The sequence below is a fragment of the Struthio camelus genome, chromosome 24 (genome assembly GCF_040807025.1).
Source record: "Struthio camelus isolate bStrCam1 chromosome 24, bStrCam1.hap1, whole genome shotgun sequence".
NCBI classification, from domain to species: domain Eukaryota; kingdom Metazoa; phylum Chordata; class Aves; order Struthioniformes; family Struthionidae; genus Struthio; species Struthio camelus.
This window is the reverse complement of record NC_090965.1, coordinates 4,483,346-4,550,181: the sequence shown is the minus strand read 5'-3', so window position 1 is coordinate 4,550,181 and position 66,836 is coordinate 4,483,346. Positions and strand designations below refer to the sequence as shown.

Below are 66,836 nucleotides of genomic sequence, written 5' to 3'. Positions count from 1 at the left end.
TATGGAAAGGATGTGCAGGAGCATGAGGCAGGTCTGTGGGCAGGAAGGATTTTCTTCCCGCAGCTGAGAGCCCTCCTGGCTGGCTTGCAGGAGGCTATTGATTTCTTTGCCGTTCGATAACTTGGCCCTTTCCTTTCTGTTTGTGCATGTAAAATAAAGCGTCTTTGAGAGCCTTTTAACCAAGGAGGCTGGAGCAGGCGCTCGCCCAACCTGGAGGTACTTGCTGGCGGCCGGCGCTCGCCCCCCACCAGCCGTGCCCCGTGGAGCAGCGCTAAAAGGCACCGCGTCCATTAGTTCTCCCGTAGCGAGCGGCTGCACGGCATGAAATATTCAGTCTCGGTGAGTTCCCAAGCCCTCAGGGCCTGAAGTTCTTTATTGTGTTTCGGTTGGGCAACATGACCTTTATTTTGGATGAACAGTGCCTGGGCAGTGTAACGGTCGCCGTCTCCTTCCAGGCGAGGAGTACAGCCTGATGGAGCATCTTTGGAGGCAAAGATGTTGCAACTCAACGGTCTTGACCAAGCAAAACTTCAGAGTTGACTCCAAAGGAATTCATTTTAAAATAATTGTACATTTAATTAGAAAGAGTGGCTTGGAGAATTACAGAGGGAGAATGTGCTTAATGTTAACTTTGAAGCTAGACACTACTTGCTGTTTTCTGGGTGGCCGTGATGTGCCTTGCTGGCGATTCCCCGGGCTTTGATGCACTTTGGCTTCACCAAAATGCTGAAGTTGGTGCCTTGGGTCTGTCTTATCACTAGGATTCGGAAGAGGAGCAATATGGACCGTTCATGACGTTTTAGGGCAATTTCTGTGTATGGAGAGATGCTGGGGGATGAAGCAATGATATAGATAGTCTGGGGGCTGGCTGGCAGGGGACCGGGAGGTCCTCCCATGGACCAGGAGATCATCTCAGGTTCTGGAGAGCCCGAGCATCACCCTTTGCACTGTTATTCCTTGGGCAATCCCCTGGACCTCCCTCTATCTCCACGTCTCCCTGTCAGAGGGGAAGAGCCACTCCGACCTCCCTCGTGGCGATGTTTTGGGGTTCTCTGGCAGCATCTGCTACGGAAGAGCAAAGTCTGGTCCTCGTCCTTGTGTCAGGTTGTTCCCGGGCTGCCTGCGTTTTTAGCTGCCGGGCTGCACCATCAAGGTCACCGGCATCTCTGCGTGTCTCCTTATCTCGCAAGCTTGCACCACTGTGCGAGTGCTCGCGGTGAAGGGATTTCAGGGCTACGTGGGCTCTTCTGACGTCCGCAGCCGCCTCGACACGGTTTGGGGGCAAGGCGGATGCTTCTTCCCTGAGGCTGGCTCACAGCCTGGGGAACTCACTCGGTTTTCACAGCTCCTAAAATTATCCAGGGCCCAGTTATGTCAACCCTAGGTGCTGGAAAGCTGCAACGGAGCCAGGGACCCGGCGCTCTGTTCTGCCTTGAGCCTCATCTACGAGAGACCGTGGGAACGCAACGACGCTTGTGGCTGTGTCCAAACCCACCATGACCTGGCTCCGGCGTGGCTTTTCCTCCTGCTGCTGGTGTCCAGCCTGTCCCTGCAAGCTGTGTCCTTGCAGGAGGTGGCCCAGAGTCCCCAGCAAGGATGCCACCAGCACGTGCCATCGTCGTGAGGGTGCGTGGGACACATGGTGAGGGCAAGGTGCAGCGGGTCCGTCCTGTTCCCGCACCTCCCCAGGAGAGGATAAGGGAGAAGCTTGGCTTATTGCAGCATTAAGAAACCTGGTGGCCAGTCCTAGGCTTCCTGTGCTGCGGAGGGGGCTGTGGTCGGGCCAGGCTTGACCTTGGGGCTTGCGTTTCACTGCCCTGGATAAGGGGATGAGGATGGACCAGAGGGTTTTTCTGGTTTTTTTTTCTTCCTCTTTTTCCATGTTATCGGGGGGGCTTCAGCAGGGAATTTTTCTATTTTGGTTGAATGGTGTGGCCTGGCCGCACCTCCGTCCGGCCTAGTGATGCTCACCGTTGCAAGACACGTGGCTAAAACCTCTATTTTTTGACAAAAAGAAGAGACGGGGTAAGTTTTCCTGCTTAGGGTGACTCTAAAGTGCATGGGGACAATGGGAACAGCCCAGGAGAGATTTGATGCTGCTCTGCATTATTTTAGTTATACTATTGAAGCAAAGACCTCAGCCATTTAAATGCATGTAAAATAGACAAGTGGGTGCTGTGTATCAGCTCGCTCAATTTGCTGAAATGCTGGGTTACATACTGAATTGTCAGTGCGGCAGAGGGAGGCGTGCGCAGACACCGATTATAATAAAAGCTCCACGATTAGGATAGTAAAGCAGGAGAGCATCACTCAATTCAGAAAAACTCCGCTGATTTGCTCTAGATGGTGTTTTGGCCCTTTAAAGGGAGACAGTTTCTCTGTTTCTACGAAAAAAGCACTTTTTGCAAAAGCTTAGCCACGGAGCAGCAGGGATAGCAAGTTATAAATTCAGCTTTGCTTGAATTGTTCTCCGTCCGGCCTCAGTTTCTGCGGATTGCATAAGTGTTAGCCTGGGGCAAATCGTTTTTGGTTTCAGCCTACCCTTCTCTGCTATGGCTGATCTGCCTTCAGAAAAGGCTAAAATGAGATGCAGACGAAATGAAAACAAAAAAAAACAGAAAAACCTTTGCTGGCAGCACGCTGCTGGCGATAGCAGCCCCTTCGCCCACCCTGGTCGCAGGCTTCATGCCTCCGCCGCTCCGGCCGCGAACGGGTCCTGGGGAAGCTGAGAAAAAAATGAGGAGCTAAAATAATTCGGCATCACCAAAGCCCCCCGGGGCCATTGCCCCGGCACTGGCGGCCCCCTGCAAATTCACCTGCTGAATGTGGCAATAAAAATAAGTCTCTCCATCGCCTCCTCCAGTGCTCGCCCGTGCTGGATCCCGGGCGCTTTACGGCGCTTGTTGCTGCTCAGACGCTCTCGTCGGGGCAGCGGGATCCAAGCGGGTCCGTTTCGCCTGCGCTTGCAGGGGCTGAGCCGTCGGGTGCCTGCAAAGCGCTGGAGGGGAGCAAGCCCGCAGGTGCGCACCCCTCTCCCCTTTTCGGCCAAGAAGATGGGGCGACGCCTCCGTTTGCAGGGGGCAAACGGGCCGCGAGAGCAAATTCCTGCTTTAAGGGGCTCTCGAGCGGTCGTGCTTGCGCAAGGAGCAGCCCCGGCTACGATTTGCCCGGGAGCCGGGCAGCGCCGGGGCACGAGAGCCCCGTTGCTCCAAGCTGTAACCGGGCTCGCTCAGGGCTCCCAGCCCTCCCCAGCCGTCTCGGTCCCCAAAGCTGCCCTCCGTCCCCAGGTGCATCCAGGGTGCGGACGGGGGGCCGTATGCCAGCGTGGCATCACGCATCCAGGGATGCGATTATTTCCCAGCGGTTGAAATCTAGGTCTCTCGCTTGCGGCGAGGCGGGGGGGAGTGGGGGGGGAAGACTTATATTAATCTTCTGAATATTCATGGAGAAGCTGGGCTGCACTCGGAGGGTCGCCCGCGGGAGCAGCGGGCTGAGCGCTGGCAGCCAGGGGTCCGGGAGCAGGGCGCTGCTTGTGCATTCGCTGCATGCCCGGCTGCAGAGCCAAGGGCCCTTTCTCCCCCCGGCTCCGCCGCCGCCGCTTTCCCGGCTCCAACAGAGGTTCGCCACGATGCGTGCAAAGGGACGCCTCGCTCTTTGGGTCGCGAAGGGTAAAGCAACCGCGACCTTGCCCGCGATGCGTGCAGCCCCAAATCCCGCTCGGCCCGCGGAGAGCCGGGAACGTCTCACGCCTGCAGCCAGCTCGGGCCGAACCGGGTCTGGGCACGCAAGGGAAAACCGGGGGCGCGGAGCAAATCGTCCTCTTTGCCCCCCTCTGCCAAAACCCAAATTTGCAAGAATTAAACCGAAAGGCGCTCGGGAGATGGGAGGGCGGTTGTTTGCCTCTGAGGAAGTGAAGTCAAAAAAAGCGTGCCGGGGGGAGAGGGCAGCAGGGACGGAGCACGGGGATGGGCGATGCCCACCCGGCTGGTACCGTATCCCTCGCTGCTGAGCGCCGGCCGCTCCGATTCGCACGCGGGAAAGCGAGCCTAGATCTCCAGCCAACTGAAAATCAACATGTTAGGGAAATAAATAAATAAATAAAACAAATCCGTGTGCTGTTAAGCAAACCTTGGGTGTTTCAGGAAGAGATTAAGGGGAGGGGAGAGTTTATGGGCAGAAGCAAAACAGTGCATTTATTTAAAAAAAAAAAAAATCAAGGTTGGTTGATTTGGGATGAAATAGGGGCTAGTGGATGCCTGACGTTTTTGCAGCAGGAAATACATGATATTTGCGGGTTTTTTTTAGCGCGCTGCTTGTAAGAGCCAGGGCAGGTCGGATCCACCAGAACTTCTGAGCAAGCCTCTTGGGGGGAGAAAATGCAGGAAAAGGAGAAAAACTGGGACAAACGCTAACCTGCTCTCTTGTGGGCCTGGCAGAAAAGGGTTAAGCGAAGCAGTTGAATGCTGCAAGCCTTGTCAGGGTTGTACTATTTTTTCTAGTGCATAAGGAGAAGGGAGAGGAGGGTTGAGCAGAAAGGGGAAATTTCCAGGAAAAGAAGGATCTGGAGCAATATGTCCCCAGCTGCTGCTGAAGAGAGAAACCAACAGGCGTAAATGGCCTGGCGAGTGCTGAAATCTTTGCCGAGAAGACGCAGACCGGGGGGTTATTTTCCACCTGCCTCCCCTCCCCGGTTCTGTAATCCTGGCACAAAGTAGACAAGTCGAGTTGGAGCCGAAGAAGGGAGGTTAGAGGATTTTCTCTTGGTGGGGGGGGGAGAGGAAAAAAATATATACAAAAAAGCAAAAAGGTCGGTTGGACATCTCCGCGTCGAGCATCCCCGTGCTGCGAGCAAGCGCCCCGGGCGGCCGAGCTGATCTCCTTCAGCGCCCGGCTGGAGCAGGGGGGCAGATGACCTGCCGCTGCCGGGGACCTGAGCATCGACGTCCCCCTGGGAAAATTTGCCCACCGCACTCGAATGCCCCCAGGGGTGGGTTAATCAGGGCAGGGGGAGAGGGGGGAGTTGGCTCTTTGGGAGGCTCAGGAGGTTGCGTAGGTACCGAGGCCGCGATGCTCCGGGATGCTCCCAAGCCTTTTGGGGGCAGCCGGCCCCCCAGGTGCCTCGGTCTCGCGGCGTCGGCCGGAGCATCCTTCCTCCGGCTGGCAGGTACCCGGGTACCCGGCCGAGGCCGACGGTGGCTCTGCCGAGCATCCTCCGCCGGCGGGGGCTGCGGCGCTCCCCCTGCGCTGCCTCCCTCCTCCCTCGCCCGGCACCGGCTCCCCTGGAGAGACGGGGCTCGGGTTTTTGGGGGGGGGGGGGTCCGTTTTTTTTTTTTTTTCCGCCGCTAGCGCGCTCTCCCCCTCTTCCCGTGTTGCAGCGCAGGCTCAGCCGGGCGTCAGGAAAACAGCTCGCGGGGAGGCAACCGAAAAAAAAAAAAAAGAGCTGCCCGGAGGACCTGGAGGCTTTGCGGATGCTGCCGGCAGCTTCCTACCTTCTCGCTGTTTTTTCCAGGCGATGCCACACCTCCCGAGGACACTGGGGACATCGGGTTTTGCTGAGCTTAGCATCTTTCCGCCGCCGTACCGAAGGCAGCAGACAGACGCTCGTCTGCCCTGAAGTGCAGATCCGCAACAGCTCCCGAGAAGACTCGCTCGCTCTGTCTGTCCTCATCTCTTTCCCTCTCTCTCTCTCCAGTCCAAACCATTGCGAGACCTGACTTGCACCATCCGGAAAGCAACCCCCCCCTCCTTTTTTTTATTTTTTTCTGTCCTTTCTGCTTTTCTGCGATGACTCACCATTATTTTTAACTTTGAAGAGAGAGGAAATTATGGGGATCTTGGAAGCCTGTGTTTCTCTCTAGGATTTTTTCCCCAGGGTCAGATAAGCGGTGTTGCTAAGAGCCACTAAGATTTGCCTGCTCCAGGTAATGTGATTTGTTGTCTGCGTGCCGCGGTGGTTTGCGGAGAATGACAGGAGCCGGGACGCCGGCGGTCGAGCCGGGGGACTGCAGCGCTCCGCGGGGCACCTAGGAGCCGGCGGCCGCCAGTTCGGGCGCCTGCAAAGCGCCGGCTTTGGCTCCGCGTCGGGAGGGCAGCATGTTGCCCGGCGGCTTTCGTGCCGGGGCAGGTGGAGTGGGAACGTGTCGGACTTGAGAAGCGGAGCCCTTAGCGCTTTCCGCGCTCCCGAGGGTAGCGCCGGATTGCCTGATATTAAACGTTAACCCTTAACTGCATGCCCGGCAGCGGGCCGCGGCGGTCGCTGCCTCTCCTGGGCGCCCGGCGTGGTCCCCGCGCCTGTTTAGGGCTGTTTAGGGCTGGATGGTTTTTTTAATTCCTTCCTTTCTCTCCCCTTCTCCCCCTTCCCCTCTTTTTTTTTTTTTTAATAATTTTTTTTTTTGAGCCAACAAAAGTTCCGTTTTGCCAACGTCAGTTTTTCCACGTTGGTTTTGAATAGATGAAGGCTTCCTCGAGTGTCGTCTCTTCCACCCAGGGGGTTTAGATGGGAGTTTTTGAACTCTGTCCTAGAGAAGGCAAATTGAAATCCCCCGAGGAGGGTGCTAGACATGCTAGCAAAGGGAGCTGCTCTCCTTCCCCCCAACTTTATTTCATCTCTCTCTTTCTCAGCAGGGGCAATTTTCTTTCCTTTTTTATTTTCTCTGTTTTATCATCCCTTCGCCTTTTCATGAGACACTTCCACACCTACGTACCTGTCCTTCTGCAGGATAGTAGCCTTGCCCTGAATCCGATCCCACCACCGGGCACTCGGAAGAGTTTAGCCTAAGGATTTCTTTTAAACCTAAATATGACAGTTGCTACCGGAGATCCTGCAGACGAAGCTGCAGCTCTTCCCGGTCACCCGCAGGACACGTACAACCCCGAGACCGACCATGAATGCTGCGAGAGGGTGGTCATTAACATTTCGGGTCTGCGCTTTGAGACACAGCTCAAGACGCTAGCCCAGTTTCCAGAGACCTTGCTAGGGGATCCTAAAAAGAGAATGAGATATTTTGACCCGCTCCGGAACGAGTATTTCTTTGACCGGAACAGGCCCAGCTTCGATGCTATTTTATACTACTACCAGTCTGGTGGGAGGTTGAGGAGGCCTGTTAACGTGCCCTTAGACATCTTCTCGGAAGAGATTCGGTTTTACGAACTGGGGGAAGAAGCAATGGAGATGTTCCGGGAGGATGAAGGCTACATCAAAGAAGAGGAAAGACCGTTGCCTGAGAATGAGTTTCAGAGACAAGTGTGGTTGCTCTTCGAGTATCCCGAAAGCTCGGGCCCTGCCAGGATTATAGCTATCGTCTCTGTCATGGTGATTTTAATCTCCATCGTGAGCTTCTGCCTGGAAACATTGCCCATTTTTCGGGATGAGAACGAAGACATGCACGGCAGCGGGCTGAGCCATCCGCCCTACTCCAACAGCAGCATGGGGTACCAGCAGTCGACCTCTTTCACAGACCCCTTCTTCATCGTAGAGACACTTTGCATCATTTGGTTCTCCTTCGAGTTCTTGGTGAGGTTTTTTGCCTGCCCCAGCAAGGCTGGGTTTTTTACCAATATCATGAACATTATCGACATTGTAGCCATCATTCCCTATTTCATCACCTTAGGGACGGAGCTGGCTGAGAAGCCGGAGGATGGTCAGCAAGGCCAGCAAGCCATGTCCCTGGCCATCCTCCGAGTTATCCGCCTGGTGCGGGTCTTCAGGATCTTCAAGCTCTCCCGGCACTCCAAGGGGCTGCAGATCCTGGGGCAGACTCTGAAGGCCAGCATGCGGGAGCTGGGCCTCTTGATATTTTTCCTCTTCATCGGCGTCATCCTCTTCTCCAGCGCCGTCTACTTTGCAGAGGCAGACGAGAGCGAGTCCCAGTTCCCCAGCATCCCCGACGCCTTCTGGTGGGCCGTGGTTTCCATGACGACCGTGGGCTACGGAGACATGGTCCCCACGACCATCGGTGGGAAAATAGTGGGATCCTTGTGTGCCATCGCTGGCGTATTAACGATTGCCTTACCAGTGCCCGTCATAGTGTCCAACTTCAACTACTTCTACCACCGGGAGACAGAGGGAGAGGAGCAGGCTCAATATTTGCAAGTAACCAGCTGCCCAAAGATCCCTTCTTCCCCTGACCTAAAGAAAAGCAGAAGTGCCTCTACCATTAGTAAGTCCGATTATATGGAGATTCAGGAAGGTGTAAACAATAGCAATGAGGATTTCAGGGAGGAGAACCTGAAGACAGCCAATTGCACCCTAGCTAACACAAACTATGTTAATATCACCAAAATGCTAACCGATGTCTAGTCGCTAAAACCTAGTAACGCATTTAAAGCTGAAGTGGAACAGTTGCAGATATTGAGTGCTGCTCTGCATTGTAGTCAATACAGTATTTTCTACGGTGTATATTTGGTTCTGCATGGGAAGCAATAGCCGTGTAAGTGACTTTTAACCTTTGATTTCCACACTGAATAAGCTGTCATGCCCCAACCGTTTCGTTTCTCTGCTCCCATCACAGGCTTGCGGGTTTCCAAAGATACGGGGCGTTTAAAGCGATTGCGGGCACCATTCGTGTCATTGCGACCGCAGGGAGCCGGCCGGGGACGGGGGGGAAGCTCCCGCGCCCCAGCACGTGCCGAGCGGCCCCGTGAGGTCTCCCTGCAGCGCGCACCCGCCAAGCCGTGTCCCGAGGAGAGGGTAGGCACGCAGCTGCCGAGCTTAGGGAGCGCTTAGGGAAAGGTCAGGCAGGGCTTAGCCGGGGGAACGTGCATCCGTGTGGCCAAAGGGCTTGCAGGCTCGCCTTCCGCCTCAGGTGAGACCACATCGCCCGGGCTCGTGTTTCATAACGGAAAATGCTGCATGCTGCAATAGTTTCCTCCACTGCAGTATGCCAGCGTGAGGCCCCGGGGAGGCATAATTAGTATGACAGAACATTATTTATTAAGTCTTAAATTTTCGATGCTAGCCGTCGGGAGGGCCAAGTAAATAAATCAAGAGCTTGGGTTTTATTTATTTATTTATTTAGATGACACTTCCATCACCACTATTTCCAGGATCACCAAAGACACCTCCACTGACACATTGAAAATGAGTTGGAAAAAAAGCATCTTTTTTTTTCTATATCTCAATATAAAACTGGAGCAACTATGCTGTGGCCTATAATATATTTATACTGCAGTGAAATTTAACCAGTAATACAGTACAGCTGCATGGGTATTTGTTGCATGAATCTGAATATTTAATACACACACAAATATATATTTTCTTAGTAGACTATACAGTATTCATGTTTATAGTGTTTATAGATTCTCCAGTGGCTTGACGGAGATTCACGGAAGTAAAAAAAAAAAATATCTCTATTTAAAAACCGGATTCGGGGAAGGCACAGGCTGACTACGGTTTGCTAGATAACAAGGCAAAGCCTGCGTGTCCGAGCGTTCGGGACCGAGCGATGCAAGTTGAAGGAAGGTGAGCTGAAAGTTAAACACCTGTGCTCATCATGGGGCGAGTAATTAGTCATTAATCTCGGTGTCACGAGCAGAAATTCCCGCTGAGCGGAGAAGCTGCGGAGGCCAGGTGGGAGAGCAGGGAGAGGCGCCCCGACTTGGTTGTTCAGCAGTCTTCAGCCGTTTCCCCCTGCAATTATCACGCGTGTAGGTGTGTGTGTATAGATATTTAGAGAGCGACTAGAGGCCGAATCCTCAGCAAACACGGACGCTCGGCGCTTCGGGGGCTTCCCTGGTTCAGGGGCCGCGGGCTCGGCACGGGAGGAGTTGCTGCGGCGAGCCCCGGCGCCGCGGGATGGCCGGGGCACGGGGCGTTTGGGGCTGGAAAACTCTGCCCGAGCCTGAGCAGCGCGGTGGGAGAGGGTCCACGTAGTCATGGGGGTCCTTCCCCCGGTTACGTTGCTCGCCCGCGGACCCCGACCCGCAGCCTCGGGGGCTGCTGGTGGTGCGGGAAAGCGGCACCAGGCCAGCGAGTGAGGTACGGGGAGGGGGGTCGCTCCCTTATGCCGGAGGCTGAGCTCCATCTCGGCTCAGCTCTCCCAGCCTTGGCTTTTACTTCGCCTTCTCCCAAGGTTTTCGGGAGGGCTCAGCTGGGACGGTCCGTGCTCCTCCTTCAGTCCTGGTGCTGTCAGGGATAGCCGGGGGTTGCACCTTCCGGTGGAGCGCATTTGCTTTCCCCATCCCGCTCTGCGTTCCCTTGTGCTTTCCCGTGTCGGGGACGCTCCCCGGAAGAGGTGCCTCCGTCTCTGCCCAGGCCAGAGGAGAGGGATGCAAACCTCCTGGGAAGCCCCCGTCCAGCAAAGCATCTCCGGGCGTCCCTGAGGTGAGGCAGGCGGTTTAGCCACCCGTCGAGTTGGGGCCGTAGGCTTTGGCTGGATTCGGGGCTGGCCAGTCCTGTGCCGCTGCTGTGGAGCCAGGGCATCCCATTGCAGAGCGTGCAAGTGAGGTCAGTCTGAGCCTTCTGGCTCTTTAAGAGAAGAACAATAACAATAAAACAACGGTGCTAGCGTATTCTACAGCAATGGTTCAAAATGCTGCTTTGGGCCTGATTCATCTGTCATGCTGATGTGGCTCCACTCATCCGAGGGGAATCGCTCCTGATTTTTAGCGATTGATTGATTCAGGCCTGGCTATAATTATTACCAAGTGGCCATGGTTAGTGCACAAGAGTCCTGGCTTCTGCGTGGTGCAGAGCACCATCGGCATCAATGCACCGCACTGGGCCTGGAAGGTGCTCAGCACCACGGAGCACGGGGCCCCCAAGGTGTCTCGAGTTGTCTTTCGTTGTATTAGGAATCCTTTTCTCCCTCTCCGCTGATGCAGCTCTGAAACGGGTGACCCTAAAGCCCAAATCACTTTTAATACCTTAAAAAAGTACTATAGGAAAAAAAATAAACCCGAAACCAATAATGCAATAGCAAGCAATAAATCTCTATTTCAAAGCTCATCCTGGAGAACGGTACAGGGCTGGCGCAAAGCGGCGTCTCAGGCACGGTTCCCAGGGAGGTCAGCCGGCCTCCGTTGACCCATCCCGAAGCTGGACCATGCAGGGAGGTGAGCTCGCGAGGGGCCTCGGCCCGTGTTTCGGGGCTGCTCGCTTCCCTGCAGCCCTGCTGCTCGCTGCCGGGGATTTCCCGGGCCGGGCCGGCCAACGGCACACTGCCAGCCTGTTCGTGGCATGCACCAAAGGCCAAAGCCAGATTGCAACAGGCTTTTCCGGTGGATGCTGGCACTTAATGCGACTTTGCAAAGCTCTTCGCTGGTTAACTCCCACGGGCTTCGAACAATTCACCTCTTGGCATCTCCAGCCCTGGAAGATCTGGCCCTGGCCATGTTTCAGCCAGAGCCTGCAGCAAGTGAGGTGCAGTGAGGTGGTGGGAAGCATTTCCCAAAATACCGAGAGTGTCTCAGGAAAGAGAGAGTGTCTGGTTCTCAGGAAGGTGGAAGAGTTCAGGAGAGGCCGTGTTGCAGGGTTTTCCAGTAGGATGGAGGCACCTGTGGCCCCGTTGGCACCTGGTAGCCCCAAGGACTTCTCAAGGTCGTGCAAGAGGGGAGCACAGTTGCATGTTTCGGCTCAGATGGACCCAAACCATGCGCCAAGCCGGTGTGCTCTGAGCGGCAGGAGCGAGCCAGGACCGGTGTCCCCCACTGAAGAGCCTGGACTCAGGTGAGGGTCATGAGGGGCTGTGGTCAGAAACAAGCTGTCAAGTCACAAAAAGCAGAAGGGTCTAGATCTCTTCCCCGCGCGGAGAAATGATTCCCCTATAGCTTTTAATGGGATTTGTGCCTGCAGGTCGGAGCTCGAGTGCTATTTCTAGCTTTGCTTCTGACTCATTGATGTGATCTTGAACCAGTTTTCAGGAGGAGACTGTGATTTTTTTCATTCTTTCTTTCTTTCTTTTTTTTTTTTCCTTGAGGAATTTGGTTTGAGAGGCTTGGGGCCTGCTTCTGCAGCGATACTGAGCATCCAAAACTCCCCTTGACTTTGCAAGGACGCGAAAATGAGATGCAAAGTAGCACTGAACGTAGTGGTTCAGACTGGCCAAAATAGGGGCTGGATGGGAGATACCATCTGCACTAGGCTCATAAGGCATAAGGCCACCTAGACGAGGTGCTGGCATCTTCTTTCCTCCTCCCTTGGAGATACTCACCTCTCTCCCTAGATGATATGGAAAATTACAACTTTCTGGTCCTCCCAGATACCATGGTTAGGTATCCAGAGGAGACAGCACCCATATTTTAAGAGTTTGATGCCTTCTACCATGGCCATGGTCCTGGAGAGCTGCAATTACAGCACGGGTCCCTTTCTAACATCCAACCACATGGCCAAGCTTGCAGGCAACCCATCAGCCCATTAATAGCCTCCAAACTAGCTACTAAGGGCGGTCAGGTGAGGCTCATATACCGGCTGGACACTGTCAAGCGAGTAGGAAAAAATCACCTGTATAGGGAGATGTGCTCTGTTGGGAACACTGATCCCTGCAGTGGCGTTTTGTGCTGAAGTCCGACAAATTTGAATACTGTGCTCTCCGAAAAAAAGGATCCCGAGATTAGTGTTATGAGCGTGCAGCATGTGGGTGTATAAATATGGGCATATTTGTGCATAAATACACAGAAGGAGAGAAAAAGACAGAGGAGGAGGAGGTATTTTGGGAAGGGCCTTGCTTTGTTATCAGATAATTCCTGGGTCAGCCGCTGAAATTACTGCCAAAGGCTCCTTGCTTCTCTGGAGTTTGCAATGCATTTCGAGACGGGCCCAAGCAAAGAGACGGATCCAGATTTTGCTGTGGAGATAGGGGCCAAAACGTGGTGCCCCAGCGGGCAGTTGGTGCTCAGCTCGCACCCGTCCCCAAGCCCAGCAGCCTTGCAACATCCCTGCTCTGGGTCCCAGTTCCTGGCTTGGGCCTGTTGCTCGTATTTCCGTGACCGTGCAGGCAAAGCCAAGCAGAAATCCAAGGGATTTGTTTGTGGTGCAACTGCTGTGGCACATGGGGTGGGTTGGTTTTTTTATTTGTTGTAGTGGCTGAATTTCAGTTCACTCCAACCGTCCTGGTTCGTTGGTCCCAGGGTGGTGGGGAGAAGGGTCCTGCTGCCCCATTGCACCTCGGCGTGCAACCTCCGGTGAGGGGCAGGACGGCTGCAGGGACGGTGTCAGGGTTTGGAGCTGGTGCGGCCACCTCGGGGTCTGTGTTCACAGGCGTCCCAGCAATAAGTCTTCAGTTCCCAACCCTGAGCCATTGCGTTTTGCACCCAAAACAGGCTGTGGGTCCTTCCTCCAGCATTTGACCTCCTCCATGTCCAACGTACCCCTCAGTCCCTCCCGCTGGGGCCGGCAGCTGCTCACTTCCCCGAGGTGGGATGAGGGCACCGGCATACAAGCCACTTTCTGGTCTCTGGCCAAAACACCGCCCTTCCTCACCCCATCGCATGAACGGCCACCCCATGGCCTTCGTCTCCCAGGAAATGACGTTGTGTTGGCTGCCAAAAGTTTGGCCCCCCTCTCGCTAGTGGGTGCTCGGGTGAGAGAGACCACCCTGCGGCTGGTGTGAATCGGCTCTGAGAGCACGGCACTGATTTACGCCAGCTGACATGATCCCCCAGCCCGACCGTCTGCGGCCACAGACAGATTCCTTAGCCGCGTTTCTCTTCGGGGCAACGGTTTGGCTTCGAGGAGCTTTTGAGCGTCGTGCGACAACGGTCTCGTGCCAAGGTCCGCGCGTGCGTGTACAGCCGCGCGGGAACTGCGTACTCTTTCCAGACTCGTATGGCTGTTCTGGGTTTAGGGTTGAGTTGCTTTTTTTCTTTTTTTTTTGGTTCAGTGGGGTTTTTAAATTTGTCTGTCGCATACGAGAGTGTAATTATTCATTTGCACTTGCTCCCTCATTGCTTGAGCCTGCGCTATCGTCCTCCAATGTCATGCACTAATCATTGCTGGGAGCGCAAGGGAAAAAAGGGGCCTTGGCTCAAATCCGTATGTGTTGCCTAATTTGAGCACATCAATAGGAAGAGGAAATCTAAGAAGGACTCATAATAACGATGCTGGAACTGAACCTTTTGTTTCCATGGTTACAGGAGAAATGGGACCAGTAATGGAGAGAGGCCTATACACTGTTAAAGGAGGACTCGTGGGAATTTCAAGTCATTTAACCATGCATTTGCTAGACACAAATTTAGACACCAGCTGTATCTGAATTGCACAGTGTGTATAGACGTTACTGCTCTTATTGGCGACTCGTGGGTGTCCTCGGGGTCGTGGGGCTCGTGCGGGCTGAGAGACACCCAAGTCAATAAGGCTGAACATTGTATATAGGTATACAGATCTGTGTACATACATGTTCCAAATGAGCATTTGCTGTCTGGTTTATCATGAGTGTATATAATTTATTCTTCATAGAGTATCACAATTTTTGTAAATATCAGCACTAATTAAGAGAAAATAAATATGTATATTATTGAGGAGTTATTCTGATATCAGTTCTGTGGCGGGTGGGGAAGAGAAAGACAAGCGGATACGTTTTTGGCAGGCTGCTTGTTTTTTTTCTCTGCATCTAAACTTTCTGCAAGAAAAGAACAGAAGAGCCTGAACCGAGGAAAAACTTGCCTGTGCTCCCATCGTCAGCTGCCCTGCGGAGGCTGCTGGAGGGGGAAACCTCCCCAGCTCGGATATCAGCCACATCCGCCCAGCTCGGCAGGTAACACCACGTAGCTCTGCAGGTAACCGGGAATCGGCGAGGCCGGGCAGACGGACCTGCCCTCGGGAAGCCTCGCAGGAACCTGCCACTGAGGTGGTATTTTTTAAAAGTTGGTGATCGCCCTTGGAAGAGGGAAAACCAAGCGGGCAGGGATGATGGTAGTATGAAGTCCACCGTGGGGTACAAACCATGCTTGTGTGTCTCAAGGGACATCTCCTAATAGGACGTGGGGTTGAGAATGGTTTTTCTCATGGGCTGTGGGAAGCCTGGATGAATTTCCCCGGGGAAGGCTTTGGCTCCTCTTGCAAAGAAATGGTTTCTTTGCTCCATCCCCAGAGAGCAAATGTGGCAGCGTTTTCCCCTGCTGCCTTGCCTTCTCCTCTCGCTACGAGCGTCTTGGGGGAGCAGAGGGGAGGGAAGGAAGTGGGGGCGGTCGACACTTGTATTTTGGGGTTTTAGCCTGAAACAATCTCCAACAAAGGGAGACCAAGATGAGAACTGAAGTGCAAATGCTAATCTTAAATATGCCAGTGACAGGCTCTCTTGTCCTGTGACGGGTTTGAGACTAACTTGTGGAGCTTGTCGCTGGCTTAGCTGAGACCTCAGGCTCGGTTCAAGCAGGCAATTAATCCTCGGGTTGCCATGGTGCTCTCTGACATCACACCACGAGTTTCCTGGTGCCAATTTGTTGCTGATTGCCAAAAATTTGCTTTCCAACAATTTTACCTAATGTGCACAGATGAATAGTGCTGAGCTGAACTTCAGCCATTCGTTCTCTTCCACATGGACCTGTGAGTCACCGAGATTTCCCATCCGAAGCTGCGTTGAAGCCATCTGATGCTGGGGAGCTGCCTGAAGGTGAGATGTTGTCTACTGAGCAGTGGGCAGCAAACTTGGATCCTGCTGTGGTCACAGAGCATGCAGCAAAACACAGATGCCAGTTTAATTGTACATCTACACTGCATGCCTTGGCTCATCAGCTGGGTTTGGGGTTAACTTTCTTCCTCCTATCATATCCCACTACGATAGTCCCAGTCAAGCTGGAGAGACCTTGAAATGAGCTGGGAGTGAAGGCTGGACTTGAGCTTTAGGGAGACCGAGATTTGCTATTTCGCTCTGACACATATTGAGAAAAATAAATCTTTTCTTGCAATGGTAACAACCCCACCTCCCTTGAAAACGGGTGCAGCTTGTTTTGAAATTAAAAAAAAAACAAAACCTCTGCTCCACTGAGATGGGACTGGTGTCACTGAAATAAATTATCCCATCTCATAGAGTGGTCCTGTTTGGCTCAGTGGCCGTCACTAGCTGTAGTCCCACAGAGGATGTGGCAGCAAGGGAATGAACCCAGGATGACTAAGCCCCGTGCTGTAACCGTTCTGCAACGCTACCACTTTACAACAAGTCATAGCACGCAAAAAGGGAGCTGACGTCTTAACATCAGTGCCTGATGTGGGAGTTGGAAGCTGCCAAAATAGCCCCTTAGTGCTGGAAAGCCTCTTTCTGGGCAGAGTGGGTGAAGGCTCTCTGGAGATGATGCATCACGTTGGAGGAAGCTGTGACCCCATCCAGGACTTCTGATTTCCCCCCTACATTGATTCTATCAGAAGATGTCTAGCAAAGGAGGAGTAGCTTGGGGCTGTGCCATAGCAGAATTACTCCAGGGCCTCCAGGATGTTCGACCCTCTAACACTTGCCAGAACTACTTAACTGCCTGTGAGCCAGCCTGGTCCTTGCCACCAGGTCATTTTTGAACAGAGGGGCACAGTGACACTAAGCCATGACCATGGCAAGTTAGTGTCCATCCCTACCACATCATTGCTTTAGCAGGCTGCTTTCCGAGCTCCAAGGAGTTTCAGCAGTGCTGTGCTCATGGAGATACCTTCCCCTCCTGCCAACAGCTCTGCAGAAGAGTAAGAACCCAAGAGTACAACTCAAAGGGCAACATGGAGCATTTGTATGAGTGGACTGACACATGTGCACCAGCAGTATCAGAGTGGTGTGCAAGCCTTATCAGATGCCTCCAGAGCATGATTCATCTGACCAGTCTTAGGTCACGGGCTGGAACAGCCCAGTTTCTCTGCTGACTAGAGGGGGAGTCAAGAGTTCAGGCTTCAGGATCCAACTTGGAGATGTCTCAGGTTGGCAGGAATCTCAGTCCTGCAGGTTCAGACCCCCAAGAGAAGGAGATCTTCACCCAGCCCAAAGCTGAGCAGTCGACCTCCGTGTCATGGGACGTTGTGGGTGCCAATATCTCCATGGCTTCCAAGAGAGAGCAGCCAATTTCAGAGAGCAATCCTTTGAGGGTCCCTCCATCATGCATGGAGATCACCCAGCTCAGGGTCCAGAGCATGTGCAGCTATTTCACACGAGCTGTGAGTCCTGGGTGGTCTCGCTCCTAAGTGCTCACCGCCTCGGCAACCTCCAAATCCCCTCTTATTAGTAGCAGAGGATGCATTAGCCAGGACTCAAAGTTAGGGTCCTTGGATTCAGGTTGGACTTCTGCCAGCAACACACTATGTGAGCCAGGGGAAGTCATGCCCTGCTCTGTGCCTCGGTTTCCCCATCTGTTACACAGCTTGGTCAGCTGTGTCCAACAAAGCAGCAAACTGCAAAGCTTAGATCAATTTTGGGGCAGAGAAAATGCGCGAGTGGGCGGATGAACCCAAGGATAGATGTTTTTAGCAAGAAAGGAAGTATTTAAGAGCGGTCAGTTCTAAACATTTAAGCAAACGAAAACATTTGGATGCACAAAAGGCGGCAGAGCCATGGATAAGCACTGTATCCTGAGCTAAATCAGCAATAAGCTTGCCATAGGCTTTGCTAAAATGCTGAATGGAAACAATACCCAAACAGCGCTAGTTTGTTTTCCTCAGCCACATTTCCAAGCCCAGGAGAGAGCCTAGCAGGCTCATGCCAAACCCTTTTCCTTCTCTGTGTCCAGTTGGGCTCATAAATATCTGAGCACAAATCGGTGCAAGGAGTCTGCCTGCTCTGCACAGGCTCTCGAAAGAAACCTCAGAAGGAGGCCGCGAGATGGATCCAGTAATTATTTTAAATTGCTGAACTATTCGCATGCTGCACCGTCCCGGGCGTGCTTGGGTGATGCAGCCAGGGGCACGCAGCCTCCCGCTAATGCCGCTGGTTGTACGTTTCCAAGAGACGAGGATATGGGTGGGATAACGACTCTGGCAAAGCCAGCTCGGCAGAGCAACGCACCAGCCTCCCTGCGCTCCGGCAGCCCTTTCGGCTCCGCAACCCGCGGTGGCTGCTTCAAGCCTATGATCTTGATTGCGGAGAACAGCTGATCCCCGCTGAGCGCAGGCTGGCTGGTTGCGCGTGTGGGAAATGACCTACTTTCCTGCACTTTCTTCACTGAGCGTTGCCTCGCTGCCAGGCGAAACCCCATGAAACCCTCCCGGATCTGCTCGGGCTCAGAAATTATGGAGTCCTCTAAGGCAACCTCATCTGGGGGAGGCATGCCGATCCCAGGTTTGCAAAAGCTCCTCTGCTCGCCGGGGTCCGAGGGGAACTCAAGCTCTTGAAATCCTGGCTGGTTATGTCAAGGAAGGAAATGATCTGGGTGCCAAGAAAGCACTACCTCTTATTACTTGTCCTGGAAAGTTCAGGATGCTAAAACCCCATTACAGCCCATTGCATGGACCCCAGGGACCAGCAGGAATTTTTAGCTGTCCTGGCTGCCTATTAGCAAGCCGGCTTTCATTTGGCAAAGTGGGCATCTGGATGCTGAAAGCACCTCCCAGACCTGGGCTGCGGAAAGGCCATTAAATAAAATGCGCATAGCGTGAGGGCTGGTTGGCAAAGGATGCAGAGTATAGAAGGGGAAACGAGCCCAGCCTGGTGCTCTGCCCTCCTGCCAGCGATGCCCGCCAGCAAGTGCTCCGCAGCCCCCCAACGTGGCGAGGATCCAGCAGAAGCTGCCGCGCGGAAGCGATCCATCACCGCCATGCTGCCTTTAATTTGGAGCGACCTGAACCCAGAGGCTCAGCACAAACTTTGCAAGTGTGGGAGTTTAAAGCGAGGCCCCCGTGGCCTATCTTTAGATAACCTCTAGGCAAAGGTTTTGCACATGCACAGCTCTTGCCAAGATGCATGCTCCTCCTGTGGCTCGGAAAATCAGGACAGGTCCCTCTTTCTCCTTCCCACTTTCTCTTACTCCCTCTTCTCCCTCCTTTGCATTTCTGCCGCACGTTGAGAAACCCTATGCCTACGAGCAGAGCTGTCATCCACACCGCAGTGGGATGGGCAAGGCAGGAGAAGGGGAGCTTCGGGGGAAGGCTGCAGCACAGAGGCTGCTCTAGACAGCATGGCGATATCGGGGTGCGTTAAAGAAATGTTAGTCCCTCATTTTACAGATGCAGGATCAAAACTGCTGAGGCCTTGAATCTGCAAAGCGCTTATGTGTGCTGGCATCTGCTGCCTGGCAGAGGAGATACGACAAAATCCAGGGGCCAACAGGATGAAAGCCGGATCTAGCCAAATTTTTGGACTTGCACAAAAATTTAGAGCTACCCAACTCTTTAGGCCCCTTGCTCCAATGAGACACTGCTTCCGACGCTCAGCTGCCTTTCTCAGCCCAGCTCACTGAGGTTCTGCCCTCGCCCAGCGCTGCTGGTGTTTGGACGTGACGCTGCCCTGTGCCTCTACTGGGAGAGACGCAGAAAGAGCCCGATGAAACGCTGGAGCTCTTTATCCTTAAGCTCAGGAGCGGGAGAAACTGGGTCCAGGGTGCATGGGAGATTTAACCTAAAGCTCAGCAAAAGGGTTTGTCCCCCATCCTGCTGTCTGCATTTCTCCACGCTCCGCAGGGACTGGACAAGCCTTTTGGAGACTATCGGTTTGACCCCGAGTGAACGCGCAGGGTCCTGACGCGATCGGGCATTGCAGAGTCAGGGTTATCAGGGCAGCTCCAGGGCCGGGGAGCTCGGGGAGTTTGTTTCGCTGCTGCTTTTAGGCAGCCAAAATCGGCTCCCCGAAAAAGCGGCTCCAGAGCCGTGAGAAACGGGAGGCTCCAAGGTCATTGCGCTCCCTACATCCGCACGGAGATCGGCCAAGCACGCTTAACCGATGCCAGCTGCCAGCCAGAGTCGGCAGCAGCCTCCCTGCCCGGCCCAGCCCCGGGATCGCCTGCCCGCTCGCCGTGCACCTGTGCCCACCGAGCAGGATCAGCCCCCAAGGACACGTTTTACCCAGCGCGAGGCGAAGGTGGGGGGCGGGCAAGGGAGGCAGAACAAATACGTGGTGCCAGGCACCTGCTCCCTTCTTTGCAAAAAAACGCCAGCGGCGCATTGTGTGAAAGTGGAGCCTTTTCCGATTCGGCTCGGGGTTGTCTTCCTCTGTCCTTTTATCCTTGGCTAATTAAAGGCAAATCTCTGCAGAAAGAGCGCGGTTCTTCAGATGTGAGCATTAATAACTTGAAAGTGGCTGCGAGGGCTCAGAGGCAGCTGCAGAAATCCCAGGCAGAAAGAGCATTTTCCTCTTGCGGCTCACCAGCTTCGGCTCCGGGGATAATAAACTTGGGAGTTTTAGCAGGCGACAGCAGATACAGCCCCATCATCCGAGTTTACGAAAGGATCAGCTGAACGGACCGACTAAATTCCCAAGTCATCCCTGGGGAAAACCTAGAGGATGGACCTGCGGTGAGGTCCCGCGGGTTGCCTGGGTCTCTGAGGACACTGCAGGAAACGGCTTGGGCGAACGACGGTGTTTGCTCATCCCCGGGTGGGTGTTTCTAGATGCAATTGCTCTCACCCCCGAGTCGGTGTCTGCGTGCAAATGAATCACGTCTGGAAAGTGCATCACCCTCCCCTGCGGTGCAGTCTTGCTGCCTGATTTAGGTGAGACCTCAGAGGTAGCTCCTGCGGGCTCGGTCCACGCTCCTTTTGGCTATCGGTCTCCCTCCAGCAACTACAGAGGGGCGTCCAGACAGTTGCAACTTCTTCCACTTGCAACCTAGTCCAATGCATACTCTTAAACATTTACGAAGTGATAATTTCAGCACTTTACAAGGCAGAAAGAGAACTTAACCCTGAAGCATCTAAGTAAAATAAGAAGAACGCTTTGTACATATCTCCCGTCCCGGCAGTCCGAAGTGCTTCACTCACAAGCACTGTTAAACGTTTTGCGTTACTATAATGGCCTGAAAAACTTACAGAAGACAAATGCTCGGCATAGCATAGTTTCATGAAGACAGACTGAAAAAAAGACGGTTGTGGCATCAAGGAAAGTTGGCAGGAGGCAGACATCGATAGTAACTATTATTATTCTGATGATGATGACATTACGTAGCTCTTACCCAGTGCTTTTCATTAGTAGCTCTAAAGTGCTTTACAAAAGAAGCGCTTCAGATGCCCCGAACGTCTGCAGTGATTTCAGCAGAGAAGCGCAGGCGATGATCTTATGCAGAAGCTCTTACTGCAGTTTTATGGGTTTAAACTCAAGGGCCGCCTCTGCCCACTCCCGACCGCTGTAATGGTATTTTATTTATTATTCAGCTTCTGGAAGCCTCCCTGCACAGCCCAGCCCCGGCAGGATGCAGTCCCTGACAAACAGGCGTGGGGACAGAGCTGGGGGACCTTTCCGTGAACTAAACCTCTGTAATCCCCTGACATCCCTCCCATCCCGCCTGGGACAAATTCAATGGAAAACCCAGTTGATGAAAGGAGCCAGGGGTCTTTGCCTGTTCACACATGTATGCGAGCGACAGCCCGCTCTCGGCAGCAGTCCTGCCCGGGTGCCAGGTCCCACGAGACGCGGCCGGGAGGGCGCACCTCCCAGCCGGCGATCCGGCGTGCCGGAGGGGTTTAGTCCACCTGCCCTGGCCGCGGACCGAGAGCAAGGTCATTGCAAAGAGCTCTGCAGCACGAGTCAACCTTCAAGCTTCCTCCTCGCTCTGGATGGAGGCCAGGCAGGCAATATTAGCCGTCCCCCGCCGTGGCCCTGCGGACGCGCCGGGGACAGTCCCCGATGCTGCCGCAGCGCCCCAACGCTGCTCCGTCCTTCGAGCATCGGCAAAGCAGCCCTCGCGGGGAAAATAAAGCGGGGTGTTTCGGCGCCAGCGAAAGCCCAGGCAAAAGGCAGCTGGTGCCTGCGCCTGATCTTCGGGGCCTCCCGGGCGCACTCTGAACCCACGCGAATGCTCCTGGGTGCCGCTGACATTCAGCCAGGATTGGCACAGGCGCTGCTTTGACGTCAGGAGGCGCACGGGCTCTGCCGCCTGTCTGCACGGGATTTGCAGGGAGCGCAGCCCCGGTCTCGGCCTGGCAGGCTCCCTGCTGCACGCAGCCAGCCGGGACTTTGGGTGACGGTGGCTGCTGGGCTGCCCTTGCTGCCCGGCTCCTTTAGCGCTGGGAAATCTCCTTGGCTTTAGTAGATCAGCCTGTACCTCTCCAGCACGCGCGTGGCCCAGCTAGTCCGCGTTCATGGGACACGTGCATGGACACACTCCCTGACGTATGGACATGCAAATATACACATTAAATCCCGGTGAGTACTGTTTGCGGGTCCCTTCCCCTCCATGCCCTGCAAACAAGACCAGTTCAGCTTTACTGATGACGCCGTAGTGAAAAAGAGCCCCTGAGCTTAGCTCAAGAGCTTCCCAGGTAGGATCTCAGCCTGTTGACCATGGTGGCACTTGTCCCTGGAAGAAAATAGCCCCTAACAGCTCCCGAAAGAGAAACAAAATCATCTTTAAAAACAAAGCATCAGATGCTTTGCTGCTGTGCAGGGCTGGCGAGGAGATGCTCTGCCGGAGGGTGAGGGCTCTGCTCAGCCAGCTTCTTCCCACCTTTCAGCAGGGGCTCAGTGGGCGGCTCAGCTCTGCCGCTTGCTCTGCAGTTTGTAGCTCCTGTGAGTTTGTTCTCTCCCTCCCTGCCGGCATCGGCAGAACAGCCGGCTCAGCACAACGCGCACCATCGCGGCTCAAGGATTAGATACTCGTTGGCCATAAATAGAAAATTGGGAGAACGTGTTTTAGCGTATTAAATATATTCCAAGAGGCTGCTGATGGCACAGGAACATGACCGTCCTATCGATCAGTGTCCTCGTCCCACTGTCCACCTCCATCCGGGCAGAGATGGCCCTCGCTGCTGCTTCTGCGTGGAGCAGCAGCCCCGACCCTGCAGCCCCAGCGGTCTCATCCGTGCAAGGGGGATTTGTCACCTTTTCGGTGCTCAGGAATGAATAGCACCAGGGAAACCACCATGTTTGCCCAGGTAGCAGCCAGGTCTCCTGGCAGGGTTGTCTTGTGCACAGGGAGGCATCTCCAGGGAGACTTCTCCCTTGGGTCTCAGCCTCAGGAGCCCCATCATGGCCAGCAGCGAGAAAGAGCAACTCCCCCACATGATTCATCGGGCTTAATTTAGACATTTGCCTCTGGGCCAGAAGAGGCATGCCTTAAAAGAGCCCTTTTCTCTGCACTCGTGGTGAAAGGAGGCAGGAAAACAAGCTCAGGCAGAGTGGAGATGCCTCCCGTTGGTATAAGGGCTACCATTCGTCAGGGCACCAATGCCTGCAAGGCCCTTAGTAAAACCTAACTGCTGGGAGCTATGTGTGATGTGATGTCTCTGATACGTGCCCAGGCAATGTGGGCACTGTGGCAATGCTGAAATGCGAGGATAGCATCTCCCATGACCAGCTCCAGGCCTGGATCCATATTTCCACAATGAAATCACGAGAGCATGGCCCCTTGCTCTAGCAGCTGGTGCCTCACATGCCTACGGAGAAGAGAAAAGACCCCTTTGGATGCTCTCTTCTGGGCTGCGTGCCTTTAGCTTACTCAGTGCCCGTGATGCACTTTCCCAGCTGCCCGCGCTGCTGCTGGCTGTTGCGATGGCTTAATGCCCGATCACACGCTGTCGGATGGTTTCCCAAGGCAAGCTCTTGGTTTGAACGGTCGGCCAGCACAGTGCTGTGGGTGCTGTTGTCTACTGCGGGCCTGGGATCTCGGCATGGGACAACCGTGGTTTGGGAGGCAATCGAGGACTGCAGGCTCCTCACGCGTATCTTCGAGTGATATCTCTTGCACCAACAGTAGGCATCTCCGATGTATCTGAGCTTGTTTCCCTGGCCCCTTTCAGCAGGGAAATGGGGTCTTTTAAGGCATGCCCCTCCTGGCAGGATGTCAGATGAGGCAGATGTCTAAATTAAGCCCAGTGAATCATGGGCTTCCTCTGTCTCTCTGCTGACCGTAACAGGGCTCTTGACAACAACAAGTCCTCCTGGAGGTGCTTCCATATGTTTGAGACAAACCCCACCCCCGGGTGACAGGCCCAATGGGACTCCAGGTTCCTGTGTGTGCCTTCTCTCCCCATATTAGCCATAACCCTACCAATATCTCTGTAATTAATCCAGTTTTCTGCCTGATGAGGCTCAGGCCTTTAAGTTGCCAGTTAATGGACCTTAAAATGCGTAAAGATCATAGACCCCATCCTGATACTGCTTCTCTGGCTTTATTGAGGGTGAAATTTTTGCTGCAAATGGGGTGATGGTAAAGGGTGCAGGCGCCAAGCCCTGTAGGAGCAGGGAGGCTGACCTGGGAGACCCCAGACTGTTTTTGGCAGTGAATATTTCACATTCGGTCCACACAGACTCCTAAATACAAGATACTATTTCTAGGAGTATCTTCTATTTCCTTGCTCTCTTAATAGTGAGCAAAGGCCCTTCCCATCGGCACAGCCTCTCGGCTTTGCAATCCCAAGCAAAACAGATGTGTCCTCTCCACCTGTTCTGGCCACGAGAGGATTTCTATGCTCAGGAGAGGAGTGAAAGACACAACCAGTGGGCTGACAAGCCACCTGCAGGGAGACAGTGACAAACGTCCTTCTCAGCATGACCTGGTGATGTTCCCACCTCGGAGCAAAGCCACTCATTTTTAGTGACTTCCTTCATAAAAGCTTTGGGAGGCATTGGGAGATTTTTGGCCGCCTTGGAAGAGACAAGAAGTCTCATATGGTCCTTGTCCCTATCGATTGGGCCCTCCAGCTAAGACCTTCCTCTGAAAGCTATTGCCTTTGTTGTCCATTTTCCTCCCAAATCCTCCTGCAATGATTGTGGCTGGCTGCTGTCTTCAGCCGTTCAGATCATGCTCACAACTGCTGTATTTATAAATAAGTGATGACTGGATTGATTAGTCACTTCCCTCCGACTCCAGGCCACTCACCCCCAACCGTTTCTTGGCTTAAATGGAAACTTCTCCAAACTCTAGAAGGTACCAGGGTGAAATCCCCCTCAGGATGAGCCAGTGGTGTTTATGCATCAGAAGAAAATCTCTCCTTCACCTTTTCTCCACCTCGTTTAGAAGCAGGGCCTTTTTCTTCCTCGTTCACCTGCTTACACATGGGTTCGCCCCTGAGCTGCAAACCCTGAGCAGTGCACGGCTGGGATGAAGAGGAGCCATAGCCGAGGCTGATGCACGCCCACCGGGGTCCTCGCAGCTGGGACCCTGCATCTGCTCTGGTACCGAGGAGGGGATATTAAGGCAGGATCATGCTCCTAAGCCAGCGTGGCCATGTGCAGCGCAGTGAGGTGGGTGCTGTCTTAGTGTCCTGGGGAAGCCTTTCAGAAACTTTGGATGGAGGCATGCAGGTATCTACCTATCACACCGGGGTGTCTGTCTTTCCATCGGCTAATGTATGCATCCCGGTGTATCCGTTCACCCATCAGCACGCCGCTCTGCCCGGCGTCTGCCCCTCAGCGTGCTCACTCATGAGCCAAAAGGCTTGGAGTCCCGTAGGTGCTCTAAAAATCCTGTCCCGCCACAACAGTTCGCTGGGCTGCATTTAGGCACAAGCTGATTTTATTACTGGTGGGAGGGAGCGTTTGTCAGGGTGTTTCCCCCCACCCGTTAACCTTTCGCTGGCTGCAGAGTTGCTGGATGCGCTTGCTGGGGGAGGAAGCCAGCCATCCCGACTTCTGTCCTCCGTCTGTCCGTCCCCACCCCTCCACCAGATTTGTACCCTCCTCAATGCACCAGTAGCTGCAGCCTCCTATTTAGAGGTAATCTATAAACCACTTAGTGCAGAGCGAACGTGCCAGCCTTCAAGCAGCCTCCTGCAGAAAATTGATCCGACAGGGGTTTTAATCTTGGCGTTTTCTTTTTCCCCCCTCCCTTGCCTTTCTCTCATTTTTCTGAGCCGGGCTGCCCTCAGCAGCCTGCACCCAGCAGCGCTGCTGGGAGACGGCACCCAGCACCCCGCCGGCTCCGGCCTCCTCTCACCTCTACGGCAGCGGCTGTAAAGCTCGGGGGGCCGAGAACCCCGGCACGGCGGGCTTCCCCCATCGGCCCTGCATTTGGGTGCTGGAGAACCAGCCCGGCAAGCGGCCGCGGTCCCTAGGAAGTCTCCTGGGACCCGCACGCAGCAGAGGGGATCTGAGCTAATCGTGGCCTGTGCTGTGCTCAAAGCGGGCGCTGGGCTGGAAAGGGGTGAAGACCCCTGTCGGGTCCTTGGAGCCCAAAATCTCCCTGGTGCACGGGCATCTCTCTTTCTCTTCATTTCTAGAGCTGGGGAGAGGGATCAGGCGGCTGCCCTCGGCTCACCCGAACGCGGGTGCTGCTTTCAGCTGGCTGCCGCGCGCTCCCCTTCCGCTTTGCGGGCTCAGAAATCTCTGGGGATGGGGGGACCTGGGAAAACTGTCAAACCCTGGGGTACCAAAAAGGCTACAGATCTTGCTGTGCTTGTGGGCTGCAAGGACAGCGATGGCAAAGGAGCGAGAGCCCCTCACCCCAGTGCCGCCCCAGGGGCTGAACCCTTATGAGACAGCGGAGAATCCACCCGCCGGTGCCCTGGCTGTAGGAAATCTGGCTTCTTCACTAAGGACGTGCCGTCTCCGGTGGGAAATCAGGTGGCCCGTTGGGGTCAGCTCTGCGAGGAAGCGGGAAATATCCTTATCCAGGCTTGTTCTGTCTTCCAGGAACGGCGGATTTCAGTCTATAGCACTGTCAGACCAGCCAGGAGGCATTTAGTGGCTCTACACCGCATATCACTAATTTCTGAACGTACAGGGACTGTTTTCTTCCCAGCCATATGTTCAGGAGCCAGAACAAAGCCTCTTTGCACAGCACATAACCTTGCAAACTCTGCCCAGCCAACCTGCACCTGCACTTACACCCCGAAATCCCCCAGATCTGGCCAGGAGTCCTGCAGGGCCCCCTGCGATGGCTTTGCTCACAGGGGCTGGTGCAGAGTCTTAGAGCCATTCGTGATCAAGGAGTCGGGGAACAGCCTGGGGAAATGTTTTTTCACTGAAAAATGATGACTCATTGACTGATTTCTTTTCTTTTTTTTTTTTTTGGTGAGGAACGCATTGTTTTCATTAATTTATTGGCTTGGAAATGCATATGGGAAAAAGGGTTGAAGTTTTGGAAAACATCCTCTTGGGAATTTTCAAAATGAAACATCTTTTTTTTTCCTATTAAAATATGTCTTTTGTTTTTTAAGGGTTGAATGTGTTTGGAAAAGCTTTTTGAAAGGTTAAAGCAGAGTGAAATGCTTGGATTCGCAGGAACACCCTTTTCTGGATTTTTGAGCTGCAGAGTTGGTTGGCCTCCCCATCTCTTCGTTTATGCTGACGGAGGGAGGAAAAACGACAGACTCCTTGAAAAGCCTCTAGAAGACGGGAAAGCTGTTTGCATCCCCGCTCTCTTGAGCAGGTCTCCGATGCAAACCAGGAATACGGCGACGTATCCCCCCGCAGCAGCCAAATGCAATCACGTCCCATGGCACCAAGCTGTGTCTGGACGTTGCATTTCCAGAGTCATCCACAGGGCAATATGCACAGATCCCCCCAAACGCAGCAAGGTCCCATTGCCTGTTTGCATCAGGCAAAGCAGAGGGAGTTGTTTCAGCAGCAGGATTACAGGGTCACGCTCCGCACCCAGCACTGGAGGTAGCTTTGACCCATTTTCATCCCGTTTGCATACCCCCAGAGCCGCTGGGGCTCCTGCAGGGATTGAACTGCAGACCCAAGCGACGGCACAAGCGAGAAGGGCTGGTGCTGGATGTTCTCCCCATCCTGGTCCTGGGGATGTGCCCCAGTTTTGGGAGGGCTCTGCAGCATCATTCACGATGGCGTAATGCGGTCAGAGAGCTGGGCAAATGCCCCATGGCCAGCACGGCACCCAGCTGCCTCGCCAGGGCGCTGAGCAAGGGCTGGAGCCGGCTGCAAAATCCCTCCCGGATCTTTTTTTGCCTTCTCACTGGAGGATGCGGAAGGGATTTGTCGCCAGACTGGAATCTCCCTGGGAGAAGGGACCAGCACGCACGTGCATCTCCACCTCTTCTCGCACGCTTCGGCTGGTGCAGAGGGAAACGCAAGAGGGAAGGGCACTCGGCACATTTAAAAGCCCTCCTGCAAAGCTGCAATACCCCCAATCCTGGCGAAAACCACTTAAAACCCCAGGGAAAAAAATGCCCAGGGTTCCTTTTTTAGCCCAAAATGCTGAGTGCATTGCCAAGGGCCGCTCCAGGCACAGCATTTGAGGGGATGTGGGCTCCCGCCGCCCCTCCTGCTTCCCGGGCTCCGGCCGCCGCACCGCGGCATCGCGATGGGGTTTGTCGCCGGCAAACCGACACGCTCCGGAGCCCAGAGACGGGCCCTTGCCCAAAAGAGCCCCGTTGCTTTTGTGTTTTGCAGGTGGGAGCGGACCCCGGGGAGCTGCCGACCGGCGCGGGAGGAATCTGTGCAGGCGGCTGATCGTAAATTTGGGTCAAAGTCCGCTGAGATTGAGGGTCGAAGGAAGGAAAGGAAAGAGGAGGGAGGAGGCTGCAGAGAGCTCGAACCGTCTCGCCTGGCTACTCTTTTCAACAAAACGTTTCGATCTTCCACGTGGAAGCGTTTCCCTTTCAGAAGGGCCCTTTTCTGGAAGGGTAGAAAGGCTCTGAGATTCGCTCCTCGCCGAGATGTGAATCCGGTTTTTACCGAGGATGCGAGGCGCTTGCTGGGTGTCGATTTTGGCTGCTCGGCGGGGGGGCTAAGCCCCGTTTTTCCCAGCGGCTGGAGGCAGCAAAGGCCAACGAGGGCCCGACGCGCCGCAGCCGGCCACGTCTGCAGGCTCCAGCAAGGCGAGGATTTAGCCGCACACATCCGCAGTCGTGTAAAGCGCGTATCTGCAGCGCTTTGGAGCAAAGGCAATCGCCGTCTTCCTCTCTGGAGCCTTCACTAACGGCGCGGGTCCTCGGCGCTGCCCCGGCGGGTGGCTGCAACGGGGGATCCCCCTTCCCCGGCCCAGGGACGTCCGTCTGTCCCGTCCCCACAGTGCCCACCGTCCTGCCTGTCCCCCCGGGAAGCAGCTCCCGAGAGCCGGAGCCGCAGGAAAGGCAAAGCCCCGGCGTCGCTAACCCCCCCCGCCTAGGGCACCCAAAGGGGTCCCCGGCACCTTCCCGCTGGTGGCGAGTCCTGCATGCACCCACGAAACAGAGGTGCAGCCAGAAAAAGGGGGATCCTCGATGCCAACTTGATGCAGTCGAGGTACGGATAAACCCTGCCGGTCCCCTGCCTCCTCCTCCGAGGCATCGCACCGGGCTGCTGCCCCCCAGGCAGGAGGCTTCTCCCCTCGGCTCCCCTTCGCCCTCCTCGTCCCCGCCGAGGTTCGGCTCTAGACATCTCGCTGCTATTGAAATATTTACAGCAGACAGAGGAGGGGAGGGTGGGGGGGAAAAAGATTGAACCATGAATTATTCACCGCTTCGCTTTTATCTTGGCAGCGGCGGTGGCATTCAGGGCGGCGCATTCCTCCCGCGGCCTTTGTGGGGGGGGGGGGGATGCGCCTTTTTCGGTGCTGAGCGAACCGCTCCAGAAAGTTGTCAGTGATTTGGGGTGGGGGGGCGACACCAGAGCATCGCGGAAAAACAGGGACCAAATGGCTGGAAATGGGAGCGGAGAGACTAACCTGGCAGCGTTTGCCCCGGGTGCAAGATATACTTCTTTTTCTCCTTGCACGGATTTCTAAGGGGTGTAAATTAGGGGTAGGGAGCCCGCTGGCAGCGCTGGGCATTTGTCGCCTCCCTTAATTCAGTAACGCTTACGTGCCCCATCTCTGCCCAGCGGGCCGGGCAGTTCTCGAGATGGCTTCCTACTTGCAAAGAGGTTAAATTCGCTGCCGTCCTGCACTGGTCCACACGGCACGTGATTTTCGGGCGCTAGCAACGCGTTTGCACCCTGCCACCGCAGCCGGCACCCTACGAACCCCAGATGGTCGACGCCGGGTGGGAAACAGCTCCGTCCGCACCCCTGCTCGCCGCCGAGGAGCTTTCGGGGGCAGCCAGGCTCGCAGAAAGCACCGCTCGACCCTCCCGTTTGCAGCTTTAGTGACACCCTCGCGGCGAAAAGTGTCCAAAACCTCGATTGCAAAAGGGGGGGGAGGGGCAGAAAGGTAGAAAACCCCCTTTCGCCTTGCGGTCGGTCCCTGGCAGTTTCTCCCTAAACTGCTGCTTACCTGGAGGGGGGGCAATTGTGATGCCAGATCGGGTGAAGGAGAGCAGGGGCAGGATTTAGAGGGGACGAGCGGGAGAGAAGCATGCGGCAAACCCCAACCCCAGCTCTGCGTCTCCTCTCCCTGGGATCAGGCATCGTTTCCAAGCCCGTGGCAAGCTGTTGGCACCCCCAAAACGGCATGCATCTGCAGGGCAGAGGGAAGCAGAGGCCACGAGAGGAGGCTTTATTTGGGGGGGGGCACATTTTAAATAGTTTTTCCTAAACACGCAGGGTGTTGCCCCCCGCCCGGCCTTTTCCAGCCGCAAATGCCTCCGAAAAGGGAAAGGAGCGCGGAGGCTGCGAAGCCTTCGCGGAGCAGCAAGACGGCCGAAACGAGGTAGGGGTTACGGCAGCCAGCGCAGCTCGGCAGCCCGCTCCGCAACGGCCGGGGCCGTACAACCCGCGCGCCGTCGCGGCCGCCTGTTTCCCAGCAGGAGGGAAACTCCGAGGGTTACGGCGAGCGTTTGTTTGCCCAGCCTCTTAATTAAGGGCTATCCCTGCCTCGGGAAAAACCTCTAATTATTTCCTCGCTCCCGGGGGAGAATTAGTCAGTGCTGTCCCCCCCCCCCCCCAAAAAAAAAAAAAAGAGCTCCCACTCATTTTTTCCCATCTCATTGACGGGGCGTCTCAGGGCACCGACTGACGGCACATCCGCAGAGCTGCTTCCAGCTTGGGAATCGCTGCTGGCCCTCAGTCTCCGAAAGCCGTCAGGGAGAGCACAAGGACGGGGCCAGGGTCTCCTGATCTGTCCCATGTCCTGCTGCTCTTTCCGTGAATTTGTCCCTGCACAAACACCTGCCTGCAGCTCGCAGGGTTGGGGGCTGCACCGCGCAGCCAAGAGCCTTTGTCCCCCTGCCTGATCCTACCCGCAGCTTTGCAGGGCGGCTGCTCTGACCTGCTGTCAAACCGCCCTTAGCATCTCCAGGAGGAGCAGCCTGCAAAAGCCCTTCCCAGTCCAGGCACCTGGGGAATCAGGGCAACATCAGGGTGAGCAGCTCCACCTGCCCGAGGTTACAAAAGGCCCTTGCCTGCTGCCAGCACCTTTATGCATCCGCCTTCCTTGGGGAGCTGGTGGGTGCCTGGGTGCTGGGAAGGGGGCTGGAGTTTTTACTCATGGAAAGGATGAAGAAAGGCAGGTGGGGTGTTTTTGCGGGTTGTTTTGCAAACCTATTTTGGGGTGCAAAGCATTAAACCGGTGCAAGCAGGGGTTGCAGCACTGCCTGCCTAGGGGAGAGCTGGCTGCAGGGTTTGGGGGGGGTTGGGGACCCCCTTTGGGTCAGTGATGGGAAACTAGCTCCCACCTCCCAGGAGCTAACCTGACTTGGGAACAAACACCTCATTTCTTAAAATAATTGTCTTTAATATTTCATCCTTGAGAAATACTAATGCTGCAGGAGTGTTGCTGGAGCGAGGCAGATTTACACCTGCTGAGGGTCCCCGGCAGCTTTTTAAGCATCTCTTGGGAGGGAGGAAAGAGGGGATGAAAGAATGAGAGCAAAGGCAGCTCCCTCCCCCAGGGGCTGTCGGTCCCGTCGCTCGTGCTCCGTTGCACAGCCTGGTGGAGGGCACTGACGGATCTGGATGTGATGGGTCTTAGCAGGGATGTGCCAAGTTGGGGGAGTTCTTCAGAGATTTTTTTTTTTTAATTGCAAGAGCTGAGCTTAAGGGAAGCGAATGGCATTTAAGGAAGGATGCTGTAAATGCTCATCTCCTCGGGTGGTGGGGAATGACAGCACCTGGCTCTGCCAGGGCTGAGGATGTGCGGTGGGAGCTGCGGGATGAGGCCAAAGGCAGCTATTTTGTGGCAGCGCCTAGGGGGATTTGCTCCCTCTCCCTGTACTTTAAGAATTGGTGCAATTTTTTTTTTTTCCCCCCACTGTGTAAGCCCGCGCCAGCAGGTCTTGCCTTTGGGGTCGGTTGGCCTCAGCCTGGGAAATTGTTCAGGTTATACGTTGAGATGGAGAAAACAGCTTGAATAGCTGCTGGTATGCAGTTATACCTATACACATAGGTGTACGGATATAAATCTCTGCACGTTTCTAAGCAGCACAATTAACCCCACTTTCACTTGGGGTGGAAGTTTTCCACCCAAAAGACCAATCCCTTTTGTGCTCTGGCTCGGTCCATATTGCAGCGTGTCCCTGCTCCCTCCCAGCAGCTGGCAGCCCGTTAAGCGGCTTTTAATGCAACGGCTTCATTCATCTCCCTGGACTCAAAGGGCTTGATCGGCTTTCTCAGTTCTCCGGGCGGTGATTAGCTCGCTATCAGGCACGCCGCGGCGTGAGCGCACTGAGCCCCGGCGTCACCTGCAATAGCCCCGACCCCCGTCGGGTGCCTGGGTGTAGGTGAGAGCCCTTAAAAACCCCATTAATAAATTCGTGCCTATATAATTTGTGCACGTAGGTAATAAAACATGTACACCACTGTCCTCTCCTGGCTGGAGCTGATATATCGTTGCCGGCTGGCTTTGGGCATCCTGGCTGCAACCACTTGCAGAGCCACGAGCATCCCCTTGGCCGCGTCGCTAGGGACCCGTTTCCCATGTAAAGCTGCTGTGGGCACCCCTTCCCGTTGCAGAATAAAGCCAGGAGCTCGCAGGGCAGAGGAAGGGACTCGAAGGCTTGCTTTATTTATTTATTTATTTATATCCCCCTGGATTTGGGCTGTTGGAGCAGAGGGCCATGAGGAGGTGAGGGTGCAGCTGCCAGAGACTGTGGGGTGCTACGGGGGGCTGTCCCCCATCCTGGTGCGATATAAGCATTGTGGACTGCTATAAAAATGAAATGTCTCGGCCTCAGCTGCTGTATTTCCATTCCCCAGACAGGGGCACTGTTGGATTTAATTCTTGGGACTTGGGATTTTGAGCATTTTGGGGTCACAGTTCCCTAAATGCTTTCCAAGAGGGACACAAATTCCCTTGCAAGGTGAATTTAAGACTACTTGCCAATACCTTTAATTTTCTTGGTTGTTTTTCTGAGCCACCCGTGGCCAGCAAGACCCTGGTGGCTGCAAAGTGGACAGAGACGGCTGTTCTGCAGACACCAGCAAGCACTTGCTGAAGCTATGGGCTTTAGATACTGCAGTGACTCCATGTAAGGAAATAAATAAGGCCAAAACCAGGGGAAGATAAGTGAGGACTGGGATATAAAGACACCCAGCTTGTTTTCCATGCTTCTGAGGGACCGGTGGGGAGACGGGACTTTCAGGGAAGTGGTTATCTTTGGAAAGTTTGTGAAGGAGGGACAAAGAGATGAAGAGAGTGCCAAGGGTCTTCCAATCTGGTATGAATCCTTCCCCTAATAATAATAATCAAAAAACCTTTGAAAATTCACACTTAGAGGGCAAGACATGTAGGCACCAAAACACCCTCGTTCTCGGGAGCACCGACAGAAGAGCGTTGCTCCCTGTACCACTCTCTCTTACTTTCCATCTGTGTCTGCTTTCTCCCCTGCTCATCTGAAAAGACATCGTCTCCCTTTCCTTCGCCTGCCAGAGGACCACTGACCCCAGGACGAGGCGCAGCCGAGCTCAGAGCCCCGGACTGGTCCAGCAACAGGCACAAGGTGAGTGTTTCTCATCCTCTTTGCTGGTTTTTTTTTTTTTCCCTCCAGTTTTCAGCTGTCCCTCATACAGAACAGATAAGCAATGGTCTTTGTGCGGGCTAAATATGGGCTGGAGGTGGGTGCTTCAATGTCATCATTCCTCACTCACCAGCGTTAGGATGAGATGCTGCTCGTGGACAAGAAGCTGCGGCAGATGTCTGCTCAGGCCAGAGGTGGTGGTTAAAGTTTCTTGTTACTGATACAGAATAGCTTGATTTCGGTGACCGGGATCTGCTGTGACGTGGATTGGGGTTATGCAAACCCAAAGCGAAGGTAATATCCCTGGAACAGGAGCCCTGCAATTAGCAGCGCAGTGTCAAATTGGGCAAGGGAGGATCATGCAGTGGAGCTTCATCAGGGTCAGCGCAGGGTCCGGGGCGATCAGTGGCTTTATTTATAGGCGTCTGGGAGGATGGAGAGGAGGGGACGGTGATCGGGTTGCCATGCAGCGCCCCGGCAGAGGGATAGCGTAGCCCAGCCCGGTGAAATCAGAGCGGGGAGGGAAAGCGATCGTGAAAGATAAGAGTCGAGTGAACATGAGGGAAATGAAGCCTTGGGGGACAGACCGGGCCAGTGGGGGCATCGTCCTGCAGCTAAAGAGCTGCTACAGGGGCTGGGATTTGGCTCCTGACTCTGCCTGAAACTCTTTACCTCCTCTGGGTGAACTGGGGACGGTGTTTTATTATGGAAGATAAGCAAGAAACCTTGCAAAAGAGAGAGTCTGCTCAGCAAATCTGGCTCCAGAAACGCTGCAACCTGCCATCCTGGATCTGCTCTGGAGCGAACAGGCTCCTCTGCTCCAAAGCAACAGTGACGTCCTGGGACCCAGGACAGCGAGGGGGAAATTGCTGCCCCTGCTGAAATAGGAGAGGCTGGAAACCCAGGCCTGTTTGCAAGCGAAGCAGTTGCTAAAACACAATGCTGCATCGCCCCGCCGGGATGCACTGACGAGGCAGAGCTGCGCCTCCCTCCCCGGCTTTGCAGGGCTCGGGCTAACGGTGGCAGCTGGGTCATGCAGGGGACGTGGGGATCCAAAGAGCCGCTTTTGCTCAGTCTCAGCTCCCCATGCTCCTGTCTGGGGGTTCAGGACGCCAGGGGCAGGTAAATCCTGGGTGCTCGTGTTTGAAGACGCCCGGCTGCACCGGGTGACGCGTCCCTGGGATGGAGATGGCCTCTCAGAGGGGCAAGGACTCAGCCTTCGGGAGCAGAGCTGGAAGCGAATGGGAGCTGCTCCTTTCACTGGGGGCGATGCTAGGGCTCAGTTGTGTGATGAAGTTATTGGGTGTCAGCAGAGCACGTGCTTGGACAGGAGCCAAGAGGATCACACCTTCTCCCCAACCTCTCTGCACGGGCTTGGATGCAAAATCCCCCAAAGGCAGGCAAAGCACGGGCCCTTTTTCTCCATCTGGAAACCTCCCAAGCAGTCTCCCTTCTCTCCCTCCCTGCCAGGCACCCACTGAAGCGTGGACCAGCCACCGGAGAGTTGCTGACACATGTCTGCTGCTGTTCAAGTGGTTCCAGCCCGATGCTGGGCAGATGGCAGGCGGGTCAGGTGTGGAGTGCAAGCCACCTCGGGAAGCTTTTGTTTCACTGCCCAGTGCTCTACTTTAAGGCTTCAGGTTTGCAGGAGGCGTTCCCCTGCCAGAGGAGCAGGCCATCAATAGCACCTCAGAGCAGGAGCAGCCCTGGTGTCATGGGGGATGTGGGACCACAGCCCAAGGAAGCCTCATGCATTGGAGCAAAGTCTAGCCCTTCTTGGAGAGGGCTCAGGGTGGCTGGGTTTGTCCTTTAGCACTGCCTGGGGGTACTCCGTCCTCCTGTTCTGCATGGATGTTGGCCACCAAGACTCTGAGGAGAAGGTGAATTCAGTCTTGACCCAAAGCAAGAGGATAGTGGTGAGTTCAGCAAGGGGGATATGCTGGGGAAAATCTCATGTAGGCTTGTCCTGCTCTTACCCTCTTTCTTGGGCCGCTGTCAGAGAGCAGCTCCAGGGCTGGATGAGGCCATCCTGCTCCAGTTAGCATCAGACCCCGCTTGAGATGGTGGCTCTCACAAGAGTTAGGGCCATATAACTGCAGTTGTGCTTTTCTACCTTAGCCATAGCATCATCCTTCCACGGTGGCTGCAGCTTTACAGTTTTCAATAGTGAGCAAATCCCCCTAAGTCTTGAAAAGCTGCAAAATAGAGGAGCAGAAAGACCAGAGCGGGACAGAAAGTGAGGAGAAAGGAGACTGTGCAGCAAGGAGGGAGAAAGACGATTCACCAAAGCAGGTGCATCATTTATTTATTTGCCCATTAGCTATTGATGAGCCGGCCTTTTGTATCGAGCCTGCCGCCGTCATTGTGACAACTTCAGCCCTTTCTGTGACGCGGCACCCTTGCTGCTTGTCCCTGTTCCAGTCACCGTGCTAACACGGTTCTTGATATGTCCCTCACGCGGCGCCTTCGCGGCGCCGCCGTTGAGCTGCACGGGTAATTAATGAGATCCCCCATTACTGCAGTGTAACCATAACCTGCAGGAAATACCCACAAGGTGGTGACTTTTCCTAGGGATGCTGGGCATGTGGGTGCTGCTGTGGATGGTGCTTGAAAGACCTGGAAAGTGTTTGGGGCTTTCTTGTGTATTGGGTTAAAGCAAAATGCCCAAACTGATGTCTAGGGTAAGCCCTGGACCTCTCCTTCCACTTCTTGCTCTTGATGATTACAGAGGGACTGTGGGACTGAGCATGACACCCGATGCTGGTCATCCGAATGCAGCAAGGAGAGGTGGAGAAGACCCGTTCATCCTGCTCAACACACTCAGGGCTGTGCCTTCCTCTCACCTCCTCACCTGACCAAAGGAAGACAGGCTTACCCCATCCCACCTGTTCTCAGGGGAAGGATGTGCTCAGAAACAGACTCCTACGGTAGCAACCTGGTCTCCATATCTTAGACTTGAAAGGACCCATCAAAGACCTTTCTGTGACCTTGGGCTCTGTCAGCTCTTCCCTTCCGTTGTCCAATGCTGCCTCCTGGCTTGTGGCAAGGAGACAGTGAGTGGGATGGGGCTGCAGCCCATAGCCGGGCAGGTAAGAGCTGCTTGACTCTTTGGTGTGTTTTTGTCTTAAAATACCTGCCTACTTCTGGATGTTGCTGCTAGCTGCCCAGGTGGGAAGCTCTTAACCACATTAAGAGGGGAAGGCTCCTCCCTCACCTCCTCTGAAGCCTGTGGAGCACCGATGGGGCCAAATCCGCTCCCAAGTGAAGAAACTGCCATTTCAGGGGTTCAGCTCTTGGGGGTAGACCTCTCCTGGGGCAGGTTTTTAAGGAGCTTTGGTTTGTTTGCTGCTGTTGTCTATGCACGTGAACATGGGTTTTGTTAAAGCAGCTCCATTCACGGCATTTTCCCCTCGTGTTGCCTTTAAAGCCAAGGACGGTGAGATAAGATAGGGTTTCACAGGGGTGTAGGATTTCCGAATCTGAGTCTTATCTGAGACAAACTCTTTCTTAATCCTTACCTGCGTGTCGGAGACGAGTGGATGCTGGCCACGTCCGTATCCACCTGAGACAGGATACTCCTTTTGCTTGAGGAGAAGCTGTAATTTTGGCTGGCTGCACTAGACTGCAGGTGAGTGGCTGGCTCTAATTTTATTTACTGTGCTTATAAAAGTCTGAATGGCATTACTGATATAATAGAAATGTAACTGAGCCTAATAAACATGGAAAGATCCTTTGTTAAACCAGTCCTTTTATTTTGTTATCAATAGGATACGGAAGAATCACCTAGTTGAAAAGGTGCCCACTTATCTCCAGATGAAACGGTACTTGGCTCATGTTTTTATACTAAGCTGTGCTTAGTGTGATTTTTTTTTAATATGATTTTTGGATGTTCTTGAGTTTGTTCCTGAACCTAGGCAGATATGCTCTGTGTTTTGAGTGTTTACAGCCTCCCTTCCTTTTCCAAGACTTAAAATAGTTACTTTGGTGTTCTGTACTTTGCAAGCTTTCCATTAGAAAATCATCAGCCTTTGCAGCCTACTTCTTGGAAGCATAAGAAAGAGGCATCAAAGACATTGAAACACATGCAAGTAAATACTAGCTGCATGTAGCCTGCTCAAATTAAACCTGAAGGAGCTGGGGTGAAATAATTCATCAGTATTTCTGTCAGGCTGAAATCCATTGCTGCAAAGTGGTCGCTGAAAACTTGAAACAGCGACAGGAGCTGTTTATTGAATTAAATGCGGCGGCGATGAGATGTGGAAATAGATGACATCAGATTCAGGTTGTAAAATAATGATGGTTAATGGGTCTTTGTCTTAGGTTGGCTCGGTCTTGCCTGGAAATCAAGGGATGTTTTGGGTGATCCTGGGGGGTCTGGGATGCCTGCCTGGGATCTCTACTGAGCTTGAAATTGTTCAGCCTTTACACCAGCAGGATTTGGGAAGGGTTAATGGGAATACTGGGCCAAATCAGTCCTGCTTCTAATTCTGGCAGGCTTGGTACAATTTGCATTTAGCCAGCGGTTAAGAATAACGTGCAAAATTCAGAGCCCAATTTGGGTCGTCTTTCCTGGCCTGGTGGAAGCGATCAGATAGGGCTAAGGAGGCTTTCCTTGGTGAGCATGAGGTTCAGACTGAAGCAAGTACCAACGCCACGTTACTCCATAAGCACCTCCAGGGTTGTCCTGTGCTTGGCGTGTGATGAGTCGCACGGTCTCGGGTAGGGGAAGGCGCGCGTGCTGAGTGCAAGACGCAATCCCCAGGGCCGCGGATGCAGCTTCTGGCAGGCACAAACCGCGCGGTAGCCCCTGAGCTTTCATTTCCGTCCCCAGTTAGCCCTGCCCAGCCCGCGTCGGGGCACCAGTGCTGTTATGGTTATCGTCATATTTCAGCTGGAGAAGCCCTGTGTCAGATAACCTCCCCGCAGAGTCCTCGGCTGGCAGGGTGTCTCGGCACGCCAGCTGTCCGGGAAGCATTTCTTGTTGGCCCCCTCTGACGAACGGCAAACGGATACGGATGGGTTTCCCTGTCGGCGCTTGGCTTGCGTTTTTCTTTTCGATGCGCTCGCCAAGAAACTCCAAAAAAACGCAGCTTTTCCCCCGTGGTAGAGCATCCAAAAATCACCAAGCTTCCTTGAAACACTGGACGGCTTCTCACGGCTTGATTGGCAAAAACGTTGATCGAGGCTGAGATTTTTAACACGGATGTCTGTACAGGCAAAACCTCAACAAAATAAAACGTATTTTGGGGGGGGGGGGGGGTGGAGAGGAGATGGTATCGCTGATTCGCAGACCCATCGAAGCCACAGCGCGGGAGAGCCTGGGTGCATCGTCTGAGCCATTCCCCCAGCGTCTCCCGCAGCCCAAAAGTGGCTGAAAACTGCAGCTTTTGTAACCGACCTGTGCTGCGAGCCGAGTCTTTCCCAGGCCCATTGTCAAGGTTGTGTTTTAGACCCCCCGGTCGGCCCCTTTCCCAGGGAAACGCGGCAGCCTGCCGGGGAGGGGTCGCTGGCTGTCAGTGGCCACCCGAGACCCTGGGTGGCAACAGCACCTCCGGGCCGCCCCGCGCTCTGCACGTGCCAGCTGCTGGCACGCAGCTGAAAGGGGTCAGGACACAGCTGATTTTGAGCCGAAGCACAACGTGCAATCCTGCCTCGATTACGTGTGCTGGAGCAAAGCTTGGGGTTGGGGGGGAAATTCCAGCCTGGAGCAGCCCTGGGAGGCGGCGGGAGGGTTCACGGCGCAGGCAGGGGCCGGGGATGGCATTTGGGAATGGGCTGTGAAATGCCCTAGCTGGGCTTTACCCCTGGTCCCGCAGGGATGATGGGGGAGCGAGGCGATGCCCTCGCTTGGCCTCTGCTTGTGCGTTTTTGCAGGTGGGGAAGGCAGCAAATGACCTGTGCAGGGGCTGGAGAATTAAAAGAGAAGGGAAATCCCTGCAGCTCATTAAAACGAAGCAGGCGGGGGGCGTAAAAAGGCAGCTCCGAAAGCTTCGCTGAAGCCGATGGAGGATGCTGGCGGCCAGTCTGCCCCGGCTCCGGCCCTTTGGACAAGCCAAGGGCACGCGGGGAGCCGAGGGGCTTCGGCCGCATCCAGCCCCTGCTCCGCGCCTGGGCCGGAAGGACGAGGTGTAACCCGGCTGCCTCCCCTGCCGAGGAGGAACCGGTGCCCCGGCCAAACCGAGAAGGCACCCAGGGGTGCAGCTCCCCTTCCCGAAGCTTCGGCGGTTTGGAAGCTGCCCCCGCGGGTGCAGCGCGGGCCGCCGGGAACGGCGGGTTTTCCCGCGCGCCCCGCAGCGGGCCGAGGAAGCGCCCTGCCGAAGGGGACGGCGAGCGAGAGCGGCATCGCGCTGCGTGGCCGGAGGGCGGCCGGGCCGCCGTGGCCCGGCCGCAGAGCGGACTAACCCCCTTTTCCCTTTCTCCATCTCCTCCTGCCTTCTGAGCGAACAAACCGGGTGGGCAGATTAACGGCCCCGGTTTGCAAACGGTGCCGGCCTGGCTGGATTCGGCAGAGCGCGGCAGCGAGCGGCTCTGCTGGGGGTACGGCCGCTTCGGAGCGCCGGCTCGTCCTCCGGGAAGGAGGTTCCCCCTCGCCCGGGATGCGGAGGCCGAGCCCGCGGGTGGCCGTGACGGTGGCACGCTGGGCGACCCGGCCGGCGGCGGCGGGGAGAAGCCCACGACGGGCATCGAGGGAACCGAGGTCGTCAGCGGCGGAGCGAAAGCCCGTTTTTTTTCAGGCGCGAGGAGAATGAGGGCAAGGAATCCCACTGGGCTCACGTGGGTACCGGCATCGCCTCTCCGCCGAGCGCAGGAGAGCCGCCGTCCTCCCCGCGCCGGCTCCGGCGCAGCCATGCCACGGGGCCAGCCGAGGGGCCGGCGGGCTGGCGAGCGGAGCTGAAGGGCCGTCGGGCATCGCTCCGTCGCCCTCCGCCCCGGGTGCCCGGAGGCCGGCGGGGTGGGGGGGTCGCGCGCCCCGCTCGCCGCAGGAGGATGAGGACCACGCGCCGGCCGGGTTTGTTGCTTCCCCCCTTTTCCCTGCGGCAGCCGGGCGAAGGCGGAGGGGACGTTGGCGAACGGGGCGCTCGGGTACCGGTTCTCCCCTCTGTGTGGTTTTTAAGGGGTGGTGATGATGTTCAGTTTGTCCTTGGGAAAAAACGGGGATGCAGAGGGGGGCCGGCTCCTGCGCCGGTGGGCCGCGAAACCCCAGCGGCGGGGGGGTCTTGGCAGCATCACCTCCGTCACCGCGACCGTTTGCTGCCGCGTCCCGGCTATAATGCGCTAGCTCGGGCAGGACGCCAGGGTCGAGGGCTGGACGTGCAGCTGTTAAAACCCGCTAAAGGTGGAGGTGCAACACCTGGGACCCAAAACTTTGTCGCTTTGTGCCGTTGCTGTTGCAAAAATCGGGGTCGATGCAAATATCAGCGTGGCCTAATTACCGTCCTTTGCTTTCAGCAAATTAGCGACCGGTTGCTGTCCGCTTGTACTGTTTTTGGCTCTGGCCGCCATCTCCTGGGAGGCTTTTGCTGTTGAGCCGGTGCCAGCGCAGAAGCCGCAGGTTTTGGTGGCGGGCAAGGTCGTTTGTTGGCGTTAGGAGCAGGCTGAGGTTACAGAGCTGAGACCTGGCATGAGCCCTGCCGTCCTGGACACGGACCTAGCTCGAAACGGGGTGCTCGGCCCGCCCGTCCCCGATTAGCGAAGCGCTTTTGCAAAGATCAGGAAAGTTTCCCACCGGTTCAGGCTCAAATTGTCTTTATCGCGTTACATCCGCGGGGAGGGGAAAGGACGGCTGCGCCGCCGACCCTCTTTCCCGGGACGCCCGGCGAGGGGGTTCGCCCCGGCTCGGTGCGACGCCGCATGCACGAGCGCTCGAAAAAGCAGCGAGCCCTTTGCAATGCTCATCCTGCTTTCATGAACCCCGGAGCAGAGCAAACTAACCGCGACAGCTTAAAAGTCCTGCTCAGGAAAGCACGCCTGCATTAGACTCTTCGAGCGCCGGCTTATGCTTAAACCGTTCCCAAATCAGCCCCAGCTCCAAGGGCCGGGCAGGCGACGAGGTCTCGGCTTCAGGACGGGGCATTTGCGTCTCCGCAGAGCTCGCCTGGCCCCAGCCAGCCGCGGCCGCTGCCTCGCGCCCGCCGTTAGCAGCCGCCCTGCGGCTCCCTCGTCGCTGAGCTCTCTCGTCTTTATTAAATTACAGCCTGACCCGGTTAATCCCGAGTTGATTAATTTGGGCTGTGTGTCTGGGTCTCAGGCCGGTTTCATCCATCTCGCAGCATGTACTGTGTGTCCGGGCTCTCCGTTAATCTGATTTTTTTCTTTTATATATATATATATGTATGTAAAAAAAAATACGGGGGAAAAAAATCTGAAGAAAGGATGCAAACTGAGCAGGATTAACGGGACGCGGCTGCTGGCGCGCGCCCGGCTGGCCGCGCTTGTCCTGCCGCTGCCCCGAGCCGCTCCAGGGAGCCGGAGGGTCTCTTTGCCCGTTGTCCGGGCTGGATGCATGATAGCGTGATTTAAATGTTGGGGGCCCCTGGGCTCGCTGCCCCCCCAGCGCTGAGAACCGGCGCTGTCGCTTCAGCGCTCGTCTGCCCCTTTTCCACCTCTCCGCTGCTCCTGCTCTGATGTCTTTAAAGAAGAGGAGGGGGCTTTTGCCAGATTTCGCCGGCTCTTTCCTCGGAGCAACGCCACGGGCCTCGGCGCTGGGGCCGCCCGACCCTGGGCTTCCCGCGGGAAAACTTCCCGCAGCATCCGGCCCAGCCGGCTCGCTCGGGGAGGGACGCGCGGGGACGAGGGCAGGTCGCGCGGCCGCCTCGGGCCGTCGTTTCGCTCCGAAAGGACGTCAAAAAACCAAGCGAGGAGGCAAAACGTGGGGTGGAGGGAGCTTTAACCGAAGGCAGGAAAAAAAAACCAAAAAAACCCGAAATAAGGGCAGCGCTCGCCCCCAAAGCCCCGTGTTGCCGCGGTCCTGGCGGGATGGGGCTGAGGGCGGCAGGCGCTGGCCCAAGCCGAATTGAGGTCCCCAGCAGGTAGGGGAGACGGGGGCGAGACGGATGCAGAAAGGATGTGTAAGAGCATAAAACAGCCCCTCGGAGGGCTCCTCCGGGACACGCTGGTTTAATACCCTTATTAATGATGTGGAAGGGGTTGGAGGGGGGGGAAAAAGGGCTCGGAGGACAGAAAAGGAAGCGGGAGCAGGCGGAAATTTAGGTGACTGGATCCCTGGGGAGCAAAGGAGCGTCACCGTGGAGGAATCGAGGCCGAGACGCCCGGGCAGAAACGTGCCAACGCCACCTCCGCTTTCCCGAAGTGCGGAGCAGCGGCGGGAGGAGGAGGAGGGTCGGGGGGTGCGCGGGCGAAGGCCGGTGCTGCAGACCCCCGCCCCGGCCGCGGGCCTGGTCCTAACAGGAAAGAAAGCAAAAAAGGAGAGGGGAAAAAAAAAAAAAAAAAGCTTTATTCTGTGCTGCAAAACTGGCTGCCAGTGTCAGCGGCGCTCCGGTCCCCGTCCCCCTCCCCGGCGCCAGCTCCGACCTCGCCACGTCACGGACGCGAGTTTGCCGCGCTGGCGTTACGGGGGGATTAAAAATCGCCTCTGCCGGCACTGTCTCCCCGCTGTCCCCCCAGCTCGTTTTAAGGCAGGACGGGCGCTTTTCCCCCGGGGCCATGGTGGGGCCGAGAGCGGGCGCAGCCGAAGCGCCGAAGCTTGTCGGATGCTGCCAAAATCCCGCGCCCCGCTCGCCGGGCTGCCAATTACACAGCGGCCCAAATAGCGGCGAGCCTTTTAAATGACATTGTCCGCTTTATCCCGAGGGGACCTTTTGCAAGGGTACGGCTGGAGTTTCTTTTTCTTTTTTTTTTTTCCCTTTCCCCCCCCTCTCTCCCTACGCATCCCTATGTGTATTTAATAATTCTCTTCCCAGATGCAGAGCGCGGCGGCACCGGCTCGCCCCGTGCGGGTAAGTCCCCGAAAGCGACCCTACGCGGAGCGGGGTGGGGGATAAAAAAATCTCATCCGAGCTGCGGCGGGGAGGGGAAGTGGCTCAGCGCCACCGATTTTCCGCGGAGAGAGCTCGGGCAGAGAGCGAGGCGTCGCTGGCGTTAACGCCGGCGGGATGCAGCGGCCACCGGGCTGGCGGAGGTTCGTGCCGTCGGCAGCCGGCGGCGGGGCCGACCGGGCGCCGGATCGCCAACTTCGCCAGCGTAACGCAAGCGCTCTCTCGAAATGACCTTTCTCTCTTTCGCCTTGTCTCTCCTTCGCTTTTCCCCCACTCCCGCCTCTCCCCAGCCGGGGATTTCAGATCAAGGGTATTAGTTAATCAGATTCTGCGGAGCAGATGTTAGGTGATTTAGGAGGAATAAAAAAACCAACTTTCTAGCTCAAAGCTCCGCGCCCGGCGCTGGCGGCGCGCGTCCGGTTGGCTCAGTTTTGCTTCGGCAGATGGCTTTGCGGCTTCGGGTAGCGCCGTTAATTTTCGTCTGTGTTTCGGCTGGTTTGCGGCTAGCTGGGCTAGCCGAAAAGAAAGAGCCAGCCCCGTATCTCCCCAGCCCGGATGGCTTTGAATGGAGCTAAAAAGCGATTTTTGCCTTGTGCCCCTGGGGAGGATGAGCAGAGTCCTCCGCTCTCAGCTCTGCCCACGGCCGCAGCGCGCAAACCGGCCCGTCGCCGCTCCGTGCCTCAGTTTCCCCATCCGGGACGAGGCACACACCGTCGACGGCAGCGAGCCGAAACCTCTGCCCCGGAGCGCCCTGCCCTTTGCATCCCCTCCCCTGGTAAGGACAGAAAGAGCAAGGCCACGTATAGGATGGGGAAGGGCGCAGAGAAATATTTGAGGGGAAACGGGGTCATTTCAGCGCGCCCAGCCGCCCCCGACCGGAGGCGGATTTCAAGCTATGGTGCTTTCCCACCCCGCCGCAAGCCTGGATCGGTCAGCGCTGCGAAGCGAGCGCTAGCGAATCTTCCCGCGCCCGGTGGCAGCGCGCAGTATTAAGAGCAGAGGACGCTTAATGCTTAAAATACCAAGATCATCTCGCGGATGAGCGGGCTGCTTCAGCCGGTCTAAGACCGCCGCAGTGTCGAGAGGGGCTCCCGGGCACGCGCTGCTGTCGGGTCTCTCCGCCGGCACCGAGGGCGCGGGAGTCGGATCTGCCCACCGGTCCGGCCGAAAACGAAACGATCCTTCTGATTCAAACTGATTTTTTTTTTCTTGCCTGATTTAAAAAAAAATCAACTTTGGGAGTCTGGATTAGGAAAAAAAAACCAAGGGACACACAGAAAAAGGGAATATGAGAGACAGAAGGTCAAGCCATCTGGGCCCTGACGACGGACGTTGGCCGGTTGAAACGGGAGCCCGCGGCTGGGCGCTTTTTGCAGGCTGCGGAGGGAAGCCGGTGGTACCCGACGGCGTTTCGTCTCTCCAGGGGACGCAGCGCGTGCCACCACCTTGCAGGAGCTGGGACAGCCAACACAGAGCCCCCGGCCAAGGCTAAAATGCTCTTGTTCAATTTTGAATATTTTGTTCAACACGAAATGAATATGTGCTTTTTTTTTTCTTTATTCTTTAACACTTGTTTTTCCCTAGAAGGATTCAGAAGAGCTTTGATCGGGTCTGGCCGATAGCAGCACCCCTTCTCCCTCCACCCGGTTTCTGATACTACAAGGGGATTGAAATGTGCGTTTTTCCGCAGCTCTCGGTTGCTGTCACCAATTCACGGTTTTCCAGCCCCAGGCTGCAAAGAGTGCAGAGCGCCGGGGCTGGAGCGAGCTGCCGCGGCGGGATCACGCCTCCGGTACCAGCATCACTTGCTGCTTTCCCACCACCCGAGCTGCTGAGGTTAGAAACTCCCCCTGTGTCCCCGGCAGGACAAACATCTCACCGTGCCTGCAACGGCCGAAACGTCAAGCGTGAACTGAATCCAGCCCTGCGGAGCACCACAGCTCCTTCTCCTCATCATCGCAGCAGGCTTCTTGCGGGCCAAAACCCTGCTGTTGCTTTCTCCCGGTGTGATTTCTGCCGTGTTGCCCCAAACCTTTCTCCCAGCTCATGTCCCCAAATCCAGCACCTCACGGTTTTGCTGAGTAAAGAGAAAAGCTGAGCCCTCATCTGGGTGCCAGCACCTCTATGAAGATTTGCTTTCTTGGGTTGTAATGATAGAAGAAGAAGAAGGATTTATAGCAAGCTGGGATATGAACATCAACTTCTGCAACAGATTTGGGCAAAGGGCTGTTTCTAGCTTGTCCGTACCCAACTTTGACGGCAGTACGTTGGTATGGGCAGGTGAATGCGCTTCTGGCATGGCTGGGGAAATGGGGAAGAAACATTTCAGAGCTTCAACTTTGGTTAAATAAGGAGCTTTAGGGGGTTGGGAGAGATTTCAAGAGACTCTGGAAGTGGGCATGGCTTCCCAGTATCTCACCACGTCCAGTCCAGTGCCATGCTCTCCCTGAACTGGGAAAGGGGCATATGGTGAACTGCTGTCTCTTAGGCCAGAGCTGCATCCCTGCAGCGAGGCCAGCTCCATCCCGTCAGCGGTCCGGTGGTGCCGCGAAGTGATTAAGGCTGCCGTGAAGAGTTGCCCCTGCTTTTTCCACAAAGACATGGCCTAAATTGCATTGCTATTCTCGGCAATTCAGGGCATTTGTGTTTTTCAGTCCCTCTCTCTGAACTTTGCTGGCTAAGAAAGCCAGCTTGCCCTTGGTGATTAGCGTTCACGTGTAGGAATGAGCGCTTTTGCATGTCCTTGTGTGTGTTTTCACGTCCAGAAAATATATTTGCAGGGGAAATAGTGAGAGGGCAGAGGGGCTGGAGACCTCCCAGTAAATCAGAGAGCTGAGTATGCCAGGCAAATCACCCCGGAACCCTTTCCCGTTAAGCTCTAATTTCTCTTTGCGCTTCTCCCAAAGCAGGACAGGGAATTTCCCAGATCTGTAACTCGGCCTGGTCCCTGGGCTCCGCTCTGACTTTGCCATCAGGTTGAGTAGAACAGCAGCAGCGTATTGGGGTGATGGGTGCCGAGCAGTATTTTAGGTGCACGGCACCTCTTGCAGTGGCGATGACCCCAGAGGGATCCACATCACCGTCCATGAGATGCAGTTCAGGCTCTTGGAGTGACCTGAGACCATCAGGTCTACTATGAAGGAGACCTAGGAGAGCTCTGGAGGACGTGTAATACCTCTGAATCCCTCTCCGAATGCTGAGCCCCGCAGCATGTATTTTAGTGTATGGTCCTGGGAATCTCTGAAAATGACCCCTTGTACTGCAGGGCTGTGGAAAGGCTGGGTGGGACACCTGGGTTCACCCCCACCTTCTGTTACCACCTATCCTTTGTCCTTGGGTGCTATAAAAGGTGCTGGGCGGTTTAGTGGTAATAATGACGCCATATACAGGTCCTGCAGGATCCTGAGCTGAAAGACATGCTGGAAGTCTACTGTTTTTACTAGTCAATTAAATTAGTTTTTTCGTTAAATGTACAGGTTTTTCTGGCCTTAGATCTATTTTATTATTTTCGGTTGAGAAAAGTGGTCTGCATGCATGATTCATCTCTGTCTCCTTGTCCATTCGCTTGCAGATCCTCATAGCGTGGGAAAGACGCAAGCCGCTGGTATCTGACCCGGGGATTTATGCTGCTAATCTGATTATTATATGATGGACGTGTCCAGTTGGAAGGAGATGGAGGTGGCACTAGTCAGTTTTGACAACGCTGATCAGATCGTGGAGGATCCCTGTTATTCAAACGACCTCAGCCCCTCCGGCCAGTCACGGAAAGGCCATCCCAGCTGCGCCAACCTCCTCTCCAACTGGAGAATCCTCATCAACAGCGAGAACGCCAACAATGAGACAATTTTCTCCAGGTTCTCCGCCGAGTTCAGTGAGCACCTGGTGGGGGAGCGGGTGGGCATGGATGAAGGGGATCAGCGCGTCATCATCAACATCGCAGGGTTGAGGTTTGAGACACGGCTCAAGACCCTCAACCAGTTTCCCGAGACCTTGCTTGGGGACCCAGAAAAGAGGATGCGTTATTTTGACTCCATGAGGAATGAATACTTCTTCGATAGGAACAGGCCCAGTTTTGATGGGATCCTGTACTATTACCAGTCCGGTGGGAAAATCCGGCGCCCTGCCAATGTCCCCATCGACGTCTTTGCTGATGAAATCACCTTCTACGAGCTGGGTGATGAAGCCATGGACCAGTTCAGGGAGGATGAAGGGTTCATCAAGGACCCTGAGACTCTCTTACCAACCAATGACTTTCATAGGCAATTCTGGCTGCTCTTCGAGTACCCTGAAAGCTCCAGTGCAGCCAGGGGCGTAGCTTTGGTCTCCGTCCTGGTCATAGTCATCTCCATCATCATCTTCTGCATGGAGACCTTACCGGAGTTCAGGGAAGAAAGGGACTTTAAGTCCCCCAAGGAGATTGCTAGGAATGTGACGGGTACCTTGCTAGCCCACAGCACCTTCACAGACCCTTTCTTCGTCATAGAGACTGCCTGCATTATCTGGTTCTCCTTCGAGCTCTTTGTCCGGTTTGTTGTGTGCCCCAGCAAGACCGAGTTCTTCAGAAACATCATGAACATCATTGACATTGTGTCAATCATCCCCTACTTTGTGACGCTCACCACTGAGCTGATCCAGCAGAGTGAACTCAACGGGCAGCAGAATATGTCCTTAGCCATCCTGCGGATCATCAGGCTGGTCAGAGTCTTCCGCATCTTCAAGCTCTCTCGGCACTCCAAGGGGCTGCAGATCCTGGGGCAGACCCTCAAGGCCAGCATGCGGGAGCTGGGCTTGCTCATCTTCTTCCTCTTCATTGGCGTCATCCTCTTCTCCAGTGCCGTCTACTTTGCGGAAGTGGACGAGCCGCAGTCCCATTTCTCCAGCATCCCCGATGGGTTCTGGTGGGCCGTGGTCACGATGACGACCGTTGGCTACGGAGACATGTGCCCGACCACTTTGGGTGGGAAGATCGTGGGGACCCTGTGTGCTATTGCAGGGGTATTGACCATTGCGCTTCCCGTCCCCGTCATCGTCTCGAACTTCAACTATTTCTACCACAGGGAGACAGAGAACGAAGAGAAACAAATTCTGCCTGGGGAGGTGGAGCGAATACTCACGAGTGTGGTGACGGCAGCTGGCAGCATGGAGTCGCTGAATAAAACCAATGGGGCTTACCCTCGAGACAAGGCCAAAAAATGATGGTGGTGGCTGTGACGGGACTGAGCGCTATCGCATGGGATTTGCCAGCTGAGGTATAAAACATCTGCACGCTGTAATTTTTTTTAACCAAATGTGCTGCTTTTTTTTTTTTTGGTAGACATTTTTCAATCTCTGATTTCCTGTGGCTGTTCAAATAAATACCATCTTTCTTATCTCTCTTCCCTGCCCATCAGTCTGTTTTTTTATTATTTGATGCTCATCTGCTTGACATTTAGCTTCTCATGACATCAGAGCAGAATTCCCCACTGGAGCATATATAGAGATTTCTCCCAGTTACAGCTGGGGAAACAAGGCCAAAAAGAAGTGAAGTGATTTGCCCAGGGCCACCCAGCTGTCTAGAAGTGAGGAGGGGTCCAGCTCCCTGCTTTTTTAAAGCCATTGGTTATGATTTCTCTGGCAGATCTGCTTAATCCATCTTAAATATTTCCTCCCCACCTGCCACTCTGGATCTGGAGATCGGAGTAGTTCTCAGACCTGGGACTGACCTGGCTGAAAAATAAGCTGGCAAAAAAAAAAAAAAGAAGTTATTTCTGTAGCTGGATGAGTTCCTGGTTGGCACCACCGGGTAGGCAGTGCCGGATGGGGCCGAGCCACTAGCTGGGGAGATTAGGAAGAGAGGGATGGGGACATGCCAGGATGGAGTGGCCACCGAGGAGGGTTCGGGGCACCAGGGCTCAATGCCCACTGGGGTTTCTGATGGAAGAGCTGGGCTCTGAGTGGCGGAAGGTGATTTTTCCTAAGACAGATGGATGTTTGGCTCGGGGGTTATCTGCCGTACAAATGCCCTTGGAGACGAGTCTCTGTGACCTTGTGACTTTTATTGTCACTTCTGTTCCTGAGAATGGGGTGCGGAGTAATGTACACTGACATTTTGCGACAGCTCAGCTCTCCCTCGCAAAAGGCGCTCCTGTTTTTTCTGAGATGTGCAAATTCCCATAGACATTTTTGACGGGAGAAAACAGAAACAGATCATCTTGCCGTTCGCTTTCTGTTCCTCTAATGCCAGCAGGTTTTCCTCCAACAAAAACATTTTGTTCCAGCTTCACTGTTTCAGTTGGCTTTTTTGATGTTTCTGCTTACATTAAAATCACAGTTTCTCATGCAGTGTCTACACATCCGCCTTTATATCCCACATCTGTTACATTTGATGCTTCATCTCCTAAAGGTTTGACATTTTCATTACGCAATGTGCCAGCATGTCTTGTTCACAATGGTTTGCAACTTCATTCAGAAAGAAACTGTGAAAGATGGAGATATATATATATATTTTTTAACTCCTGGTTTGATGGAAAATGTGAGTTTGGGCATGCCGGGATTTTCCCCGTGGCAGAAATCCTGCATTCCTGCCAGCTCTGCTGCAAAGCTCTTGCTGGCTCTGCTCTGGGATTTTTGGTTTGAGTTTTTCTTTTTGAGGACTGTGTCCCTGCAACGAAGCCTTTCACACCCCAGGGAGACGGATGTGGGTCATCAGCACAGCTCCCTCGGGAGAGGTTTGGACTCTGGGATGATGTCCCACTTTCTCCTGCTCTCCTCTAGGTTCCCCCAGTCCCTAGTACCGTCCTCCTCTGCACCTCATCCCCAGCAACCCACAGACCTTCATCCTGGACAGGAGGAGCCACAGGAACTGTTTCACCTCCCTCCCACCTTATTTCAGCATAGGAGAGGCCTCAGTATCCCCACTCCTCTGCGGGGGCGGCTGGAGGAGGCCACCACCGTGCCATGGTGGGAGGCACAGCTGGGCACAGCTGGAGAGCAGATGGGCTGAGAACCCCCCCAGCTCTGTGCCACCCACTCCTCATGACTTTCCTGCACACCTACATGCCACTATTTTTTTTTCTTAACAGATTCTTTATCCTTTTCCCCCTCTCCCTCTAGAAACCATTGAACTTTTTACCTTCCTTTATTTTTTTGGAGCTCCTCTCCCCAAATTTCACTCCCCTTCTATCAAAGCTGAAGCACTTTTGGTGCTTATCCCTTGGGAATTGGCCGGGAATTAGTCATGAGAAACTCTGGGAAAAAGGTTTGGGTTAGAAAATATTCAGCCTGCTCGGTATAGAAATTCTCTGAGCACATTTTCACTGCTCCTGCTGCCTTAGCAAAGCAGGGCCTGAAACAGGGGGTGCCTGGATGGATGGATGGATGGATGGGTGGATGGGTTGAAGGATAAACAACCTGAATCTTATTAACTTGCAAACTTCATTCTCAAATAAAACAATAGGCTCTTCAAAGTGTGGCATGCAGAAAATCCCTTTTATTCTAGCCCAACTTTTTGTTTTCGGTGCTGTGCAGCTCCATGCACAGCGGGACCCAGTCCACAAACAGGAATCGTGCATGTGGGTTGTGATGTGAGAACCTACAATGCCTCATGCCGCCGATTTGCCTGCTGAGGGCTCTCACTGGCCGCAGGTCTGCTGCCGCCCAGGTCTGTTGGCGTCAGCTCTGCAAGGTCTGGGACTTTTGGGGGTGGGATCTGGCCTCAGAGCATCCCTGCATGTGGCCATCCCAGAGTATCGAGCTGGCGTCAGCATGTAACCCTGCTGAGGACGGAGGAGTTGTGCCATGTAATAGGATTGGGCATATTTGCAGCATAGCTGGGACACGGGCCGCACATCTGGCAGAGGCTCTCCAGCAGCCGGCGCTGGTTACCACCTGGAAACCCACACAGTGATTGCTCCAGTTTCAGCCATAAACAGGACCTGCTGCCGCCTGTAGCAGGAGATCAAGCATCTAAAGACCATCCCGGAGCAGCAGCCCTGTATCCCTGATTTTTGCTATTGGGGACCAGGCCAGAGGCGTTAAACCTCCTCAAACACAATAGCGAATTTCTGATTTACCTTAAAGTGAGAGGGAAGAAACATGAATAAATGCCCAATGTCAACTCTCAGCTAATGCTTGACAAAGACCCACTGGAAAGCACATTTCTGGCACAAACTGCAGCTTAATATCTCCCCCCAAATAGACCCAAAGCTCAATGAAAAGGCTTTTATTAACGGCGTGGTTCTTAAGTCAAGCCCTAATGAGCAAATCACTCATGTCCTCTAGCAAGCAGGCATACGGCTGAACTCCCTCTGGAAATTTTATACTGCCATGGAAAAGCTAAAGAAACCTCTTGGCTTTGTCTGAAAGGTGTCTTGGCTTTTCTTTAAATCCATAGAGCAAGTTTAAACCCATGGCCAAGTGCGAAATGCTTGTCTCCCTCCTCTTTCGAACTGAAATTTCCAAAAAAGCCCTTGAGCACCTGCTCACCATTGCCTTGTGCAGCTCTAAGCTGGGCGCTGAGTGGGATGCTGTGACTTGAGGTGCTGGCCCGGGCTGCTGCCCACTTTTGGGTGCAACTTTCTGCCTCAGCCAGCCTGCATCCCACACCCCCGTGAGTTGGGGGATGAGCTGCTCAGACTTTAATTAAGCACATTTAATGCCGAGAAATTGAATTTATTAACATCGCGGTGAAGTTAGCAATTTCTTGGAGGAATTAAGACATTTCATTTGATTAAATTCCTAAATCAGTGAATTGATCAGGGAGAAAAACAAGCAAGCTGCTCGGGAGGAGGCGGCAGCCAAAATAGGTACGTTCTCATGCTGCACATCGTAATACCTCGCCAGATCGCCAGGCGAACCGGCGTCGCGTGTGACCATCGCTGGGGCTACTTCTGAGCTCAGCGCTGCACGATACTTGCAGCCAGCCAGTGGTGCGATGGAAATCTCCTCCGAAGGGGAACTGTGCAATCCGGCTGCCCCATGCGGCAGCAGGTCCAGGGGACGGTTGTGCACAGGCGCGTGCCGGCCCCAGGGCAACACGGTCCCCTCCTGGGAGCCCAGGACCTTTTCTGCAGCGCTGCGGGGATAAACGCGCTCTGGGCATGCTGCGTGCCGGGGGCAGCGGATGTGTCGGAGGATCTGGGAAAATCTGGCTGGTCTTTGTGGGATCTCGCCGTGGGCAGCAGTAGAGGCGCGGGACGGCAGCCACGAGATGGCACTCCAGGATAGACATAACCCTGGCCATGAACCGTACCGTGGCATGTCTGTCCCCCGCATCTAATTAATGTTTCAAAGCTTTTAGTTGATTTATTTCTTTATCGCATGTCTGGGCTGTCTGAGATCAGGGAGTCGGTGAGGCTAAATCACAGCATTTCCCACATGCCCCATCTCGCTCTTGGGTCTCGTCGGCTGCGAGGGGGAGCAGCTTTTGCAGGGAGAGAGAAGAAAGCCTAACCACCTGGACCTCCCGTGCTGCTCCCAGAGCAAGACATGGGATTTGGTGGGCTAAGCTCAGCCTTACTTAAATTTTCTCTCCAAGTCAGGGCTTGTCTAAGGCAGGGCTAATGCAGGTGCCAGCATTTAACACCTCAGCCCTCTGCTAGAAAGCATCACCCTGGTGCCTGGCCAGTGGCGGATGCTGTGCATCCTTCTGAGCTGTTGCCACCAGAGTAAGTGATCTGCAGGTCCCACGGGCAACGTAGCCTCATTCTTTGACAAATAAAGTAAATATCCCCTTATCCCTGAGCACAGCAGAAATTAAGCAGCAGCAGGGTCCCTTGGATCTCTCTACCGGCCTCCGGGAGAGTTCAGGCTGCTCTGGAGGAAAGAGGCATTCTTCATTTCTAATGTGGTTTTATAGAGATGGAGGTAATTCCCACTAAAAAGTGGAGCTGCTGCTTTAAAGAAATGAAACAAAACCAGAGAAGGAACTGTCCTGATCATTGCAAGGGAAAAAGGTCATAAAATAAATATTTTAGGGTTGTTTTTTTTTTCCGAATAGTAAAAACTGTAACTGAGGAAGTAAACTGATAGAGTTGGTGTTTCCAGGCTCTTACTGGCTATCTCAGAGCCCAAGGAAAGGAAAATGGAATCACGGTGGTGGCATGTGGCTGGCTGGAAACCAGAGATGTTCCCCGCAACAAGCTAAAAAGAGGGCAAAATTCCCCAACAATTCTGGTGGCTAGGGCCCTGCCTTTGCATGTCAGGATGTTTTAGAGATAACAGCCAGGAGGCAGCCGTGACAGAGTAGAGAAGCCAGCAGCAGACGTAACGGTGCCAACAAAACCATCCCAACCTCACGGGAGCCAGTGCTTCTTACTGGGACAGACAGACGAAAAAGAAGTTCTGCTCCACCAAGCCCTCTTTCACCATGCTATCGAAGACCGGCGTGATCCCGTCAGCAGCCAGGCTTGGGTAGCCCAAGCCCAAGATCCCGTCAAATTTGACGTAGATGAAGAATTCACCTGGCTTGGTGGTGCTCAAACCGAAGAGCTGGTTGGTGTCCACCAGGGAGTCCACCTGGGGAAAAGTCAAGGCTGCCGTGAGCCAGTAACCAAGCCAGAAAGAGCATCGCGATACAGCAGCAGGAATTGGCCTGATCCCCGGATAGAGGGGAGCAGACACGGCAAGTCCCATCTGGCAGTGCCACCATGAGAGTCCAGCCCTTGTGAGGTGCGAGGGCCACGGGTGACTTACGGTGACGGTGTCGGAGCCCACAACACCCTCCATGCTGCTGGTGCCGTACAGGATGGATAGGCTCTGGCTTGTGCTCTGGTAGGTGGAAGACTGCGACAAGTTAAACTTCTGGTGTTTTTCTGCAAGATAAGTGGGGAAAAACAGGAGTTAGGAGCATTTAAGCAAGGCTGAAACGCACAGAAAGCGTGGGAGTAAGCGCCCTGCTAAATTGCTCTTTAGACTTGCCATTTATTAGCCTGCTTTCAGCAACGATTTAGCTGCGAGAGTTTGCAATATGTTTCTGCTCCTACCGCAGCGCCTTAATACCAGGGATGCTCCAGAAAGGCCATCACCCCCTTGGGTGCACAGGGAAACTGAGACCCCGAACACGTTGCACAGGCTGCTGGGTCTGGCTGTTACACTGGTTAGGGACCTCCGTGCCCCTGGGGGGCATCACTGTGAGCTTCGGGCTTGATCATGCCAGGCCCTTAAATGCAATTTCAAGGACGATGCTGCCAGACCACCAGCGTGGCCAGGGCTGGGAGCTCTGCCTGCGGCTACTTACGGCAAGCGGGGCTGCTGCAGTAGACCGAAGGGACCCAGAGGTTGGAGGAGCCGGTGTCGAACACCACGGAGCGGTGGAGCGCCGACGGAGATGGTCCCGTAATACCCCGTCTGGGGGGCAGCAAGACCAACGTTTGCTTTCAAAGCATGAAACAGAAGCCCGGAGTGGCCCTGCAGGGCAGGATCCTCCTCTCCAGACTTCACAAATCCAGCCACTAAGCTCAGCCCCAGGCCAGCTCTGCTGTGGAGCAGCCTAATGGTTCATGCACTTGCTGAGGACCTGGGGGCCTGAGTCCTCCTGCCCCCGTCAAGCCGAGTGAGCCGATCCCCAGAGGCTGCACCCCGGCATGGGCACCAATCACGGGGACGGGTGTCCCACAAAGCGCCCTGGGGTGAAGCCGGCGCTCACGTCGAAGCTGTTCAGCAGGGGCTCAGCGGCCACGTCGAGCACACTGGGAAAAGTGTGGGGAATTTGGTGCCGATGTCATACTGGCAGTGCTGGAAAACGTGTGGCCGCAAACCTTTCTCCCTGAGGCTCTCTCAGCTCCTTCCCTCTTTGCAAGGGAACCCTTGCGAAGAGTTGTCCAGGATTTCGCTACCTCCAGTTCCTGCAAGCAGCATTTGACAGATCCAACTTTAGTTCAAATCCAGCCAATAACTGATACCCAGCAGGACCCCGAAACGCTGAATCACAGGGATTTCTGCAAAACCCCAAAGCAACTCTGGGAACCGGGGCCATGAGCACAGCCTTGGGGGTGGCAGGGCTCGCGGGATGCTGCTCGCAGGATGCTGCTCGCGGGATGCGGCGGCGCCTCCATCCCGGGGCTGCACCTGCAAGAGCCGCCGCCTCTGCAGACCCCCGAGCAGCTCTCCCAATCTTCGCTGCATCCCGAAACCTTACCTCCACTTCTCCAAGCTTTTAAAAAGCTCCAATTTAAAAACTCCCCCAGTGCCGCAGCTTATACAGCCCACGTGCCGGCCGCCTTTCGCGGCGAGGGCAGCTGGCCGGCCAAGGTGGCGAGGGCAGACACCCGCCGGGGACACCCAGGGACCCAAATATAGGGCAAACAACCTCCAATGTCAATACAGTGCCCGGTGACAGTGGAGGGGGGGACGTTACGTGTGCAGCCAGGCCACCCGGGTCCAGGCGTTTCCGTGCAGCCCGGGCTTTCCTTTCCCAGGGTTGCGGAGACGTGGAGGGGACCTGAGAGCATCTCCGCTCGCATCCTGCATCCTCCAAGCCCCGCCGCCCCGGCCTTTTCCACAAATCCGGAGGGGCTGGGAGCTGCCCGCTTCTGCGTTTCGGCTTTGGCCAGCTTGGCCGGGCAGGGCGGCGCTGGGGACGTGGCGGGTGCAGGACTGAACCCTGCAGCGAAGCAGACCACGGCCCCCCCACCCCTGTTTTAAAGGAAAAAGTGATGCACATGCCTTGCGTCGCCTCCCAGGTGCCGGCCACGCGGTCGCCGAGCCGCGAAGGAGCCGCGGGAGCTGCAAAGGAGCCGCGGGAGACGGCCGGACACGGCGGGCTGGGGGGGGGCATCTACCGGGGGAAGCTCTGCCCGGCGACCAGCCCTGGCTTTTTCCATCCCTCAAAATCCTTGCACGACCGCCCTGCTCTTTATTACGGCCCCTCTGCAAATACCCTCGCTGGGGACTTCGTACTTGCTGCCAACTCACGTGCCAGCGTGCGGGATGGGGACAACGCTTGTTTTTCCCGAAGCATGGAAAAGCTGACTGGCCCCTTTAGGCCTTATTTACTTGAATCCCCTATCGGATTTGTCCGCTGTTGGGCCCAGGAGCGATGCCAGGGCTGACTGCCAGGGGCTCCCTTCCCCTGGGGAAGGAGTTTTCCCAGGTGGTGAATGCCGTCGGGACGAACTTTGGGGGAAAAAAAAACCCTCACGCCAAGCCAGAAAATAATATAAACTGGAGCTCACAAAGCCCAGCCTTAACTCTGCTTTTATCTAACCCGCTTTTAAAAAGCTGCCGTCCTTATTCCGACTTGGCCTGATAGCGTTCGATGGGAACGTACGGAGCCCGATGTGCTGCCTGCAAAGCACGTTTGCTCCAAGGCCCCGCTAAGCGCCGGGTGCTTTTCCCCCTCTGCGCGGCTGCCCGGAGGTCTCCGTGCTGGGCCACCTCTCAGGAAAGAAAAACGGGAGATTTGCAGGTTTTTTTGCTGGGTGAGTATTTGGGCTTTTCTCACCCCACTGATGCCTGGGGAGGGATTTCCACCGAGAGCGGAGCCAGAGCCCCGACGCTGCGGGAAACCTCAGCTCATCCTCGAGAAAAGAGGTGTCCTCCTGGCTCCCATTTCCCGGAGGGGGAAAAGCTCGGTCTGCTGGGAAGGAGGAATAGGGGAGCAAAAGCAAGGAAACAGATCCCAAACGCTCGGGCTGCTCAGTCTCCATCTGGCTTAATAGCGAGTTTTTTTTTTTTTTTTTTAAAGCCATATGGTTTAAAGCTAGCTAACACCACCAGCCTTCCCCTGCAACAGCAGTGCCCGTGCACAGATTTATGCCAGGGTCTGGTGGTTCCCCGTTAAATAGTCACCTGCTTTAAAGCCCACGGGAGATTGGCAGTTCCCACCAAAAAAAAAAAAAAGGTTAAATAAACAAAATCAACCCATGCGTGCGATGCTTTATTTTTCATCCCATTTACAATATTTTGTGGGGGGAGGAAGGAGCGTGGGGAAACTGTTACCCAGCCGGAAACCAGACATCCTGGCTTGCTTTGTTCTCCACGTCGACACAGTATCTGCCGCAGAGAGACGCTTTGAGTCCTTTGGGGTCGCCAGGAAGAGAAGCAGCTGCTGCTAAAGCACCAAAAATGCACCAAACGCGGAGGGCACCGGTGACAGCAGGGTTCTGCAATTCAGCGCAGGCTCTGGAGGGAACCGGCCTACATTTTTGCAGGTAATGCTGATCATGATTTTCTATTCCTCTTCAAGCAGCCCGTGCTTCGCTGGAGGCTGTTTGATGGCGCAGCGGTGAAGCGCGAATGCTCCTGTGTGACTTTTCTGCAAGGCGGTTTCTGAACAGGGGCAGAAGCAGGTGGCTGAGACAAGGGGCTCCCCATAGGTACCGCTGATCACCCAGCTCAACGAAGAGCATTTAATTAAATTTAATAGCCTCATTTCCTCTTGAAGTCGCCCGACGTAAAGACAGGCTTGCGGGGTCAGCTGGTGCCCGACGCGCAGGCAGATGCTGCATCTGGAAACGTCCCTCCGGCCTCAAACCACGCGGTCCTCCAAGCCCGAAGGCAACGCGAAGCAGCTCCAGGCAGCTCCGCGTCGGCCTCCCCTAAACACATTGCACTGTGCCCCGCGTTGCGTTAGGGCCCCAACGCAGGGGAAACCCCATCGTTAATCACCTGCGGATAATTGCTGCCTTTTTTCTTTCCTTTTTTTTTTAACGTGCAGAACGGGCTTAGTTCGTTCACCACCAGGTTGGGGAGCTGCTTCCATGCAGAACCGTCCTGCCAAGCCAGGGCCAGGCAGCAGGAGGACGGGATTTACATCTCTATGGGCAGTAACCGCACACCCGCTTTCTCCGGTAGGAATTGGATGGTGAGTCAAGGAGCTCGGAGGCTGGAGGGTGCGTTTGGCAGAGGTTTGGGGGGGGGGGGTTGCAGAGGTTTGGGGGGGGGTTGCAGAGGTTTGGGGGGGGGTTTGCAGAGGTTTGGGGTTTGCATGATGTTGAGCAGAAGCAGAAGTCTGTCGATTGAACACGAAGGAAAAGTTTCTGCCCCGCTGCCACCGCTTTGAGCCATTCACGGGCTTGTCGTGGGCGTTTTGTCCCGGCTAACTTCTGCGTTTCCTATTGCACAGTGCGAAAAAAAAAAAAACAACCCCAGGCAAATGGGGGATTTGGGCCCTGCCGGAAACCTCACCTTTTCTGAAATGATCTTCTAGCACAACTGGTCCAATATCCCCCTATGTTTTGGATGCCGTGGCAAGATGCTCGGCGCGGGAGCGTGCCTCGCTCCTCCCGGAAACCAGCTCACGTCTCCGTCACCACCTTCGCTGGCCGAGTTGGGCCTTTCGCCGACTTTATCGAGTGCGACGGTGCTAATTAGCAGCTCAGGCCCAGGCTTACACAAGACTCGGCGGCTGCGCCGTGGGGAAGTCGCCCTCGTCCCATCGTGGACTCGGGCAGGCAGGCGGCGGCGGCGGCGAGGGGGGTGCAGGGCGCTGGGGGGCGAAGCCCGCAGCCCCGCGGGCCTAAAAATCGACGTTCTTGAAGTCGAGCGAGCAGCGGTGTCGGCCGTCGCCGAACCTCGAGCACGTCAAGTCGGGCAAACAGGGGCAGGCGTGGTGCTGGCGTTTCCCCAGAAAGGGCACCTGCGGGAGGAAACGGGAGAGCCGACGGCGTCAGGGCTCCAGGACCGTCCACCCGGCTGCAACCCGCCGGGAGCCCACGGCACCTTTCGGTGAGCCCACGGCCAGGCAAAAAATGAGAGGTTTTTTTTTTTTTTTTCCCAGCTTAACGCCTGATGCTGGAGCCCTGGGGGAGATGGAGAGATGGGGGGGAGGCGAGATTTTTTTCCCCCCGTGCTCGGACGGACCGAGACGCGACCCTGGGGAGCGCCCTCGCCGCGGCAGCCCTAGGAACCCCACCGCGGCAGCACGAAACCCTCCCGGGAACACGTGGCGAAACGTGGCAAAACTGCTTTTCTCCGCTTGCGAGGACATTCCCGCCGGGGTGCTGACGGCAGCGGGTGTCTCACGGGCCACTCCGCGGCTGAGCTCCTTAAAACTAGGATTTACTCCAGGGAGACGGCGAAAGGCTTTGCCGCTCGTTGCTCAACCCACCCACCCGTCTGCCCATCTCCCTTCCCTCCCTCCTGGGCTGCAGTTAAACGCTGAGATTTCGTGCTGGCGGGTCGCTTCTCCCTTTGGGCAAGAAAAATATCAAGGGCGATTTAAGCCCAGAGAATTTATCTTAGGTTCTGCTTGGGGGTTTAACGGAGATGGGTCCAAAATGAAATCCCGATTCCCGCCGGCGTCGGAGCGGCAGCGGCCTTGAGCCTTGCTGCCGGCAGGCAACATCGATCGCCGTGGCGTGGGCTGAACACCCACGGCAGGAGCAGCGCTTCGGGATAAGCCAACCGCGTTTTGTGCCTCTTGCCGGCCAAAATCGCCGCGCTTGGGCCGCCTCGGAGGCATTAACTCGGCTTCTCCTGGCTCGAGAGAGCATTTGCGGGTCGATTTGGAGCGCCGGGGCACGCGCTTCTCGAAATAAATGGCAGGCACAGCTCAATCTCCGGGGTGCCGAGCTGCCAGCTACCTGCTGATGGATGGGTGCAGCCCACCGCGGAGCAGCAGCAGGATTTCGGGCAGGGCTTTGCAGGGCTTTAGAGGATGCGGCTGAAGCCGACGTGCTCCAGAGATCGCTGTTAGGCGCCCGAGGTGCTCGCTGCAGTTTGGCAGGCGCGGGGAGGGGGGAAGCCGAGGCAGGGAGCTTTCAAACGCAAGGCTTTGCGACAAGCACCCGCTTTGGCTTGGTTTGGATTTGCCCTCCTGGATGAACCCCAAGCTGGGGGGGGGAGATGGGTCTGCTGGGAGATGTGGTCTTTTCCCAGCTACGCGGAGCCGTTTCCGCCTCGCCAGCCCTCCGCCGCCGGCCAAAACGCTGCCGGCGGCTTCATCCATCCCATCCCCGTCCCAGGCGCCCCATCCCTCCTCCGTCCGGGATCAACCCAGGGATCTTCCCACGCTCTTCTCCCGCGCCGGAGAGCAGCCCCGGCGCCCGGCTGGGTGCCACCGGCGGGGCGAGTCCCGGCCCGAGGCAGACCCCGGCGGCGGTACCTTGTGGCTGGCGGGGTGGCACTCGTCGCCCGCCTGTCCCAGCGGCGTGCACATCCGCAGGCCCCGGAGCCAGAGGCTGACGGCGCAGCAGGTCCCGCTCCCGCACTGCAGGTCCCGCTCGCAGGCCTGCGGAGAGGCAGAACAGCCGTCGCCCGCCGCCTTCCCCCCTCCGCCCGCCCCGCTCCGGAAACCCCCACCCAAGCTTTTTTGGAGTGCATTTTGGTCATCGGGGTTTGCATGTCTGCCCGTCCTGGGGGAAACTGAGGCACGGCAGGGGTATGTGCGACAGGCGGCTGGAAACACTGCCAGATTTCGCCATCATGCCCCAAAGCACCTAAAACTGAGCTGATGGGGCACCTCCAGCACCGGACCGGTGCTCACGGGGCTCGTTTTGCTCCCGGCACAGCGCTGGGGTTGCTCATGGCCCCTCAGGACCCCTTTTCCACCCCTGGATTTTCCCATTTCCTCGAGAGCCAGCTCTGACATGGCATTGAGAAAAAACAGACTTCGGAGTGACTTTATATTCAGGAACAATACGGACTTGCTGAAGGAAGAAAAGCGAAAGAGCGAGTAATAAACTCCTGCAAAAAAGCCCGAAGCAACCAGGGAAAGGTGTCGCTAACTTTTCCATCCCTTTTTCTTGGGAGCTCACTGCAAATAAGAGAGGTTAAAAGAGGCAGGGAGTTAATTCCACATCTCTGAACAGACAGTTTGACTTTCGGCAGCACTGGGGGACGAATTGCAGAGCGAGGTTAAAGCAACAGCTTGCCCCAGAAACAGAGCCCTCGGCTCTCAGCAGCATCGCTCACGGCTGGCACGGGCTTTTCCTGGTGTCGCCCCCCCTGGAATTTGGGACCAAACCGCCAATCGTTAATTCGCGTGCTGGTAAAATCACCGCGTCCCTTGCTTTAAAAATAATAATTAAAAAAAAAAAGACAGCTTTAAGGTAAAACATCAGAAATGAGGAGCATTTTGGGGAGAAAGAGAGGGACTCACAAATCACTGCTCCGCACTCGCCCGGGGCGGGGAGGGGGGAGGCCGGGGCCGGCTCCCGCGGTCGGGCGCAAACTCTGCCCGATTTCCAGGACGCGCGAAGCCCCCCAGGGCGGCGGGCCCCGACTCACCCCGGTGATGACAGCGCACCGCTGGAGCGGCGGCAGCAGCAGCAGCAGCAGCAGCAGCAGGCGGCAGGCGCCCTGCAGGACCCTCCTCATGGTGCCGAGGCGCTCGGCCGCGCACCCAGCTCCGCGAGCGCCCGTGCCTCGCGCCCTATATAACGCCCCTCCGTCTGCCCCGGATGCCAGTTGGGTATTTTTTTTTTTTTTCGGATGAGCTCAGAAGAAGCAGATGAGACCTGACTCGCTAACGGTAGGAAAGAAATATTAATAAATCACCCAAGCAGCAGGGGATAAAACATCACCAGTCACCTGGGCTTATTTTTCAGTTAAGCCAACACAACTGGATTTTTCAAGCATACTTATAGACACATACATTTATCCCTGCCTGACGTACTTAAGAATTCAACTAAGAATTTTTGACTATTCAGCCAAAGCCAAAGACGTGACAAAAAAAATGAGCCTGGGACTTCCCAGATCATGGTGCACAGCATGGAATAAAGTGGTGGCCTGTGATAAATACCCTGCCCTCCCGCAGCGGCCCGTGAAACTCAGGGTGGCTCTCTCAGCGCCTTCTCCTACCTGAAAAAAGGGGGTTTTGTTTAAAAAGAGCATCAAAATTTCCCCAGTGTTCGTGCAAAGGGTTAGAAACCCCTCCTTCCCGATGGACGCTGTGCCGTTGCAGCCCGGTGGCTTTTTGCGCTGATTTTTGTTCCTCGCTCTCCGTCCTCGGTGTTTCTCTTTGGCTTTTGTTCAGCAAAATCGTGTCGAATCAAGCTGAATGCAACCTGGGCTGCATTTCTGGTGGGAAAACTTTTTTCCCACGGTGGGAAAACCTTTTGCTGGCAAGGCCGCAGCAAGGTCCCCCCCTCACCTCCCTCAAGCCATTGGGTACCATCACCGCAGCATCCAGGCTGCCCGTGAGCATTAATGAATTCAGCCCCCTCTGTCCGTTCCCCAGGAGAAGCAAACCAGGAGAGGAAACTGAGTCACGTCAAGACCCACATTAAAATAAAAAGGGCTGCCAATAGGAGCCGCTTCATATTTAAGTGGGCGCCAGGCTGAGCGCCCACAAAACCTGAAGCGCTGAAAAAACAGCGGCTGCCATCGCCGATTTGGGGACGTGAATGAAATCCAGCCACCGGCCTCAGCAGCCCCGGGGTGACGCTCTGACCCCGAGGGGTTTATTCGGGCTTTTCTGCTGCCGGCAGAATTTCTCCTGGAGAGCCTCTCCGTGAGATGCTAAATTGTCTATATATTTAATTAGCTGGCACACTAAAAATAGCCGGGCAATTTTCTCCGCTGGCGAAGAGCGATTCTTCTGAAGCGGCAGCTGTTCTGACGGGTCCTACCGCTTCGGTAAGGTCTCGTCCACCCGCTCTTGGATTAATTACTCCCAACCCCCTAAATTGCCCCTGTTGAGCCAGAAACACTGAAGTCTCAGGGCAGGGAATGGCCTGAAACCTGCTGGTTTGGGCCCATTTCCTTGCAAAGGTCCCCGCGGGGCAGAGAAGACGCAGAGCCCGGTGGCTACGTGCCTTTTTGCTCCGCGTCGTTTCCCAAGGTGGAAACCCCCCGCCGCCTTGGGAAAGGCTAGGGCCAAAAGCGGGCTCCCGGCGAGCAGGGCCGCGCGGAGCCCGGCTGCCGCCGCCGGACCCCTTTGCAGCTCCCCCAGGAGAAAAATGGATATTTCTGGGCTTCGCCTCTCCCATCAATAACGTTTCAATTTTCCGCCCTGACAAGCCGAGAGGCAGCGAGCGGCGGCGGCCAAAGCGGCTCCAGCCGGTGCCTTATTAGCAATGCGGACGCGCTGGTTGTAAATCTTCCTCCTCCTCCTCCTCCTCCTCCTCGCCACCTGCGAGGCTGTGTTTTGGGAGGGCTCCCTTGCAAAAGCCCCAGATGCGGGCAGCACCAGCGCTCCCAGTTATCCCAGTGCTGCAGCCGCCAGCATCCGGATGGGAGATTTCTCCCTCTATCGTTTGTGCCCCCCCCCCAAAAAAAAAACCCACACTCATTATTTGGGGGGAAAAGGCTGTTCTGCCCTTTTTTAAGGGGGCTCCGAGCGGCTCCCTGAGCCCCCGCAGCGCATCCTCCCTCGGATGGTGGCTGGTCCCTGGCGTCGCGCAGGGCTCTGCCGGGAGGCTCTCGGCCCCGGAGGTGCCGGCCAGAGCGGGCGCGGTTTTGGGGGAGCCGCCGCCCCGCGCCGCCAGCGCAGCGAGTGCCGCCCGCGTTCGCGTAGCGACGCCTTTCGGCCCCGCGGAGCCGCCGTCCGCCAGCGCGCGTCACGTGAGCGACGCCGCCGCCAGGAGCGGCGGGGCAGGGCGGAAGCGGCGGGGCGCCATGGAGGGGAGCTTGGAGCAGCACCTGGAGGACACGTGCGCCGGGGGGGGGGGGAACCGGGGGAGGGGGATGTTTTGGGGAGGGGGAGGGGGGAGGGAGGCACCGGGGCTGCGCTGACCGCTCACCCACCGCCGTCTGCCCCCGCAGCATGAAGAGCCCGGCCGTCGTGGGCGTCCTGTGCACCGACTCGCAGGGCCTGAACCTGGGGTGTAAGTAGCGGAGCGCCCGTGTGGGGGCACCGGGCCCTGCCTCTCCCCCCCACCCCGGTTTGGGGGGGCACCGGGCCCTGCCTCCCCCTCCCCACCCCGGTTTGGGGGGCACCGGGCCCTGCCTCCCTCCCCACCCCGGTTTGGGGGGGGCACTGGGCCCTGCCTCTCCCCCCCACCCCGGTTTGGGGGCACCGGGCCCTGCCTCCCCCTCCCCACCCCGGTTTGGGGGGGGCACCGGGCCCTGCCTCCCCTCCCCACCCCGGTTTGGGGGCACCGGGCCCTGCCTCCCCTCCCCACCCCGGTTTGGGGGCATCGGGCCCTGCCTCCCCCTCCCCACCCCGGTTTGGGGGGGCATCGGGCCCTGCCTCCCCCTCCCCACCCCGGTTTGGGGGGGCACCGGGCCCTGCCTCCCCCTCCCACCCCGCTTTAGGGGGGGTACCGGGCCCTGCCTCCCCCTCCCACCCCGCTTTAGGGGGGGTACCGGGCCCTGCCTCCCTCCCCACCCCGGTTTGGGGGGGGCACTGGGCCCTGCCTCCCCCTCCCCACCCCGGTTTGGGGGCACCGGGCCCTGCCTCCCCCCCTCACCCCAATTTAGGGGCACCGGGCCCTGCCTCCCCCCTCCCCAGTTTGGGGGCAACAGGCCCTGCCCTGCTGGACCTCTCCCCCCCCCCCCCACCAATTTGGGGACATCGGGCCCAGTCCTGCCCCAGCTCCCCTCATTTGGGGTCACTCAGTCCTGCCAAAGCCCTCCCACCCAGGCCCTGCCCCACTGAAGTCTCCCCCCCCACACACACACATTTTGGGACATGAGGCCCAGGGAGGGCGGCAAAGGCGAAGGGCTGGAGCAGCCCCACAGCACCGTCACGGCGAGCGCGGCTTCACCCGGCCTCTCCGCCGTCCCGTAGGCCGAGGCACGCTCTCCGACGAGCACGCCGGCGTCATCTCCGTCCTCGCCCAGCAGGCAGCCAAGCTCACCTCCGACCCGACCGATACGCCCGTGGTGTGCCTGGAGTCGGACAGCGGGTGAGCGGCCGGGCCTGGCGCATCCGCCGCGCTGCTTTTCTCTCCCTTTGCCTTTCGCTTCAGCCTTGGAGACTTTCCTCCTCTCAAGCTGAACTGGCAGACACGGAGGAAGCCCCATCTCAGCCTAGATGCCGACACAGGCACATGAAAGCAGTAGTTTAATGGGATCTCCAGTAGCAGGAACTGGAGAAGCAGCAGGAAGCCTCTCAGAGGCTGGTGGCTACTCCAGCTCTATGCTTCTTCCCCACTTGGCATCTACATGGATAATTAAGCCCATCCTGTAGCCTCAGCCACTGTTTTTGCCAGTGTGGTAGGCAAAGGACAGGTCTAGCACACAGCTGGGGGTTGCTGCAGCCACGAAATGATACCGCTGTCTGCTTTCCCACCCGAGTCAGAGCTTCGTCATCACTGCAGCTGGCTTAACTGCCTCAAACATTACTTTTTTGTTGTCGGTTTTTTTGTTTTGTTTTGTTCTAGGAATATCATGATCCAGAAGCACGACAGCATCACTGTAGCAGTGCACAAGCTGGCATCCTGACCTCTCGGGAACCTGTGCAGCGCTCCCACCTCCAAACCAGCTCTTCCTCACTGGACAACCACTCTCCTCTGCTGCTCCAATGCAGAACGTGCTTGTAGGAACCAAATCTGGCCTGAAGGCTCTTCCTCTTTACTTAACAGCTCCTGTGCAGCTATCGGGTTCTTCAACTCGCATTCTAGCGGTCATGCTGCCAAGAATGAAATGTGGGTCACCGGCCAAGCTTGTGTAATGATCAGACAATACGAGGTGTGCGCGTGTGTGTGTGTGGCCTTATTTGTTAGAGAAATCAATAAATGACCTGCAAAAACCTGCATTTGCTTCTCTCTGCTCCTGCTGCAAAAACTGTTGCCTCTTGGTCTGACAGAAGTCAGGGAGCTGTTTCCAGAGCCAGGTGAGGTAGCTCCTCCAAACCCTTCTTCCTCAGCATTTCTCTAGATAAATGGAGCAGTGCATAAAGAGTTGAATTAAGGGAGGCTCCTCCAGTGGAAAAGGCACAAAAACTTTCCTAGGAATTTTTTTCTAGGAAATGTTTAGCCTCCTCTGGTTAAACTTCCTGCATGAAGGTTACTTGCTTACCATGCCTTGGATTGAAGTTCAAACTGAAACTTGTTTGCCCTGGCTGTGCTGCCTGCCCCCGCTCTGCGTGAACTGGATGTTGATTACACCTTCACCAATCCAGGCCAGTTTTCACCTTACAGATTCAAGCATTTCAAATGCTGCTGGGAACCAATCCTGCAGGAAGCCTTTGCCCCTTGCAGTACTGGTAAACTCAAATTCTGCCTATGTATTTAAGAGAGGGAAACAGAGATTACAGCTTTAAGCCTAAGGAC

At 55.7% G+C, this 66,836-nt stretch overlaps 5 protein-coding genes and 1 long non-coding RNA gene across 9 annotated transcripts; 4 read left to right on the top strand and 2 right to left on the bottom strand.

The window, feature by feature from the left end:
- Positions 1-4,260: 4,260 nt before the first annotated feature.
- KCNA2 (potassium voltage-gated channel subfamily A member 2) lies at positions 4,261-14,454 on the top strand. 2 transcript variants are annotated; one of them, XM_068918067.1, is made up of 3 exons: positions 4,261-4,744; positions 5,510-5,921; positions 6,622-14,454. In XM_068918067.1, the coding sequence occupies exon 3, from the start codon at positions 6,800-6,802 to the stop codon at positions 8,297-8,299; it is 1,500 nt and encodes a 499-aa protein (XP_068774168.1). In that variant the 5' UTR covers positions 4,261-4,744; positions 5,510-5,921; positions 6,622-6,799; the 3' UTR covers positions 8,300-14,454. The 2 variants fall into 2 exon arrangements, with proteins under 2 accessions (XP_068774168.1, XP_068774167.1); XM_068918066.1 differs by lacking the exon at positions 4,261-4,744 and adding an exon at positions 4,913-4,987.
- A 26,238-nt stretch (positions 14,455-40,692) lies between these two features.
- KCNA10 (potassium voltage-gated channel subfamily A member 10) lies at positions 40,693-49,205 on the top strand. Of its 3 annotated transcripts, none has more exons than XM_068918510.1 (2): positions 40,693-40,772; positions 47,330-49,205. In XM_068918510.1, the coding sequence occupies exon 2, from the start codon at positions 47,404-47,406 to the stop codon at positions 48,952-48,954; it is 1,551 nt and encodes a 516-aa protein (XP_068774611.1). In that variant the 5' UTR covers positions 40,693-40,772; positions 47,330-47,403; the 3' UTR covers positions 48,955-49,205. The 3 variants fall into 3 exon arrangements, with proteins under 3 accessions (XP_068774611.1, XP_068774613.1, XP_068774612.1); XM_068918512.1 differs by lacking the exon at positions 40,693-40,772 and adding an exon at positions 43,679-43,719; XM_068918511.1 differs by lacking the exon at positions 40,693-40,772 and adding an exon at positions 45,777-46,038.
- Positions 49,206-53,983: 4,778 nt separating this feature from the next.
- On the bottom strand, positions 53,984-56,205 carry LOC104142572 (embryonic pepsinogen-like). The gene is given in 8 exon segments (XM_068917856.1): positions 53,984-54,252; positions 54,430-54,548; positions 54,974-55,044; positions 55,046-55,083; positions 55,382-55,443; positions 55,446-55,507; positions 55,509-55,541; positions 56,093-56,205. Coding segments are annotated over 8 exon segments (702 nt in total). The 3' UTR covers positions 53,984-54,048.
- A 1,541-nt stretch (positions 56,206-57,746) lies between these two features.
- Positions 57,747-60,790, top strand: LOC138062136 (uncharacterized). Its single transcript, XR_011136230.1, has 3 exons — positions 57,747-57,887; positions 58,394-58,540; positions 59,456-60,790. It is a non-coding gene; the product is annotated as an uncharacterized lncRNA (long non-coding RNA).
- PROK1 (prokineticin 1) lies at positions 58,534-63,229 on the bottom strand. Its single transcript, XM_068918480.1, has 3 exons — positions 61,906-63,229; positions 60,782-60,907; positions 58,534-59,314 (listed from the first exon to the last, which is right to left on the bottom strand). Exons 1-3 carry the CDS (start codon positions 61,993-61,995, stop codon positions 59,195-59,197), a joined length of 336 nt encoding a protein of 111 aa, XP_068774581.1. The 5' UTR covers positions 61,996-63,229; the 3' UTR covers positions 58,534-59,194.
- A 906-nt stretch (positions 63,230-64,135) lies between these two features.
- Positions 64,136-66,319, top strand: LAMTOR5 (late endosomal/lysosomal adaptor, MAPK and MTOR activator 5). The gene is made up of 4 exons (XM_068918479.1): positions 64,136-64,271; positions 64,384-64,445; positions 65,351-65,468; positions 65,946-66,319. The coding sequence occupies exons 1-4, from the start codon at positions 64,237-64,239 to the stop codon at positions 66,004-66,006; spliced, it is 276 nt and encodes a 91-aa protein (XP_068774580.1). The 5' UTR covers positions 64,136-64,236; the 3' UTR covers positions 66,007-66,319.
- The last annotated feature ends 517 nt before the right edge of the window (positions 66,320-66,836 follow it).

What these genes read in the sequence shown, in the direction of transcription:
- KCNA2 (XM_068918067.1), top strand. Translation starts at nt 6,800, where the DNA reads ATGACAGTTGCTACCGGAGATCCTGCAGACGAAGCTGCAGCTCTTCCC.
- PROK1 (XM_068918480.1), bottom strand. Translation starts at nt 61,995, where the DNA reads ATGAGGAGGGTCCTGCAGGGCGCCTGCCGCCTGCTGCTGCTGCTGCTG. An exon ending in GGTGCGCTGTCATCACCGGG is followed by an intron (nt 60,908 to 61,905) that starts GTGAGTCGGGGC and finishes GCCTCTCCGCAG; the next exon opens with GCCTGCGAGCGGGACCTGCA. An exon ending in GCCACCCCGCCAGCCACAAG is followed by an intron (nt 59,315 to 60,781) that starts GTACCGCCGCCG and finishes TTCCTCCCGCAG; the next exon opens with GTGCCCTTTCTGGGGAAACG.
- KCNA10 (XM_068918510.1), top strand. Translation starts at nt 47,404, where the DNA reads ATGATGGACGTGTCCAGTTGGAAGGAGATGGAGGTGGCACTAGTCAGT.
- LAMTOR5 (XM_068918479.1), top strand. Translation starts at nt 64,237, where the DNA reads ATGGAGGGGAGCTTGGAGCAGCACCTGGAGGACAC. An exon ending in GAGCAGCACCTGGAGGACAC is followed by an intron (nt 64,272 to 64,383) that starts GTGCGCCGGGGG and finishes CTGCCCCCGCAG; the next exon opens with CATGAAGAGCCCGGCCGTCG. An exon ending in TGCCTGGAGTCGGACAGCGG is followed by an intron (nt 65,469 to 65,945) that starts GTGAGCGGCCGG and finishes GTTTTGTTCTAG; the next exon opens with GAATATCATGATCCAGAAGC.